Below are 72,089 nucleotides of genomic sequence, written 5' to 3' on the forward strand. Positions count from 1 at the left end.
TGGTCTAGGACATTATATTTTGATAAGACAACACTGTTAGGTTGCTTGATTATTTTTTTTTTTGAATGAACAATTTGACTCGAGTCTTATGTTTCTCTTCTAGAACGCCCTGCAACAGGAAACAGTTCCCTGACTATGAGTTTGACTTTGTGATGTACTAATGCTTTTTCCCTTGTTAGCAAAATGAGAATGAATTATGTAAATAATTAATGTATCTATCAGTTGCAACTGTAATAAGAAAATATATATAAATCTGATTCTGATTACTTGTGCCTCTCTTTGATTTCATTTGTTTCCTCAACTTACTATTTTAAGCATTATTAAAATAGCGTATTTTTGAAGTTCACATGTTGATTTTATGTATTTCTATAAGCTAAGTCCATAGTTTATATATATGTTTTTGCATGTGTATATTATTTCCAGAATTTTTATATTCGATGTTAATGATTACATTTAGAAAGTAACACATTTGGCTCCGTGGCATCATCTTAACCTACAAAAGTGCCAAACTTGAAACATTTATGAATTCTGTAAAGATGCTTAATAAAACGGGTTATAAGTTACGCACTTTTAATATAATTTTATACAGGGTTTGTCAAAAAAAACATAAACCATTTTTTTTTTTGATAATGGAGTTAATTTATTTCTAAAACATTTTGGACTTTGACTGATTTGGACACTTTGGACTTTAATTTAAATATCTTGAGTGCAACTGTTTTGTGCACATTAGATCAACAAAATATATTTTTAAATACATTTTTGGGCACACAAATATTCCTTGTGTTATTTTGTGTATTCACACCTGTCTTGTTTGGTTCGATTGAATCGAACTCAAGTTCGTTTCCCCCCTTGGTGCGGATCTTTTTGGCAGGTGTGAACACAGCAATCGCACTCGGGTGCAGACCAAACAACCGTACCGAGACCCAGCTGAAGAGGTGGTCTCGGTCCGCTTCCAAACGAACTCTGGTACGGTTGAATGGATGAACCAATGAATGGATGACCCTTAAGCACAAGTGTGGTTTTGTTTACAGTTTCTGGTTCACTTCCAAAACGGGCAGTGTGAAAGCGAACCGCACCAAACAAACAAAAATAAACATTGTATTTGGTCCGGACCAAAGCAAGTGAGCTAGCGGGCTTTCCTGGTGTGAATACACTCTGATCTGACACAATTGAACCATCTGAAATGAGCTCTTTTAATAATGGAATACAATCCCTGTGTGTATAATGCTTGTTGTAGGGACACTGCTAACACATTGTGGAGCTGTCATTAGAGGGCGGTAGTGTGTAGCGTTTGTCACCACAGACCTTGAGCCAACTGTATTATAATAAAGAAAACTGTTAATCAGTGTGAAAGACTGGAATTGCCAATGTTCTGAACTGTTGATGATTTTTTAATTGTTAGATGTGCTTATAGAGGCCGTTTCTCTGTGTAAACCTTATAGAATAGGTATGTAAATACCATACCATTACAAAAATAAGTACAATGTGCCTAGTGTACACTTTAGGTACTAATATGTACTTTAAAAGTACTCATATGTATCTTAAGGGGTAAATAAGGTACAAAGATGTACTTTTTAGCTTTTGTACAGTCACAGCTTTGTAACTTTTTTTTCTGAGAGTGTAAGATCATTGACAATCTATTTGATTAAAATGGTCTTGGTGGAAATGTTCAGCTAAAACTATAGCTAAAACATCTTAATGTAACATCCCCTAACTAAACACTTTACTCTTAAAAACAACAGTGACCACAAAATTACTAACAAACATTGATAAGCACCACAGAAAAGGGTATGCCATTTATGTCACAGAGATTACACCTTTAACATACTTTTTGTTTTTCTTTTTTTTTCTGTGCCCTCCTGGGTCAACCCTGTTCTGGTATGTGAAACAAATAGTTGTAGTTGAAGCAAATTGATCTCAAACATGAATCTTGAAAGTGCACATAACTGAACACAGGGAGAGATTTGTAGTAAACTGTGATAGCCTATAGCAAATCCGTGAAGAAATGTAGCTCTTCTTCGAAGGAACAGCCATAAATGTACTTTATTTAGCCTATTTATTATAGGCTAGGGATCACCTGGTAAATGTTAAAAGATTATTAGTTCTAAAACTATCTTTGAAAATAGAAACTCGTTTTATTTACAAGTTTCGCTTATCAGAAAACATGGACCCTTTATCCTTTCGAGTATTCATTAGAATTGGCGTTATAAATTCGTTTCTCTTCATATCCACATATCACTACATTTATTCTGAATGATATTTTTTGCCTACATACACCATAAATGTAGTGGAGCGTCTTTGTCTTTGGTTTTGTCACATTATGAATAGTGACTCGCTTGTGCAGGGTTTCTTTCACGACAATAGCACAACATTTGAATTTCAGGAGAGGGCCGGTGAAAGTTCATCAGAAGAAAAAACTAACCAAAGTAACCAACTACAGCAGCGAGACCATGCAGAGTAACACAAAAGTTGAACATGACAACAAAAGTCAGCGCAATGGGAAAGAAACCGAGGAAACCGCGAATTTAAGTTTTCTTTCACGACAATAGCACAACATTTGAATTTCAGGAGAGGGCCGGTGAAAGTTCATCAGAAGAAAAAACTAACCAAAGTAACCAACTACAGCAGCGAGACCATGCAGAGTAACACAAAAGTTGAACATGACAACAAAAGTCAGCGCAATGGGAAAGAAACCGAGGAAACCGCGAATTTAAGCAACAGCCTAAGTTCTGTTTAAAAGGAAGTTATTCAGAGGAAGTCATGAGGGGTAGATGTTGAACAGATGAAAGCTGCTTCTTATTGGTCTTTATGCTTTCGTAGCCTACTTTAAAGAATTAGGCATGCCATTTATTGTGCGATATGATGGCGTTATCTAAACCACTAACTTGTTATTAGGCTAGCTACTGAAAACGGCCCCATTATGAACAATCTGAGTTCCACTGCATTCATTCATTCATCAAAACGATTTGTTTTCTAAGATACCCTATTGACTTTAGATTGACTCAGATTCGATTTGACTTTGGTCTTTCGTTATAGCAAACGGTTTATTTAATTCAGACAATTATTACAACGAGCTAAACATCTTGGTTGCTGTAACAGATTGACTTTGCACCTTTAAAACATTTTAATAACTCGTTAAATACGCAGAGCACAATTAAATAATTTAATTGGTCTTGTTTACGGTCTAGGTTGGTATATGTAACTTTTATAGAACTTGCAATGCATAACATTTAGTGTGCCATTTTAAGCGTTTTTAGTCTGTTTTTTGTTTTCTTTACACGTGCTGGAAGTAAATAACAATCTTAGCCATTGGTAAAAGATCCACAATCTAATGTGTAGCTAGGCTACTGGAAAATTATAGGATACGAATTAAGCACACAACGTTAACACAATATTTCGTTTTATTTTGTCGAGTTGTTTTCCAGTTTTGTCGCGTTGAAAATCTCTATAAATGTAGGCTATAGAAAATCTTTAAAGCTATGTCACTGCCAGTTAGCACTGGTGCACTTGAGCAAGTAAATAAAATCAATGCAGCCTACACGAACTTTGAGAATCAATCATGTGTAACTCTGTAGCAACATATCTGTCACATCCAAGAGACATATTACGAATGAAACGTCTGGTAAACAACACAGTTTTATATCCCACGTGACATCGATCTGGCAGAAGCTTCAAGTAAACGAAATCCATTATGGTTTGTAACCGAGGACCTATACGATCTTTATGGAATTTGTTCCCACAATATAATGAAAATGTCACTATGTTCGCTTGAAATCTGATATTCGAGCTTATTTGTCTCATAAATTAATTCAGTTAATGGCGCTTCATATGGTACACGTAATCATCTGCCAGAAATAAATGGGAATATGCACTTAAAATGAACTAACAATTCTCTGTGCGTCTCAGTTCCTCGGAACATGCATTATCTCAAAATGCCCGCTTGGTGGAAGCAGTCACGTGCAAGTCATTGCCCTAGTGGGCATCATAAACTTAAAACACCAACATCTTATAGCTGGCGGTCTCTTGATCTCGTTTTGAGAGCTAAATATAGTTTGTCATAAATGTAGGGGAGCGTCTTTGTCTTTCGGTTTGTCACATTATGAATAGTGACTCGCTTGTGCAGGGGTTCTTTCACGACAATAGCACAACATTTGAATTTCAGGAGAGGGCCGGTGAAAGTTCATCAGAAGAAAAAACTAACCAAAGTAACCAACTACAGCAGCGAGACCATGCAGAGTAACACAAAAGTTGAACATGACAACAAAAGTCAGCGCAATGGGAAAGAAACCGAGGAAACCGCGAATTTAAGTCATCAACAGCCTAAGTTCTGTTTAAAAGGAAGTTATTCAGAGGAAGTCATGAGGGGTAGATGTTGAACAGATGAAAGCTGCTTCTTATTGGTCTTTATGCTTTCGTAGCCTACTTTAAAGAATTAGGCATGCCATTTATTGTGCGATATGATGGCGTTATCTAAACCACTAACTTGTTATTAGGCTAGCTACTGAAAACGGCCCCATTATGAACAATCTGAGTTCCACTGCATTCATTCATTCATCAAAACGATTTGTTTTCTAAGATACCCTATTGACTTTAGATTGACTCAGATTCGATTTGACTTTGGTCTTTCGTTATAGCAAACGGTTTATTTAATTCAGACAATTATTACAACGAGCTAAACATCTTGGTTGCTGTAACAGATTGACTTTGCACCTTTAAAACATTTTAATAACTCGTTAAATACGCAGAGCACAATTAAATAATTTAATTGGTCTTGTTTACGGTCTAGGTTGGTATATGTAACTTTTATAGAACTTGCAATGCATAACATTTAGTGTGCCATTTTAAGCGTTTTTAGTCTGTTTTTTGTTTTCTTTACACGTGCTGGAAGTAAATAACAATCTTAGCCATTGGTAAAAGATCCACAATCTAATGTGTAGCTAGGCTACTGGAAAATTATAGGATACGAATTAAGCACACAACGTTAACACAATATTTCGTTTTATTTTGTCGAGTTGTTTTCCAGTTTTGTCGCGTTGAAAATCTCTATAAATGTAGGCTATAGAAAATCTTTAAAGCTATGTCACTGCCAGTTAGCACTGGTGCACTTGAGCAAGTAAATAAAATCAATGCAGCCTACACGAACTTTGAGAATCAATCATGTGTAACTCTGTAGCAACATATCTGTCACATCCAAGAGACATATTACGAATGAAACGTCTGGTAAACAACACAGTTTTATATCCCACGTGACATCGATCTGGCAGAAGCTTCAAGTAAACGAAATCCATTATGGTTTGTAACCGAGGACCTATACGATCTTTATGGAATTTGTTCCCACAATATAATGAAAATGTCACTATGTTCGCTTGAAATCTGATATTCGAGCTTATTTGTCTCATAAATTAATTCAGTTAATGGCGCTTCATATGGTACACGTAATCATCTGCCAGAAATAAATGGGAATATGCACTTAAAATGAACTAACAATTCTCTGTGCGTCTCAGTTCCTCGGAACATGCATTATCTCAAAATGCCCGCTTGGTGGAAGCAGTCACGTGCAAGTCATTGCCCTAGTGGGCATCATAAACTTAAAACACCAACATCTTATAGCTGGCGGTCTCTTGATCTCGTTTTGAGAGCTAAATATAGTTTGTAGTTTGCAGAATTGATACGGAGAGCTGTCGATACAACTGTCGATAAGTTAGCTCTCTGATATGAGAGTCAACCACAGCTTGTTTCCCAAAGCTCTCTCTCTCTCTCTCTCTCTCTTATGGAGGACGAGAAATGACTTAAGTATGAATAAATACATAAATGCAGAATTAAATAAATAAATGTAGAAATACATAAATGAATAAATAAATATACTCTCTCTCTCTCTACGAGTAAATCAAGCGCATTTGACACACTTAAATGAATAAAAAGTGCTTATTGTGTTCAGTCGCTCAGTAGGGTAATATTACTTAAGACTGGTGCAGAAAAACAGGTACTTCGACATACGTGAACTGAAGCGCAAGTCGTATGTAGCTATGTATGGACGAGGGAAATAGGCTACAATAACTGCTGAGTATAATTGCTCAGATTGTGCGTGCGGGGGTGTGTTGTGGACGTCACCAGTTTAGAGGCGAAACCCTTCTCTGATTGGACACACCCTCTCCCTCTCCATTTTGTGAAAACCCGCATATTAGCTTCAAGTTGCTGGTCATAAAATCTGTTTCTTTGTCGTTCGAAAACCGGATATCGAATATTCAATGTATTTATCATCGAGAAGTTTAATAAAGTAGAGGAAGTAATGATAAGAATCAGTCAGGTAGTCCAACAACAGCGTGTGCATTGAATGATGATCATTCTTTTCTTTCTTGTTAGTTTATCTCGTCTTGTTTTGTCTTCTTGTATGATTGTACGTCAAACATTCTTTTTAATCCAAGTCACTATTCTTTCATTTCTTAACAAAACTTTATTTTTCAAAAAGGCTTGCGTTATTAATGTTGCAGTGGTATTTTAATTTAGCTGATTCTTTATTTTATACGTGCTTGTATTATGCGTTTAAATTGCGTACTTAAAATAATTACATTTGCTTGTGTGTTGTGCTCTTAACTATTTTGTTTTTGTTGGAAATGACTGTCTTCCTAAAAGCTTCAAATATGTTGTACACTTAACTTGTAACGTTACACTATGCATTTATAAGAGAAAGAAACATTTACTCAAACTTTAGTGGCTTGTTTTATTAGGGGATTAGATCATTTTTCAACTTGTATTAGATTTGAGAAACTTTATTGGGAAACAAACCTGAGAAACTTATTTTATTGGGAGGGACTGGATTATAGGATACAAATCATTTATCAATTGTATGTAAAATGAAACACTGCTTGTAATATAATTTATTTGCACACAGCATTTAGATCAAACTGTTTTAGAAACCCACGTTTTTTTTGTTTTTTTTTGTGGGTTGCATCAACAGGTTTTTAAAGAGACATCTATTTTAAAAAAGACATCTAGTTTAGATGTTTTTACAAACTGGAAATATTTTTCGATATGTGTTTATACATGTTATAGAAATAAAAGAGAAGACAGTTTGTTCAAAAATTGCGCAACATAACTGTTTCAGGAGTTGGAAACACACTAAACATACTGCTGGGTCTTCATTGTGGCTTACTGATTAGATTAATAAAGCTGGATTTACAGGATTTTACAAACAGATTATATTGTGTTATTGCTAAGACAGCAGAGATGGTCTCACATCATTTGAGTGGCATCATGGGAAATGACAGGGAACTGCCAATCATTCTCAACTTCCTCCAAGAGAGCAGAAATAACATCACTCTTTGCCAGTATTTAAATAGTCCAAACATGCTTTTGAACAGATGCTGTATGAGACAAATGTAACAGGTTGTCAAATAAATTTAAAATAAAATGTTGCATAAAACTATTTGCATGGTTGCATGGGTTTATGTTGGAATTGTAATGTTCCTTATTCCAAGGTGTTTAAAGAAAAAATTCTATCTTTGAAAACTTTAAATCAGATTTGGTTCTGCTGTTATTTTTGTTCTTGCAAACGTATGCACTCGTATGCTCAAACTAAGACTGAAATCAATGTGTTTGGATTACTTTTTGTAACATTTGTGTTCTTGTATTTGTACATGCATGAAAATAACCAAAATTACTCATATTTAAAAGGGATTAAATTCTCTGTTAAATGTTTAATTTAAAGAAGTTAAGTGCTACTTAAATATCCAATATCCAAAAAGGATCAGACACTTGTGGTATTTTTAGTTCTAAGTTTATTTCATTGAATTGTTCTTAGATTTAATTAATGATTAATTAACAAAATGATTTGTTTTCAGATTCAGTCAATTTATTACATTTAATTTACAATTGATTAAAAAAAATGAAAAGTTAAAGATTGTAAAGATCTATCAGTTCCTTCCATGATGAGAATTGCCTATAGATGCATGAAGATACAAGAGAAGCAAGAAAACAAATATGGAAGCATTCAAGGAAAACATAAGTAATGAAGTCTTTACCACTTGCACTCTTAGACCTTCTTCTGAAAAAGCCTTTAGGTGATCATGTGGGTTGCACAAATATGCATACTAATCTGCCTTTCTTGTGATGGAAAAAAAAATAAAAAATGAAAATCTATTTTGGGTTATATAAAAAAACTTTAGGTCTAATTTTGTGTTATAATAATCATACAATATTAAGTAATTTACACGCAATAATGTTGTATTCCTGTCCCTAGACTGCATTTCCACAATGAAAGAGTCTTGTTGTGGCTATAGGTTTTTCGTAGTTATGAAACATTTCTCACTTTTTTTGTATGTAAAGAGGCTGATTAAAAATGCATATCCACCGATAACATAAAAAATGTTTAACTGTCTATGTTTTCTTTCAGCTTCAATCTTCCATTTCTATGTTTAAGACTGATCTTGCCTCTGGTCTCCAATATGCAAATGTTGCTTTCCAAATATTAACTGTTTGAAAAGAAATACAGCAGAAACTTGCCTTACAATTACATATGTAGGCAGGTAAGCCAATCAGATAACCCTGAACTATATGGGGCCAGACCAAAAATAACTTCAGCTTTGTTTGTCAGGTTTGATTTTGTTACTTTGTGTCTTTCTGATTTTTTTGTTACACCATTCATTATTTTCTCCAAAAAGTAACCTTAAGTTACTGGAATCAACAGAATAGCATGTAAACTGTAAAGAAACATTTTGTCACTATTCTTAGTCATTCTTGCTTCTTTTCAGAACTTCCTTCCTACCACGCTTTGTTCCTCTGAGTAAGATCCAGAGCCTTATTGCTAAATGCAACATGACGCAAAAGAAAACAAAGCACTTGTTTATATTCTATAGTATCTAAATCTACTGTTATCAATAAAATATTTTTTTTGTATTATAAGCATAACACTTTGTAAGGAATAGCAAGAAACAGTTTTCACTGATTCACCATCAAACTCCTAAATTCCTTGTTGTCCTGGATGAGCTCCATGCCTGTGGTCCCCCTCACCCAGAAAATAGATACCCTACCCCCAACACCAGCTATTCCTCATCCCCCTCACAGTGTGTGGTCAGGTCACAATCTCAAATCTCAGAGTCGCTCTTAAACTCACAGGGGGTTGTATTGACATGCCAATTCCTTCACAGGACCACAAAGTGCACCCCCTTGCAACAGTTACTGAGTATAACAGGACTATGAAAAGAAATTCATATCTCATGCAACACAAGAGATGATAGCTTGCACGTTTTGCACGTTTATGGTTGCTTTTAATAGAATATAGGCATTTGACCTTGTAACTTTAAAGCTAACTCTGTACAACCACTCACACAAAAAAAACGTGTTTAGACAGAGGCCATAAGATCAGTGACCCCTTTAGTTCTTAGTACATCTATACGCTGCATGTCAGCTGGTGTTGCACCAGAGATATGCAACTGAATCTGTTAAAATGCATATACACCTAACAGAGTGAATTACCTAGGAATGGCCTTGAGGCACTACAAAGAGCATAGGCTTATGCATTGTGGTGAATGAACATAAAAATAAGGAGTATAATCCTCAAAGCAGCCTTTATTTACATTGTAGTAAACCATGGCCAGAGACCCTCCATATTGCATCAGGGGATACTTTGTATTTATCCAGACATTAAAAAGACAAGGTGATTAATCACTACAGACGTGTTACACAATTCGGATATGCACACAACTATGCCTCTTTAGTCAACTCATCGTAATCATTCTTGAATGAAGACATGCTTGCGAAGTTGTGCGTCATTTAAAGTGTGTGATTTAAACATGAGGGGAAGCTTAAGGAATCAATGAAACGGGATCTGCGCTTGTTTTATTAAGCACGTTGGTCGAAATACACTTAATTACGCATCATTGCGGACCCTCGTTATGGCGTTCTTGCGAGATGTGAATCACTTCTCACTCTTGCTGTAATGGACGGGAAGCCATTTTCTCACAGAGAGCCGGTGTTCTGCCGCCACGTGTACAATTTGAGAGCCACGTAACAAAAGTAACCGCTTGAAATTCACATCTGATTTGCGTTTAACTCATTTGAATAGGGAGTTGAGGTCGAATTTTTCAGACCTGAGTATACCGCTGAAAAAATCCTCGCAATGAAACATATCATACACAGCGTGCACACACAATAGGCAATGCAACAGTTGCTCACTTCCTGTTGGTAGGCGGTATCCCCGACGCTAGCTAGGCCCTGCTTTCTCAACAGCAGTTGTTGGACCTTCTCGTGCCTCGGTTTGGCGTGACATGGAGGTGAGCACGAGAACTTTGGAGATCTGTGGAAATCTGTCTCGCTGCTGGAGCTGACCTGTTAAAGTCAAACTGGATTCTGCGTTCCCCGCGCAGCCAAGTTCCCAAGAGCCGAATTAAAAAGGATACAGTGTTTCAATAAAACCATGCATTGAATATGTGTGTCACTGCTTAGTATTTACTCCACCTCAAAAATGTTTGCCATAAACTTTGGTTGTAAAACTACTCTAATTAAATGTTTTACTTCACCGCCCTGCTAGTGACCCACAGCTAACAATGTCATGAGGATATTGGTTCGAAATAAGTGTTTCGTGATCAACTTTAGCCACTCGCGTAAGGCGAGCGAGTACGAAAAGGGCAACATCACAGAGGGATTGCATTTACACGTAGAACCTCTTAAAACCGAAAATGATAACAAATGGCCTTTTGTCCTGCAAATTGTGTCTCGTTGGAATCCGAGACATTCTTGCAAATGCAGAAACACAAGGTTAACAGGAAACGTGACGTTGAGCGCAATAAGTAACACTGGAGCAAGTGTGGGCTAGTATGACTCTGTATGTCTGTGTGCATGGCAGAATATATACGGTGCAATGTACAGAAATTTTTCCTGTCTTTCCAAGCAAGCACAGCTTGAGAGAGAGAGAGAGAGAGTGCACGAGAGAGAGCGGAGGACCGGCCCCTTCTCTAGCTACTCTGAGACCACGTGGTTTCTTCTTTGCAAACAAAAAAATTAGTAAATTCGACTCGGTTTTAGAGGCGGTGCCATCGCCAAGCGGTAGGATCTGTGAGACAGTGCAGGGTACAGCTTTAGGTTGAGGGGCAGCGATCCGGCTATATGCTCGCCGCTATTCCATCGTAACAAACATCAGCTTAATTCAAACTGATATCATTTCTACACCGTGCTGGGAATTCGCGAAGGTTGCTACAGTGAAGAATATTTACCACTCGCCCGCAGGACTTAATCAGACTACAACGTTACTGTTAGTCGAACTTTCCCCTTTTTATTTTGGATTGTCTTGCAGTTTGATTATTTCCCCCCCACCGTTTTTAATTCCAACCGGCTGACATCTACATGATTTTGTAATCTGCGGGGTGTCTTAGTCCTTTTCTCCTAAATTAAGAGCGTTTTGCCGAAAAGTTTTATTTTCATTTCTGTTTTTTGGGGGGGGAGCGTTAGAGTTTTTCACGATGAACAAGCTATATATTGGAAATCTCAATGAAAACGTGACCGCAGAGGACTTGGTTAAAACCTTTGAAGATAACAAGATCCCATACTCTGGACAGTTTCTCATGAAAACTGGCTATGCGTTTGTTGATTGCCCAGACGACCAATGGGCAATGAAAGCGATTGAAACATTTTCTGGTGAGTAAATTGATTTTAATGGGCCTTTCGTTACCGGTTTGCTTCTTCGCCGGTTTTCTTTCGTAACTTACCCTGGTTAACCTCCCATGAGTGTTTTGCTTGTTTATAATTCAAAATCTATTGTTTTGCTGGGGATCTCTGGTTTATTGTGAAAATGAATCAATGTTTCTACTTTTTGCCATTGAAGTCAGGGCAATGTAAGGCTCTATAGTGCAAAGGTGCCTGAGACAGTCAACTTTTAAGAGGAGAGGGTTTGCATACACTAAAAGCATTCATGCACACATCTGCCACGACTTTACTTTCTTTGCTCTGACAGGTTTAAAACGTGCAGTGTGCTCTACTTTAGCAAATAACTATGCATTTAGCGTCGTTCTGATTGTAAACTGTAGGACGTGGTTCTCCTAAGCTCAGTCTTTAGGTTTAGTCCAACCTACCCCGGCACAGCTATAGAATCAGGTCTCACCCCTCCCCCTTTTGGCTAATAGGCAAGTGGAGCTAAAATGAAACATGTTTCGTGAAGCCCCTATTGAGTTAACATTCACAATGCTGAGGGATACCTTCTTGTCTTTAACGTATCCGACCATGTAGCATTCTCATATGCTGACTTTAACCATGCAGTTTCATTGCATCTGTCCCACTGGCCACAAAATATGTCTCTCCTCGGTTCTCCATATATGTAGCATGTGATGTGTGCTCTATATAGCACGAAGGTCGCCATGCCGATAAGGATCCAGTTAAAACTATCCACCACATGAAGTCACGGTCAAGATTAATTCATCTTCAGCTGTTCTTTTGATCGCTATATGCCTCTTAGGTCTCAACTAGACACGAACAACAAATAATAGCCTACACATATGGAATCTGTCATACAGTTGACGCAAATAGCTAGTGTAGCCCTGAGCAGTGAACCTAGAAAGCGTCCTAAGAATTTTGTCATTTATTTTTTATTTATTCATTTTTTTAAGTTCAATTACTACACCCACCCTTGCGAATCCAACACCTCAAAAGCTCGTTTAGGCCTTTCGCAACGCAAGTTATAGGCTACAGTAAAAATGCAATTTCTCTTCACACAGGGAAATACATAGGCCTTTAAAAATATTTGAGGCACACATTTATTATGTTTTAGTTTTAAAGTTGGCTTGGATTATGAGGGCCATTTAAGTAAGCTGTGGTCATTTTGTGAGTGGGGTAAAAAAATAGAAAACAAATAATTTATTTCCTTTTTCCAGGTAAAGTGGAACTTCACGGCAAACGAATTGAGGTCGAACATTCTGTCCCTAAGAAGCAGAGGTATTTGCTTTCTCTTGAATAGTTCGACAATTGTTTGCTTACTGTACTATATAAAAGCTGAATGTGTATATATATATGTCGTGGCGGTGATACAACTATGTGTACTGTGTTAGCAGGATCTCGCGGTGTGATTAAATTGCTGATCTGTTTGGTTGTAACAGTTAAGTAGTTGTTACTTTTTAAGAGTCTAGCTCTCTGTATACGCATATACTTTGTTTCTCTTCACGTGACGGATGTTATAGTGCTTTGGATGTTAAAAGTGGCATATGCTCGTAGCATTACACCACGTGCCGTTACATTCATAGTTACTACAGCGCTATATGGGAGTCGTCTCCACGTTAGGCATATATGTGCATATTTGTCAAACATGTAACAATGCTGGTCTCCGTGTCATTTCAGTCACTTGTTCCCTGTTGATTAGGCCTCGGCCTACTGTAAGGCCTAGGCCTCGGTGCTTGATTCGTTTAAACAATTCATGCAACACAGATTTAGTTTTCTAGCCCGCTGTGGTTTTAAAAGCTGCTATTACTTTGGAACACCATCGTTGTTCGTACTTTTGTGCGGATATTTAAATGATAGACTTTGTAGGGAACGCCGCTTCAGGTCAGCGCTGGAGAAACAAAGCGTAGTCTATATACATGGCTATGTTCCATAAACTACAGTTCGAAGGATGTGTTGTCTAAAATATCATTTATCCGTATTTCTGCCGGTAGTTATAAGTAAATGTGGATATGAGAGTGTAAGTTTGCTGCTTAAAATTAAAATTATCCTCAGAAATGTATTTATTTGTGTTCTGGGGAGTTTGCATGGCGCGCAGAAGACTGGTTATGTGGAACAAAAAGGTCTCCCCCTTCGTCCCCACCCAGCTCAACTCTCCTTCTTACCTCTTTACACCCTAAACGCATTTTTTTCACATCCATCCGAGCTACACTTGTTAAGCTTGCGTATAACTCGATGGTAAATAGTTTTAAAACGTTGCATCCTGTGGAGAATCTATATAGTAAAACGATAATGTGTGCTAAATAATACAAATAAATAATTTGCAGTGAATATTTTAAATACTGCTGCTCATATACGTTTCAATAATTCAGTGGTAGGTACAGCTGATACATTTACGTTGTTTTGATGGCCGCTTTCTTACCAGTTGAACCAGCGCTTTGTGTGTTCGCCTGGTTTACGCGCTTTAGCCATAAATCTGTTTACTGCTGACAGACCTGTTGTGTGAACGTATGCTTTGCATATTTAATATTACACTATACGTATGATATAGCTGTTTTTGAATTTGTTTTGCATATTTGTGATGCAGAGGCTTAACGTCTCCAGATGTGTAGGCCTACTGATAAAGCGGCCTTTTTTTTATCATGAATGAATTTGTAACAGATATACGTTTTTAATAGACCTTAATGGCATACGTTGTGATTAGTGTTGGGAGGCCAACTGTACACTGATAGTAGGCTATGACACGTGGTCGCCATCAGTGTGAAGAGTAACCAACGTCAGCAGTTGAGAAAATGGCGTACAACGTAGCTCTCTGTCGAAGGCTCCATTTGAAAGCACTGGGGCATTAACACGAATGGGTGCAAATGCATATTTACAAATGCATTTGATAGCGCCATGTAAACAGTTTACTAATCCGTGAACTAATCCTTAATATAATTGCTCGGTGAGATATTTTAGCTAAAAATGCGTTTTGCTCTTAAACTCACATATTTTGCTATTTATGTTTATAGGCTACTTAAGGGACTTTTTTTCTCCCTGTGTGCGTATGATAATTTTAGAATTCGTATAGTCTGTTCTGGTGAGACGTTGTGTGGTTCTTTTGAGTTGAACATTCCAAGTAACCAGAACGCACGCGCATACACAAAACACAAGAGTTGTGGAAAATGCATTAGAAATGTTGATTAGGGTGGAACTGTTACTCGTCGCCATTTTGATAAACGTCTTTGTGGGGCTGGCCTCTGAGGTGAGGGACTTTAAAAAGCAGCGTTCACCCCCAGGTCAGCATATATGTTGATCTGACCCTTTTTTGTGTTGCATGTGCTGGTGGAATTGTGACTCTGTCCAATTCAAATAGATATATTTTTGCTTAATTTGTGCATGAACACATTTCAGTTGCTTCAGGTTTCATGTGTTGCTTTGGAGAAGTGTGAATGCAGGACGAGTAACAAGATTTGGGGTGGGGTGGAGGGTCAGAGCAGCTTCTTTGCTATTGTGCACACCCCTTATGTTTGGTAACAACGGGTCTGTCTTATGTAATGCTCATAAGGAAAATTAGAAATGTGTTTTGTTGAAGACGTCTTATTGTTGAAAATAAACAAATAATTAAAACTTGTCAAAACATCAAGACCACCAAAAGCTGATATCAAGAGCTTTTTTGTATTCAGTTGTTTAAAGTAATATGCTTGTAATAAAGTAGTTGTTGGTGAAACTGATGTTAAATGTGTGCAAATAATACAGTGAAGACCATAGAGGGTGTAGTGAGTAAGCCATAATGTTTTGTGCATAGAGCTGTGTGGGCGGCTCCATGTCTCACGCCTTGAGTTTCTCCCTGCTTTATGTAATGTTGCATTGGTGTGACGGGGCCATTTGCAATGGCTTGATGGGCCACTTTTGAAGTCCTTCGGCAGGAGAGATTTAGAGACAAGGGGAAGAGACACACCTTTATGACAATACCGGGTGTTAAAAGTGTAACAATGGCCCTTCCCCCTTCTTCCAGATGCTACTCTGCGTGCTCCCTTCCCTTTGTAAGCACCTATCAAGGTCCAGAAAGCAACATGGTTTTGCTGCAACATTTTATTGCTCTCTCTCTCTCTCTCTCTCTCTCTCGCTCTCATTCTCTCTCTCTCAAAAAAAAGGAATTTTAACAGTAGGGATGAATATTGACAAATTGTGGCAGAGGGTAATTCTTTGTGAACTGAATAATACAGTAGAGAAATAGTGCAAGTCATGGGTATAGAATTGCAATAGAAGTATTTATTGTAAATATACTAATACAAATTACAATAAGGATGTACTTTGGGAAACGTGAACTGGAATGTGAAAAGAGTGAATTGTTATTTCCAAAATGGCAGTGTAAAGTAATGTAGCCGCTCATCTGACTGCATGTGTGTATTTGTGAGTAGTAGGGAAAAATTGTGTTGAAGTGAAGTGAAAACTGATTTCAGGTTTATTGATAAATAGTGAAGGGGAAGACCTGTTGAGGTGTGTGTGTGTGTGTGTGTAGTGTTAGTTTCTCCCTGTTGAGCTGTTTTTGTCTCATGATATTCTTTATTGTGACTGTACACTGTTGATTTTTCTTTCAAGTGCTCAATTTTGTTAAAAGCTAGAGTTTGTCACTTACCATGGCCCGTGTCTGCTGTCAGATCCATAGTGGTTAAAATAATAAATAAAACATATATTTTTAAAGAACAACAAAAAGTGAATTGTCTGCTGTCTTGCAATTAGAGAGTGCTGTAAATACCCTGGTTTTTTTTGTAAATACTAAATAATACATCCAATATCTAACAAATGCGTTGGTTGCTTTGACAGAAGGAAAAACCTGCAGGGCTGAAATAACAGCAGTTTTGTATGAGTAACTCCTAAGTAAAGATTTGTGAATTTAAAGTAGCTACGTCTCGCCAGACCTTTGCAAAGTGGATTCAGAGAGAAAAGGGAGGGAAAAAAAGAAAGCTTCAGCTTTGAATCGAATCGTGGCGTTTCGCAGGGTAAATAAACGAGCGTGTTGCGATTGCATGCTCAGGCAGTCTGAAGCCACACTTGCCTGCTCTGCCCTCTCTCTCTCTCTTGCTCCCTCCCTCCTTTTCTCTCTGTCCTTTTCTCTCCATCTCCACTTGTGATTGTAGTACTACAGAAGGCAGGGGGAGGGGTTTTTACGAAGAAGGAGGTGCGACCAATCGGGGGGCAGGAACACCTGTGTGCAGTTTCTCAGAAGCCGTTGACGGTGCTACACGCGAGGCAACCTCATTCTCATCTCTCTCTCTCTCTCTCTCCCAGCAGCATGCTTGCTTGAGTGCAGTTTTTTCCCTTTTCTTTTCCTGGCTTGCACTTTTGCTCTGTCTGTCTCTTTCTTTTGCTCTTTTCCTCTCTTTGTCCCTCTGTATTGCATAGGCTGTCTTCCTTCTGCCACGAGACATGCATTTTTGATTGATTCCCACATTTGGTGGAGGCAGGCAGTCTTGTTAGTTCGGTCATATGACGTGCTACTCGCAGGGCTTGCCTGAGCAGGAAGAGGGAGGAGAGGAGGAGAGAAGAGGAGAGGAGGGGCTGGGGATTGAGGAGGGAATGCATGGCAGCACTTCCTTGTGGGCTTCCCTTTTTCTGCTGTTACGGAGTGCGATTCTCTCAAAACGACCGTTGTTTTGAACCGGGTAAATAGGAGGACGAGAGACAAAGGGAAAAATGCCCATAGCACGTAGACATGCTGAAAATGTGAACGTTAAGTGTGCGTTGTGCCTTTAAGAGCACCCCTCCCATTTTAACCCCTTACCAATGTGTCCTCTTCTCTCCCCCTTTCCCTATTTTGAACCATCTGTGCTGTTTTTTGAAAAGGATCGAAGTCCCTTTACTTCAGCTTTGGACAAGCATTCAGAACCACAAGCACGTTCACACCCCCGAGGGCTTTTACACAAAAAAATTAGCTGATTTTAGAAAGCAACATGGTTTTGCTGCAACATTTTATTGCTCTCTCTCTCTCTCTCTCTCTCTCGCTCTCATTCTCTCTCTCTCAAAAAAAAGGAATTTTAACAGTAGGGATGAATATTGACAAATTGTGGCAGAGGGTAATTCTTTGTGAACTGAATAATACAGTAGAGAAATAGTGCAAGTCATGGGTATAGAATTGCAATAGAAGTATTTATTGTAAATATACTAATACAAATTACAATAAGGATGTACTTTGGGAAACGTGAACTGGAATGTGAAAAGAGTGAATTGTTATTTCCAAAATGGCAGTGTAAAGTAATGTAGCCGCTCATCTGACTGCATGTGTGTATTTGTGAGTAGTAGGGAAAAATTGTGTTGAAGTGAAAACTGATTTCAGGTTTATTGATAAATAGTGAAGGGGAAGACCTGTTGAGGTGTGTGTGTGTAGTGTTAGTTTCTCCCTGTTGAGCTGTTTTTGTCTCATGATATTCTTTATTGTGACTGTACACTGTTGATTTTTCTTTCAAGTGCTCAATTTTGTTAAAAGCTAGAGTTTGTCATTTACCATGGCCCGTGTCTGCTGTCAGATCCATAGTGGTTAAAATAAAAAATATATTTTTAAAAAACAACAAAAAGTGAATTGTCTGCTGTCTTGCAATTAGAGAGTGCTGTAAATACCCAGTTTTTTTTTTGTAAATACTAAATAATACATCCAATATCTAACAAATGCGTTGGTTGCTTTGACAGAAGGAAAAACCTGCAGGGCTGAAATAACAGCAGTTTTGTATGAGTAACTCCTAAGTAAAGATTTGTGAATTTAAAGTAGCTACGTCTCGCCAGACCTTTGCAAAGTGGATTCAGAGAGAAAAGGGAGGGAAAAAAAAGAAAGCTTCAGCTTTGAATCGAATCGTGGCGTTTCGCAGGGTAAATAAACGAGCGTGTTGCGATTGCATGCTCAGGCAGTCTGAAGCCACACTTGCCTGCTCTGCCCTCTCTCTCTCTCTTGCTCCCTCCCTCCTTTTCTCTCTGTCCTTTTCTCTCCATCTCCACTTGTGATTGTAGTACTACAGAAGGCAGGGGGAGGGGTTTTTACGAAGAAGGAGGTGCGACCAATCGGGGGGCAGGAACACCTGTGTGCAGTTTCTCAGAAGCCGTTGACGGTGCTACACGCGAGGCAACCTCATTCTCATCTCTCTCTCTCTCTCTCTCCCAGCAGCATGCTTGCTTGAGTGCAGTTTTTTCCCTTTTCTTTTCCTGGCTTGCACTTTTGCTCTGTCTGTCTCTTTCTTTTGCTCTTTTCCTCTCTTTGTCCCTCTGTATTGCATAGGCTGTCTTCCTTCTGCCACGAGACATGCATTTTTGATTGATTCCCACATTTGGTGGAGGCAGGCAGTCTTGTTAGTTCGGTCATATGACGTGCTACTCGCAGGGCTTGCCTGAGCAGGAAGAGGGAGGAGAGGAGGAGAGAAGAGGAGAGGAGGGGCTGGGGATTGAGGAGGGAATGCATGGCAGCACTTCCTTGTGGGCTTCCCTTTTTCTGCTGTTACGGAGTGCGATTCTCTCAAAACGACCGTTGTTTTGAACCGGGTAAATAGGAGGACGAGAGACAAAGGGAAAAATGCTCATAGCACGTAGACATGCTGAAAATGTGAACGTTAAGTGTGCGTTGTGCCTTTAAGAGCACCCCTCCCATTTTAACCCCTTACCAATGTGTCCTCTTCTCTCCCCCTTTCCCTATTTTGAACCATCTGTGCTGTTTTTTTGAAAAGGATCGAAGTCCCTTTACTTCAGCTTTGGACAAGCATTCAGAACCACAAGCACGTTCACACCCCCGAGGGCTTTTACACAAAAAAATTAGCTGATTTTGTGTAAATGGGCTACAATAGATGATAAAAGTAGTGAGTGTTTGTATGTTTATTAGACATATGTCTGCTAATAAACATTTTTGATGTTCGTTAAGAGTTGGATCAATAGTGTTGGTAAGTAAGATCTAATTCTTGTTCACGCTGTGGTCAAGGAAATAGTAATAGAGAATAAGAACATTGTCTTTCTCTCCTTGTCCATTGATAACATTTGTGACATGAGGCATCAGAAACCTCTCTCAAAGATGAATATATTAACCGCGGAGGCTTGCTTGTTTTGAACCGGGTAAATAGGAGGACGAGAGACAAAGGGAAAAATGCCCATAGCACGTAGACATGCTGAAAATGTGAACGTTAAGTGTGCGTTGTGCCTTTAAGAGCACCCCTCCCATTTTAACCCCTTACCAATGTGTCCTCTTCTCTCCCCCTTTCCCTATTTTGAACCATCTGTGCTGTTTTTTGAAAAGGATCGAAGTCCCTTTACTTCAGCTTTGGACAAGCATTCAGAACCACAAGCACGTTCACACCCCCGAGGGCTTTTACACAAAAAAATTAGCTGATTTTGTGTAAATGGGCTACAATAGATGATAAAAGTAGTGAGTGTTTGTATGTTTATTAGACATATGTCTGCTAATAAACATTTTTGATGTTCGTTAAGAGTTGGATCAATAGTGTTGGTAAGTAAGATCTAATTCTTGTTCACGCTGTGGTCAAGGAAATAGTAATAGAGAATAAGAACATTGTCTTTCTCTCCTTGTCCATTGATAACATTTGTGACATGAGGCATCAGAAACCTCTCTCAAAGATGAATATATTAACCGCGGAGGCTTGCTGTCACAAGGCAGCGTGAACAGGTGGAAGGGACTTGGCTTGAAGTTCAAATCATTGGTTGGCGCCATTTTGCAGCATGGCTGCCCAAGTTGCTGTGGGACGGGTTTCAGGGTCTCGCCAGATTCAGATTTCTTCATTTTTTGCAGCATATCTAAAATGTAAAATTATTCAATTTTGGCACTGATTTAGAAAATTTACATGTTTATTTAAATTGTAAGCATTGAATAAATTTGACTTCTGTCATAGCAAATAAAATAAGTTCAAGTTGTGTTCAAACTGTTGACTTTTCTCCAAAAAATGGTACTGTTTGTGCTGCTTTGACATACTTGATGTCCAGGACGAAAATTACTTGTGAATTCTCAAGCGTACATTTTTAACCTAACCTTGTTGTTTTCTTTTGAATGTTCAGATAGCATTGTGGGTATTTCTACAGAATGCAGTGCAGTGTGATAGGCTAGATATGCGTGCAGGTTTTTGTTTTTTAGTGTCTGTGTGTGGGAGGGATGTGAGACTAGGGTTGTTTCCCAAGGGGAAAAAAAGTTCATGGTGGTTTACCCCTCTGAAGTTATGGGCCCCCTGTTTGCCCCATCCCCCCCAATGACTCTTTATTTCTCTGGTGAACAGGCCGTTCTGAAGGCCTCGCCATCATAAACACTGGTGAACGGGGGGTGCCACTTGAACCGAAAATTCTTTACATTTTTTCTTTCTCTTTTTTTCACCCAAATGGACCAATGAACATGTATTGAGTGCCTGGGTCATAGTATATATGATGTTGACACAAGTGACTTGAACTGATTAATAGTCATTCAAGTTCTCATTGCATATTTAAATGAATGCTCTGCTTGTTTAGGATTGAAATAAATGAGTGTGTTCCAAATTGGTTTTGTTGCACTGTAAATAATGAAGCTATTTTGCACATTGTTCTTCCGCAGGATGTGTGTGTTAAAATGCTGCTGGCTTAAATTCCTGCGCTATTTGTGCTCCTGATCCTGCTTGGGCAAATCAAGCTCATGCACAACAAGCACAGCAATTAAAATGTTTATTATTCTACACATTGACATTATTTTATATTTACCCTGTTATATATTTGAATGAATATTGCTAAAACTTAAATTAAGTTGCTAAAAGATAACTGGGGGGTGCCACTTGAACCGAAAATTCTTTAAATTTTTTCTTTCTCTTTTTTTCACCCAAATGGACCAATGAACATGTATTGAGTGCCTGGGTCATAGTATATATGATGTTGACACAAGTGACTTGAACTGATTAATAGTCATTCAAGTTCTCATTGCGTATTTAAATGAATGCTCTGCTTGTTTAGGATTGAAATAAATGAGTGTGTTCCAAATTGGTTTTGTTGCACTGTAAATAATGAAGCTATTTTGCACATTGTTCTTCCGCAGGATGTGTGTGTTAAAATGCTGCTGGCTTAAATTCCTGCGCTATTTGTGCTCCTGATCCTGCTTGGGCAAATCAAGCTCATGCACAACAAGCACAGCAATTAAAATGTTTATTATTCTACACATTGACATTATTTTATATTTACCCTGTTATATATTTGAATGAATATTGCTAAAACTTAAATTAAGTTGCTAAAAGATAACGGCTAGCTAGATGCTGGTTTCCCCTTTGTTTGCTTTTTTTGTATTAGTGTTAGTTGAACAGCATGCTCAAGGCATGTCTTTCAAATCACATGCTTTTTGATTGCCATCTCTCTTTAGTTACTCGTTCATGCCTACTTTGCTTTTGCAATTATATTAAGGCATACAGGTCACTCAAAGCAATCCTGTTTTCCTGACTCACACATTTACTGTAGCATTTCTGTGGAAAGAAAACTGGCCACTATCATAAGATGGTGAAAATTAGGCTTCTGACATTTTTATGTAGCTCATAATGATTTCTTGTGATGTCTGCATGGTGTCATCTTCCAGCACCAAAAAAAAAAAAAAAACCTTTTCTACCATACAAGCTCCTATTAATAGCTGTACTCTTTTAGGGAATTGATCGAGCATATAATTGTTCCTTGCACCTACAGATAATTAGAAACCAAATTAATATCCAATTAGGTTCCATTTGTTTTCGTACATTGCAACGTAACAGAAACGGAGAATTCTTTGAAAGCTCTTTCTCTCTCTTTTACATTAATAATTCAAAAGGCGAAAAATTTTCCAGGAAAATTTAAAAATGAAAAATATGACTCAAGTCCTACAGAATCACATTACTGCTGTATTAATCATCACAAGAATGTTACACCACGTATTAGAACAGGGAAGATGTAGCTTATTTTCTCTTTAGTGACCGTCTCCCCTCTCTCTTTGTATGTAGAAATAATGTATGCATTTTTATAATGTATGCATATATGTAATTTCTGTTTTAGAGAGCTGTGTGTGCCTGCCAGCAAATTATTAATTGGATGCTGACCCGCCATTGCTAGTGTTCACACCGAATAAACAGAACATTTTTGTAAGTTTAAAACTCTACACTTGAAGTCAGAATTAAATGCAAATTCACTATCTATTTTGTAAATGCATGTTATTAATCTCATGATTCATCCATGCATATGTTTCATTTAAAAACATTTTTTAAAATAAATGATCATAACTGGGTTTTCCAGTGAAACATCATGCTTGCTTCTCTGGTGATGTTTCCAGACACTTACACCCTGCAGATGTGTTCAGCGCTCGCATTTCAAAATCTAGTCAACAGCCGATGGACAGAATTATTATATATTTTTTTACTTTCTGATAAATCACACTTGAATAGGGAAGAAAAGATTTATCAATACTTTAGTTACATCTCAACTTTAATGTTTGTTTGCATTATGATAGAATTAGTTTAGTTTTAGTGAGGTCACATATATTTTTTAAGTTCTTTTAGCAGTATTACAGCTAGCGTTCAGTTGTCAATATAAATGAGCAAAACCAGAAGTTTGCAGTTGTTTAATTTTGCTGAAAATTTGCCTAAGTTTATGGAAGCATGAAAGTGACAGAACGTACATGGCATGTTCACGTCTTTACCCCTTTCTCCTTCGTGAGGCCATCGAGATCAGTCAACACTGTTCTTCTCTTTTTATGCTATTTTCTCTCTGTATCCCTCTTCCTCCCCCTCCCTCTCTTCCTCCACATTGCAATTCCCTCCTTACCGAGTCCAAATCACTTAAAATGGAGCCTCTAGATCACATGACCTCGTAACAGGCATGTGCTGGTATGGTCATGCTATCCCCCTTTATACACACACACACACACACACACACACACGCATTTTAAAAGCATAGAAAGGGGGGAGGGGCTGGCAACCCCCCTCAGACATACATGGAGTCATACCTTCCTCTTGCAGTGTTGAGCGAAGGCCTTCTCAGGCGGAGGAGAACCGCCATGAGTGTATACGTTACATACACACACACATACTTATATATATATATATATATAAATAAATAAATATCACCATCCATGATGTTTTCAGATTGCATGCAATCTGAAAGATTTCAGTGGACTTTATGCTCCTGCTCATTTCTGTGCAATCAAACAGTGCATTCAAATATTGATATAACATAGTACAAAGGGTGTTGTGAAATAGAGCTGACCAGGAGAATTTATTTAAATAAAAATGTTAAAAAAGTCTCCTGCTAAAAATGGTGTTCACTTTCTTGTTTGTTTGATGGTATGCTATGCTATTTCTATACAGCCAGGAGAGAGTTGTTTTTAAAAAATTGCTGTTCAAGTTTCTAGATTTTATTTTTTATTATCTAATATTTTTAATTCAGTAGTATTAAGTATTTATTCACGTTTTGAATTTGTTACTTTGTTTAGCTTTACATATGAGGCTGTTCTGTGGACTACTGAGCATTTTGAACTTAATTGTTAACCCTTTTGAATAGACTTAAGACTATTTTCCCTCCAAAGAAACCACAGTCTAAGACAAACTGCAATTTCTAATCGTCATTATTTTTAAGTACATGATGGAAGAGAGGAGAGAGAAAAGAGATAGTGAAGACAGGTAAGAGGATAGTGCTGTCTACTTTCAGAGTTAAAAGATTAAAAGAATAACATCAGGGGTTGACTTCACACTTTGCAAGGAAGAAGGTCCTTCATTTGTAACAAAAGAAGACTGGCTTTGAAAGAAAGGTTTTATTGGTTCAAGACACATTTGCTAGATTTACTTAAATTTCTGATGGATGACAAACTGTTTGGAAAAATATGGAACCAATTAATTAGATATTCACAAAGTAATTTAATGAGAAAATTTTACTTTTTTTAGTGGTAGAATGTTTTCAAACCTTATTTTTCCATTTAAAATGGTAGTATTTGTTTTCAAACTTTGTTTGAAACATGTAGAACTACTAAGTAAAAATACTGAGAAGTGAAGTATTCAGAGAGAATTTTGAATTTTTAACTTTTAGATATTTATTTAAACTGCATTAAAAAGAACTGTACAACAACATTTCAGAGTCCTTCATTTTTTTGACTGAAACACATTTGTTTTAATAAATGTTATTTTGCTTACATTTAATGTTTACTTACTTGTTTGTTTTAATTAAAAAAAATTGAAATGTGCTTAAAAGAAAAGCAAAACTTGTGAAGTCTTACGTATACTTTCATTTAAAGTTTTGTTTCTAACAATGCAATTAAATATGAGCAATAAATATTTTGTGTGAATGAAAATATTTAGTTAGTTGGACTGTGTAATATGTTTTGGAAAAAAAAAACTCATGGAAAGCTAAAAAAAAATTAATAATTTGAATTTAATAATCAAATAACTGCTTTAAAAGAAACACCCTGTTGGTCTTAATGTGAGTATTTTGTTTCTTTTAGCTCAAATTGTAAAAAAAAGAAAAGAAAAAAGCCTGAGACTTTGAATCAAGTTAGACTACTTTAAATTTGACAAAAAAGAATTAGTTATTTGTTTCTTCAGTTTTGTTAAGATGGAAAGTGGGAAATGTTATATATATATATATATATATATATATATATATATATATATATATATATATATACCCCCCCCCTTTTTTTTCATAGGCTATATAGAACTAACGCAATTTTCACACGCACGTTCTCTGTTTTACGCATTTAGCAATAGCAACCTTACAACACTCCACATTTCGCTCTGTGCTGACATGGAAGCGTATTCTGCTCCTGTATGTTACCTATAGTTTTCTAGCACATTCTGCGCCTGCTCATGTGATTGAGATTCATTGTGATCATTGGGCGTTGTCGGTGGAAGATGGCTGAGTCAAATGGCCAAGGGAGAGAGAGAGAGAAAGAGAAGATGACGGATGAGAGGGAGGGGTGTTTCACATGATAATGTGCAGGAAAGGACCTCAGGTTCTCTTCGCTTCACCCCCACCGGCTGCCGTTTCGGAGGCCGTTTGCATTCCTCAGCTGAGCATGTCGCTCCCTGCACACTTTGACATGCTTAAAAATTTGCAGTCAAAGGCAGAGTGGTTTCCCTGTGCTGTTGGGCCCATGCAAGTGAAAAAAGAAGTTTAGTTCTAAAGTTTAAAAACATTTTCAGATAGCTTGGAATTTACTTTCAGTGGTTTACTTGCCTAATGATTCTTAACTTGGATTGTATAGATTTAAAATCATTGCTAAACAGTTTGGTATATCAAGATCACTGATAGAAAGAGAATGCGAAGATTAGTTGTTGGTCTTGTAATTCATGTATTTTTAGCATTTTAATTGTAACTAGCATTCATATGCTTTTTTGCTTTTTGACAGTGAGGGAATACTTTTCTTAATTAAACAATTTTTTATTGCAGTTTTCTGCTTCTCTGTGAGAGAACAGAATTTAGGCAAAAATAATAAAAACGCTCCTTATAGGCACTAGGCAAAAAAAAAAAATTATGCATGAACTTTGTAAAACATGCCCCATAAACTGTGAATCTTCTGTTTGAATTCATTAGAGAAGCCTAAGCTTCAGACTAAATGTTACAAAAGTAAAATACCGTTTATCTGCAATCACAAAACGTTTTTTTCTCTTTCTCTTTCTCTCTCTTTTCTTTTTTTAAATCTGTGTGTGATGTTACTTTATGTGGAGAATGACATAATCTTGTGGTGTAGCTTGTAATAAAAAGAGCATATTTTTTGTTGTCTTTCTCACTTTATACATCTTTTGGAGTTCATTGGTTTAATAATATTCGTATAATTTTGATTTATTTGAGTATATCTAATGATAAAAAAAACAACATCTGGCTTCCATCCTTGCAACTGTTTAGATCTGTTTCTGTGAAGGTTTGACCTTGCTCCTCAAATCTTTGTGTTTGTCAAATCCATTTTAGAGAGACACTTTCAGTCACTGGTCACTTTTGCATGGATTATGAAATATTTACTCTGATTTTCTGCTTGCCAGTAGCATACATTTTTTTTACTGTCACTGCTCTATAGCAGCCTATGAGAAGCTACAATTTGTCTCAGATCAGTGTAGCACGATGCAACTTCCTCTTCTCTTCTGTTACATTTGAATGCTTGAATGGCAACAGATACATTTCTTGAATGGCAGTGTAATCATATATATATATATGTATGTATGTGTGTGTGTGTGTGTGTGTGTGTGACCCTGGACCACAAAACCAGTCATAAGTAGCACTGGCATATTTGTAGCAATAGCTTTCAGATGATGTATAAATCTCAATTTAAAAAAATTGTTCTTTATGACTGGTTTTGTGGTCCAGGGTCACGTGTGTGTGTGTATGCCTAATTGTAAATAATATTTATGAATTTATCTGTTTATAATGATGCATTTGTTGAATGCATCATTACACTTTTTCCTGCAGTTGCTCATTGATGTTCCTGCATTTAAAGGATTCATATTCTGATAATTTCATAATTTTAAAGACAAAAAAAGTTTTAGAGGACACTTTTATTCTTTAAAAGCCGTTAATTAATTCAGGACTTGAAAAATTCAAATGAAAATACAAAAATGAACCGTAACTTAACGCTAAGCGCCCAAGTCCCAGTTTTGACGGTTTAATATATAGAGTCCGCTACTGCCATGCTATTGGCCAACACCAGTGTTCAATGGCAAGAGGCACCTTTTAGAGGCGGGAGATTTATTTTTATTGGTTTCATTGTTACACGACTGTTTTGCTGGGGCCGACAATAAGCAGTATATTGCCCCTCACTCTCTTCTTCTGGTATGTTACGGGTTGCATCAGCATGTGTTGATTGCTAAGCTTGGGGAGTGACCTTTCACCTCTCAGAGGAATAGGGCAAGGGGAAGAAAGCGAAGCAGCGAGGGGGAGGGAAGGCCTATCAGGTAATGCAGAGCAGAAAGCTCCACGGGGAGGAGTGTAGAAAGAGGGAACGAGAAACAGTGAGAAGAAAGCAGGAAAAAGGGGGGATGGGATGTCTGTTATTTCTAGTGAAGTTGTCTCACCATCGCTGCTACTCTACACCACTTTGATTTATGGCTTAACCCTTGCTGTTCCACTCAGTGCCTGGAACCACCGCGTCTGGTCCCCCCCGGCCGAGAGGGTATCTCCGACGGTACCCATAGCTTTCTACACGGCCACCAAGCTGAGCTCCTTAACTTCATTGCTAGGATGTTTTCATTGACTTGAGGAACCTCCACGTCCATCTAGACCTTAAGCAGCTCACTACGTCCCTCCGTGGACACGCTGTTACGCAAAGAGCGGGAAAGGGAGGTGTGTGGAAGTTAGGATCCGCCCCTTCCCCTCCCACACTTACCCGCCATTTTCAGTGTTGGCTGCAGAGGCCTTGCTGTATACGAAGCTCCTCTAGCAGTTTACTGACTGAAGTTCTGTTTCATGTCATTCCTCTGCCTACCACTGTCACAGTGTGTCATGGTAAAAAGGTGGTTTAGCTTTGGATCATTTCGGTTTGGGCTGTGTATACATTTATGCATGCAGTTTTGTGATCGACTTCAGTGGTATGGAATATTATTTCTGGAGACTGATTAGATTTGGATTTTTAGATGTGAGTTAATACAATAATTATATAGTGTAAAATGATTTGCTTATGAATGGCTTTTCAGAAAAGTAGATGAAAAGGATTATTTATTTATCTCAGTTTGTTTAGGATTATTTTACTTTGCCGTGCTGAGTAATCCCTTTTTTTTATTAAAGAAATACTATGTTTTTGTATATATTATCTAAGAATTTATTTATCTTGCATTTGTATTTGAATATAAAAAGAGTTTAAATTTTTTTTGAAAGTGCTTAAGACATTTGATTAAAAAATGTGGTTTAGCCTGTTTATTCGTTTTCTTTCAGGAATGTTTAACTTGTTTACCTAACACAAAACGTAGCTAGGAATATATAGAATTCAGTGCAGTGTGATTATGTGAACCAACCTGTCTGTTTAGTAAATCATAGCTTTTTGTTTTATTTTTATTCGAACCAACAGTCTTTTTAGCCCAAATTAGATTTTTGCTTTTATATTTAATACAATTCTTTTTTGGAGAAATAGAAAATAAATTCTCCAAATTGCAGAACTGCTTGAACTGACTCCATTATCTGCATGAGCAAATGCATGATAAGTTACGCATGGTTCATTTGGTGAATTTGTAGCCTCTCCTAAATGTTTTAGAAAGTATCTGGGATGCAATTTAATTTCAGATCCCTCTAATGCCCAAATGCAATTGGATTACTGTGCAAGTACAAGCTGATATTTTGCTACTTGTATATGTGGATAAGTTATGAGGAAAGTTAGGTTAACTTATTGGTCAACAATGTACATTATGTGTATCTTATCCTACACTCATTTTGTAGCTCCAAAAATGTTGGTGCAAAAACATTTATATTTTGTAGTCTTGCAATTCAGGTATCCATAATCAGCTGCTTTGCAAAGAGATACGCTCCAGCCCATTTTATATATATATATATATATATATATATATATAAGTAAGTATGTGTGTGAGGTGAATGAATGTATAAGTCATGGAGGAGGGGTTAAAGATGCAAGCGAATGCTCTTTTCTTGCTGGCATATTGTTTCTCTTCTTCCCCTCTCTCTCTCTCTCTCTCTCTCTCTCTCTCTCTCTCTCTGCTTATCTGCCCTTCCCCCGTTTTTAAATCAACTTCACCTCTGATTGGCTGAGATGGCAATGGCTCAAAGCAAGACAGGAAGTGGCTCGATGAGGTTTGTGACTTCTAAGGGGTGATTTTTTTGACTTCCTCTGTACTGGGTTTCCTGTTGGACCTCTCGCACGGTGGGCCTTGAATGGTTAATTAGTGTTAGGTCACTACATTTTGTAGTTTTAAGTCCCATAATTAAATGCCACTTAGGACTTCGTTCTTGCCCTTTGACATTGACATATATGTACGCTAATGTAAACTACAAATCACATTAACCTTTTGATTTTATCTCCACTATTGTTCGTCAAACTCTCGTAGCTCTCTCTATTTACTTCAAACCGTCTTCAATGATTTCTTAATTTCTCCCAGCTGCTGTCTCCAACAAGTGAAAAAAAAAAAACCCACATATAGAATTCCCAGTGTCTAAAGCTTTTAAGATGAAGGCATGGTAAAGCTTGTAGAACAGACACAGTTCACTTTTTTTAATACAGTGTATCCATTGAGACTAAATGGAGAGCGATGTTTTAGGAAGCACGTTTATTATCCTCGAGTCGACAACACGCATTTGTCTTCCAGATTTGTGTCTTTTCTTCTATCTTGACAGGCCGGCGCTCATCAGAAGTGGTTTGGTGGATTTTAGCTTGTTTCATACAGACTTACGTTGACATGCACCTGTGTAGTGCTGACGGTGTAGGAGTCTGCCTGTGTTTAATGTCAGTGTGACACATTTGTTCCCTGCACTGTGAGGTTGTTTGTTTGAATGCTTGGATTGTGAGTGTGTGTTGTGTATGAGCACAATAAATTGTATAATAAAATTATTGTATAATAAAAATTAATTTGCCAAGTCTGACACCTCATATAAAACCATATAATACTTTAGAAAAAAAACAGCACAAATAAATTACTGTTCACCTTTTATTTGTGTTTAGCCTTCATACAAACAAGAAATGTGAAATCACTATCAAATAAACATCTCGGACTCACCTTATTAATTATTAATATCTTCTAACATACCAGTCAAAAGTTTTTGAACAGTAAGACTGATTGTCTGCCAGCAGGAGGCGCTGTGAGAGCGGTAGAACTTGCGAATTCTCCGGTAACGGCTATAATCAAAGCAGCTCCGCTCATGAACACTACTTTATCAGATAAAATGAAAATGCCATTTAAACTATTCTGAAGACAGTCGGTTCCCTTCAGAGATACATTCATCTAAAACACCCGCGCCACGTTTTGATTTTGAAACGTGCAGTGCTCATGTTTATTCAACGAAGTCAAACGCCACAAATAAATCAATGCATGGGAAACACTGGTAATGTATATCGAAATATCGGAAATGTGTTTAAAAATCATAACACCGTTATTGAAAATATTATATCGCGATACATATTGATATTGAATTATTGTCCAGCCCTACTTCATAATGAATAATTTTCTTGTTTTATCGCAAACTAGCATGTAAGATAGTCAGTAGGTAACATCCTTGAGTTTAGTGTGTAAGAGTTTGTGCTTTTTGATATGCCAGTGTTTATGCCAGAGTGTGTTTGTGAATATAAGATATGAAATATGTCTATATCTGATTAAGAGAGCCTTGCTGATTCCTCCAAGCCAGCTGAGACTGGCCCATCATGCATCTGGATAAGCTTGCTAATGTTTAGCAAAGGGAGTGGTGGTGCACCTGCTTTATATATATGTGTGTGTGTGTGTGTGTGTGTGTGTGTGATATAAAAAGGAAATATTAGTAATTTTAATTGATTAGTAGTTATCAAATCAAATGTATTAAATTGAAATTATTTAATTGTGTGTATATAAAATAAAAATTATGTATAGCAAAAATATTTAGTAAAAAAGTATAAAATACATTAAAATGTAATGCCATATTAAAATGAATTCTGATACACATACATTCACTGCTGTTTAAAAGTGTGTATGTTTTTGGGGAAAAGTCTCTTATGTTTACCAAGGCTGCCTTTATTTTCTAAAATACAGTAAAATTGTGAAATATTATTTCAATTTAAAATAAAAAATAAATTTAATATCTGTTTAATGATATTTTAAAATGTTATTCCTTTGATAGCAGAGCTGAATTTTCAGAAGTTGCTCCAGTCTTCGGTGTCACACACTGTTAAAACTAAACATCCTTACAGCTGTGGTTGCCAGAATAATTCAGTAAAAAATACAATTAAAAATGTTAACATATTTACAGAACAAGCAGTAAATTTTACATTAGGTCTATAAAAAAAATTTGATTTACAAACAAGAAAACTGCTATTTAAACCAGTAAATCCAATAAGGCTCACTGCTATTAAAATCTGTTTTGTAACTTTAACATACACTGACAATTATCATAATGATACAGGTGGTAAAAGAGGAAGCTACATGACGAATCATGAAAAAGTTCATAACAATTAGATTTTTCCACAATCTGAATTATCCAGAAGCTGCAGTCATTCACACAATCACAAAACACCATTATGGTAAAACACATGACACTAAAATAATGCAATAAACAGCAGATGATGTAACATAAAACCAAAATGTACAGAACTGATTATAAAGCTATTAAGAAACCGGATTATTTAAACAAAATGCTTTCAAATGTAAAGTGTCACACAGGGAATTCTAGGACTATCAGCTTACAGTTTTTCACTCTAAATTATAATTTGAATGGCTTTTTTTATTTATAATAACCGTACAATTAACAGTATTTTACTGTAAAAAACATGAAATGTCCAGTTACTAGATGTTTTACAGATTTCCCCTGTATGTAGCATGTAGCATAACCAATTACAATTTTTCTCCCATAGTGTTTTTACAGTATTTTACATAAAATTACACTTTTTTTTTTTTACAGTGCATGCTCCTTCAGAAAATCATTCTAATATGATTTGCAGATTTGCTGCTCAAGCAACATTTCTTACTATTATCAATGTTGATAACATTTATGCACTTTTGTGGAAATGCATCCTTACTAAATAAAAGTACTAATTTCTTTAAAAATTTGATTGGTTGGTAGTTTGATATATGCCCTCATTAAGATAGCAAAGTAAATGTGTTTGTGTTTAAGCATGTCTGTGTGGTGTGTGAAGGAACTGAATGTGCTTAACTGTGTCAAGACATGTAGCTCTTTCCCTTCAAGGTTTTTTTTTTTCTTCTTCTTTTGGCTCATGTGATGCTGTGTGTGCAGAGCAGGGTTTTGCCAGCTAGACGCTCAAGCTAGTATGATTCTCTTTACTAAAAGAGTAAGCTTTATGGATTATTTTATGATGATTATTATTATTATTATTATGATTATTAAAAGCACATTGCAAACTCCTGCTATGGCCTCTGATCAATCTGATCTCAGGCCATATAGTGCTCTTTCCCTTCAAGGTTTTTTTTTTCTTCTTCTTTTGGCTCATGTGATGCTGTGTGTGCAGAGCAGGGTTTTGCCAGCTAGACGCTCAAGCTAGTATGATTCTCTTTACTAAAAGAGTAAGCTTTATGGATTATTTTATGATGATTATTATTATTATTATTATGATTATTAAAAGCACATTGCAAACTCCTGCTATGGCCTCTGATCAATCTGATCTCAGGCCATATAGTCATATCTCAACTGTTTTTTTTTCACGTTCACATTAAGTTCAAGATAGGAGTAAACTTCAATAATGCGCCGCTGTCCCACACCGCTCCTGTAGGACAATACCACATACCAACCCTCACTCTAACATACACACACCCTCCCCCTAATGCTATTCGCTGGCCTATAGAGTCCTCACCTTTGACCCTTATTGGGGTGAATCTCTCTCTTCTTTTTTTCTTTCACTCTTTTCTGTTCTTGTTATTTGGTCTTTTTATTCGCATTTGTATTGTCTTTTTAGTGCTGTGGGATTGAGCTTTCTATGTTTCAGTGTGTCTTGAGATTCCCGTTTTTACTAAAGCCAAATCTAAACATAGATTTTATTTGCCACACCATAAAATACAGAGAAATCCCATGCAACTCTTTCTGGGGAATGTGAGCATGTTAACAGATTTGGTTCTGTGGTTGGTGTCCCATCATCCACTGCTCCACGGCTGGATGTAAGTCATGCTGCACAACAGGTAAATTGAGTAAGACATACATCAGTGTCTAGATTCAATATACCCATTCAGTCTCTTCTCTCTCTCTCTCTCTCGCTCTCTCTCTCTCTCTCTCTCTCTCTTTCTGTCTTTCTCCTCTGCCCATTCCGCCTCGCTTCCACGAGCGACGAACTGGACGGTTGCGCCCAAGCATCTTCACCATGTTTAATCTGCCTATAAATAATACCTCCTTCCAGATCATTTAGAGAGATTTTCTCGAACCTCACAGGTCCTGTCCTCGATTTTGAAATAAAATTTATGAACATAAATCATGTCATAATAGAATTATCTGAAGGATTCTACAGTCAACACATTCTTGTTAAGGTTTACTTATAGCTTGTCAAAGTTCTGGACTGATCCACATCTAATGTTCGTTTACATTTATATTTATTTACATTTATACTTTTATCCAGAGTTCAAGGTACATATACTGTATTTTATCAGTCTTTTTTTTTTGAGTGTCATTAAATGTAGATCAAGAATGTTAAATGCAATGACTTGAATACCACTCTTTTTACACACCTTTTTAATTCCTCAATTAATTTAAATTTATTAAATAAACTTTAGAATAGTATAACACTTTAGTGTTGGGACCAATTCTCGCTAACTAGTTGCTTATTAGCATGCATATTTTTAGCATATTGGCTGTTTATTAATACTTAAGACCATATTCTACATCCCTAATTCAATACCTAAACTTAACTTTACTAAGCAGTAATTAGTTTATTGAGACAAAAGTCATAGTTAATAGATAATTAATGAGAATTGGACCTTAAAATAAAGTGACCAATTTTATTTTATTTTTTTTAACAAGGTATATAGTGCAACTCTCAAAAACATTTGTTTAAAAGATAAGGAAATTTACCTTGGGAAAAAAAATATTTACAAACCATTTTGGAAATGATGATGATGTTTCAGTGTAAATTTATATGAAACCAAGACGAATGCAAAGATTACATTAATAAAGACTTGACATGTTTAAAACATATTTTTGCATTTCCTTAATATGGACGCTGTCCATAGGCTGTTGATCAATACACAAAAGTAGTTGTTTTAACTGTTGTTAAACAGTTAGTTGTAGTTGTTTTTTTCAGCACAAAATTGTAATGTAAAAATGTTCCTCAAGAACTTGTTGTATATCTGTTCACTCTTATGGCATGTGAAAGGATGAAAGTTTTAATATCAGAACTAAAGTATTAAGTACCTGGACATTACCGTTCTGGTGGATTTATCCCTGTTCTGACTTTGACTTTCACCTTTCCATGCATCTCTTTCCACATCATTTAGATATAGACAAGACCAGGACCTTTCTGAACACTAGCTGTCAGTGTAAATCAGCATTTGGATGATGTTGGATGTCATTAGAGTAATTAGTTTTTATGTGATTGTGGGTGTAAACGTGAGAGCAGTTTTTCTTGAAGATGTCTGCGGCTGTAATCGCTACTCTCATTAGTTTTGTATCTTATTAGCTCTTGTTTCATGAAGCAAAGCTGGTGAGGGATCCTTCTATAAACCTCATTTCTCTCTCTCTTTTTTTTCTCTCCCTCTACAGGACCAGAAAACTCCAGATCAGAAACATTCCACCACACCTACAGTGGGAGGTGAGTCTGGGTGTGTCCATGTCTGTTCTGACAGTAAGACTTCTTCAGTTATTCTCAATCAACACAATGATGCTCTTCACCCAAGTATGGGTGGCTCTTAAGGGTGTTTTTTTTAGACAGATTAAAGCATAATCCTAGAATAAATGATTGTGTACTTGATGATTCTTCTCCATTCATAGATTCAGACGTTATTTTAAGTTTGACGTAAAAAACATCCCGGATATTAATGTTTATGCATCACCAAAGAGAAATTGCAATAATTTTGCATTGTTCGGACAAACCGATAATCCCAATGAAAAACAAAAATACGTGCCATTGTTTTAATAATGCCACTGAGGCACTAATTTTCAGAATCAGAATCAGAAAGAGCTTTATTGCCAAGTATGTTTGCACATACAAGGAATTTGTTATAGTGTCACAAGCTTCCAGTACATGGAGACAACAACAACACACAGATAATAAAAATAAGATGTGAATAAAATACACATGCATAAATATAAACCACAAAAAAAGAATAAATTGTATGTACAGGTGTGCTATAGATAGAATAGGAATAGACATTTTGCTCTTCTTTTGGAAATTGAAGCTACATGTAAGATCTCCAAGATCTCTTTGCATATTTGGTTGGAAGATGAGAATTGTAACATCAACAAAAATGTTTGAAAATCAGTATTAATTACAAATTAATTATTAAGTATTAAAGTAAAAATGTAAAATATTTTTCAACCTCTTGCGAAAAGAAACCTAAAAAAATTACAATATTTTTTACATTTATATTTTAAATTTTTTTTTAATGTAAATTTTCAAATATTTATGTGGACAAAAAACTGCAGTGTAATAACTGTATAATTAGTTCTATCAGTTTAGTGCAAATTTCTGCAATGCGTCTGCATTTCATCTGCCTCTGAGTAGCAAAGACTGAACTTTCCCTACATTTTCTGGCAAGGGAAGTATCTTAAATTTTACTTAGAAACAGCCTGAATGTATGGTTTTAGCAACACCAAAACAGAAATTGCAATATTTTATTTTACATTGGTTAGACAAACAGATTATCCCGCTGCAAATCAATGCTGCTGTTTTGTTTTAGTTGGGATGCTCAAACAGATTTGTTGTAATAATTTGCCTCAAAGTTGCTGGAAAGTTTACATTTTGGGGGGAAATTAAGCTACAAGTGGCTCACTCACAGCTGTCTCTGCATCTTCCATTGAAAAAAGTGAAGGTATTTTAACATCATCAATACTATTTTACTTAAAAAATAAATAAATAAAAATGTTCTGCCTCGTCTAAAAAGAAACGTGACCTAAAAGGAAATAATTAAAAGGCCATTTTAAAACACAAATCAATACTTTCTGAAAAGCATTTTCCAAAAAGAAACCTGACAAAAAATGCAAAAATATATTAAAGGGATAATTCACCCAAAAATGAAAATTCTGTCATTAATTACTCACCCTCATGTCGTTCTAAACCCGTAAGGTTTTTTTTTCTTTTTCTTTTGCGCATAAAAAGTATTCTCTTAGCTTCATATAATTACGGTTGAACCCCTGATGTCACATGGATTATTTTACCGATCTCCTTGCTACGTTTCTGGACCTTGATCGTGTAAGGACCCTTGCTGTCTATGGGAGGGTCAGAGTCAGACAGCTCTCAGAATTCATCAAAAATATCTTAATTTGTGTTCTGAAGATGAACAATCTCTTACAGGTTTAGAACAACATGAGGGCGAGTAATTAATGACAGAATTTTCATTTTTGGGTGAACTAACCCTTTGAAAGGCCATTTAAAAAATGTAAAGCAATACTTTTTTTTCCACCCTCTTCCAAAAGGAAACCTGACCAAAAAAAATAAACAATTTAAATTCTTTTTAACGTGTACATTTTCTAATATTTACATGGACCGAAAAACTGCAGCAAAATAATGATATAATCAGTTCTGTGCAGTTCTGTCAGTTTGGTGCAAAATTCTGCAACGTGCGTGTTTAATGTGACTCTGACTAGCAAAGTTTGAACTCTCCCTACATGTTCTGGCAAGGGCAGTGCCCTGTGTTGGTTTAAACTCCAAGTTTTATCCATGTCATTCAGGTTAGGTGATCTGTGTGTGATTATGAGATTACACCATCAACATACAGCGTCTGGGTATGTGTGTGTGCGCGCGGGCGTGGCACAGTGTGTGTTTTCTCCAATGGTTGTTGTACTGGCTGACAGTTGTTCTTGCGGGCGGGGTCTCTCTTGGCACCTCTCCAGCAGGCCTCACTTCTGCCAACCACAAGCGCCAACATCAACCACTAGGAGGCGACACCTTGGTGGCGAAACCAATCAGATGCCAACCAGGTTTTAATGGGTGAAATGACAGATGTAAAGTTTTGTATGGAGAAATTAAGCCTACTATCATACACAAAATACACACCTGGTTTGGGACAAGTTTGAATGAGTTTTTTTTTTACATTGCAGAAAAATCCTATAGTTAATTCTTGACATCAGATTTGAAAGTTCTAAGTTCCTAAGTGAAATTAGCTTGGTTACTAAACGGATAGGATGTTTCTGTAATACAGAATAAAATGAATAAAAAGAAATCGATTGAAACTTTTTTTTGAAGAGAGCATCCTGGGTAACTACATTAAATGAAGTATACACTCATGAACCTTAATTTTATGAGTCTTCTGTGAAACTGGTTCAGTCAGCTGCTGCATTTGTTCTTGCTACAATTTGAAGTAAATTCACAATCAGGATATCCCCCCCCCCCCCCCCCCCCCCCCCCCCCCTCTTTGCCCTGAAACCTTAATTTTGAAGCTGAAGTGTGCGTCATTTTTTTTTCACAAGTGTCACCAAATGTATTTGCAAAAATACTGACTTTTGTCAGATAGGTTTCCATCGTTTGGACAAACTGATTCTCACCTCAAACTCGCATCACGTCGCTGTGCTGGGTTGGTCTGGATTCTCAATGTTTTGAAAATGCTATGTTATCAAAAAATAAATCTACACATGACTGTATGTGCATATTTTCCTGTAATAAAGCAAAGTATTAAAAAAATTAAAAGGTTCACATTTCAGCTTTAAAATCCCTTGTCTTTTTGCAATATCACCACAAAGCATGCATCCTCTCATTACGGTTTTTCCTTGTTTGCGGCTGACACCTACTGGTGATTCAGCGGCTTTGCAAGCGTTTATTCAGGTTAGCTAACTATGAGATCTGTCAGCCTGGATTCTTCATCAGGTTAATTCATAATGTTGATTAATAACCATTTAGGCAAATCTCTTCTGTTGAACTGTGAAGTTATTCGTATGATTTCATCTTCGTACATTTAATCAGTCAGCATTCATTCACACTGCAGTGACATTTTCTTCCCCAAGATACTGTCAGTTACTATAAACCCTCTGTCATTCACACATACCATTCATGCTTCTCGTCTCAAAGAGCAATCCAGAAGCTCAACGGTTACCAGTTTGAGAACAACGCCCTGCGTGTGTCATACATCCCTGATGAAAACTCTGATGCCGACTCTCAACGAGGCCCAGACAATGGCCGACGTCCCGGATACGGTCCACGAGGAAACTCCCGCCAGATGTCGCCTGGCTCTGGAATCCCTGCCAAACATCAGCACGCTGACATCCCTCTCAGGCTGCTGGTCCCCACACAATATGTGGGTGCCATTATCGGCAAGGAGGGCGCGACCATCCGTAACATCACCAAACAAACTCAGAGCAAGTGAGTTATTGACTCTTTAAGTGTGATTTCATGGAAAAAGTGGAGGAATGGAACAGAAACTAATTTAATTTAAAAGAGTAGTTCACACTCAGTCACTTCAAACCTATATGATTTTTTTTGACTGATTGTTTGAATTTTCCTTGTGCCTTTGTGTATTTGATACACTGTTCATTGCATAACCTTTACGATGCCGCCCTCTTCTCCTCTCATCTCTCAGGATTGATGTGCATCGTAAAGAGAACGCAGGTGCTGCTGAAAAGCCCATAAGTATCCATTCTACCCCAGAGGGCTGTTCAGCTGCCTGCCGTATGATCCTGGAAATCATGAACCAGGAGGCCAAGGACACCAAAACGTGAGTGTCAACGACAATCACAACCAGAATAGTCACCCCTTTACATTTATTACTATTTGATTTTTCTTCAAAATATATAAGTAATAAAGTAATAATGTCCTCTGTATATGTTCAAAAGTTTGGGGTCAGCAAGTTATTTATTTTTGTATTTATTTTTTTAAATAAATGAGTACTTTATTCATTAATAATCAAAATTGACCAGTGTTGGGAAGGTTACTTTGGAAATGTAATAGGTTACAGATTACATTTAAAATGTAATAAGTAGTTTAACTATTTCAATTACTTTATTAAAGTAATCTAACTGATTACATTTGATTACCTTTTGATTACTTTTCTAAATTTCTGATGAGTGTTTTAAACAATTAATCATTTTGGAACATTTAAAGCAGGCAGGGTTAACCTTAGAGGTAGTGCTCAACACTGATTACTGTCAGACTTTCAAAATCCTTCATCACTTAAATTAAGATTGTAAAGATTTCGTTTTAAAGCACAGCCACCACAAAATCAGACTCCAGCACCTCTTTTTATTTTGAGCTTGTTCTGAGGTTAAAGATATTGCAATCTGGGAAAGAAATCAGTTTAATCTGTGTGTGTGAAAATATTCCGATGTTAACCCCCTTTGTAATCGTTAACATTTTCATAAGTAACTAATTTATTTACACTTTTTTTCGCAGTAACTGTAACGGACAATTACATTTATTGTTGTAATTACATTTAATTTCTTGGGTCATGTCTGTTCTCAGATCAGTATTAACAAATACTGTTCATTTCTGGTAGTGCTGATGAGGTGCCTCTGAAGGTTCTTGCTCACAACAACTTTGTTGGCCGTTTGATCGGCAAAGAGGGACGCAACCTGAAGAAAGTGGAACAAGACACTGATACCAAGATCACAATTTCACCGTAAGCATTGAAAGGACAAAACCAGTGGCCTAATTCTCTACGGAGTGTTCTTAACATGATTTTCTTCTTAATGCAGACTGCAGGATCTGACTCTTTATAACCCAGAGAGGACGATTACAGTGAAGGGCTCGATCGAAGCGTGTTGCCTGGCAGAACAGGAAATCATGAAGAAAGTGCGGGAGGCATATGACAATGACATCGCTGCCATGAATGTGAGTTTGTGTGTGAGAGAAAAATGTGTAGGGACACAAAAAGAGAGACGTGTAACTTATTTGGCCGATAAGCATGAATTTGAATCCTAATCTGAAAATCTATTCTGCTTTCATCCAGCAACAGACTCACCTGATCCCTGGACTAAACCTGGGAGCAATCGGCCTCTTCCCACCATCCTCTGCTATGCCTCCTCCTGCCCTTGGAAACTCCATGCCTGGACCCCCCTATGGCCCTATTGGTGTATGACCAATTTTGTCACTATTCATTATTTTAAAAAATCATAGATACTGGTGTCACATAAACTAGGCCTCTGTGGCATCTTTAGCCTATTATGGTCGGTTAACGCAATTCTCTTTTGTGGCGTTCATTCACCATATGTTGTGGTGTGGCGGTCTAAGAGGTTTTTAATTTTTTTGTGTCTCCCCACAGGCCTCTGAACAGGAGACCGTCCACGTGTACATCCCAGCCCAAGCCGTAGGAGCCCTTATTGGCAAGAAAGGACAGCATATCAAGCAGCTAAGCCGTTTTGCTGGAGCTTCTATTAAGGTAGCCTTTGTGAAAATGCATTGTGGGTAATCTCTTTGGTTTCCAATACTTTTAAAAAAATAGCATTTACTTTTAAAAGGGATAGTTCACCCAAAAATGTTAATTCTTTTACTTACTCATCCTCATTTTTTCCCAAACCTGTTGCAGTGTTTTCAATTTACAGATTAAAAATCTGAATTTTCAGCATAATTTCTCCACTCTCCAGTGTCACATGTTCCTTCAGAAATCATTGAATTCTAATTTGGTGCTCAAACCATATATATATATATATGTGTGTGTGTGTATATATATATATTTATATTAGGGCTGGGCAATTTAACGCGTTAACGCATTAATTGATTAACGTCGATAATAATTTTTTCGCTCATTAACGCAGTTTTTTTTATTATTATGAAATTCCGTTGCTCACTGGCTCTTCCGATAGCACATGAAGACAGCAGAGAAGCGCTCTCGCCCAGCACAGTGGAGTGCATCGTTTTGTTAACTTTGTGGTTTATTATTTTGAGTCGTTTGGGACTCAGTAACACACGGCCCTTTTCACAATATATTGCTTTACAGATCTATCACTCTTGCCACTCAGAAATGTTCATGCAATCATGCTGCACGTATCAGAAGTTCCACGCTCCGGCGCAGTTAGGCCCACCTCTTCCAACCGAGCGCAGCACGGAGCAATCACACTAGTGAAACGAACCGGGCTTTGGGGGTCAAATGCGCTCAGGCACGGTTAAGATTGCCTAGTGTGAGTACACCTCCGCATCCCGCACACACGAGTCTCCCGCCCACACCCGCACTCGCCCATCAAGTGTTGTCCCGTGCCCACTCTGCTGCGTTAGATCCCGCAATCTGCCTGTTATAATGTTATGATCAAGGCTCTGTACTCGGAGTATAACTGCTACTATGTAAAAGGAATACTGCTCCGCACTCGCCCATCAAGTGTTGTCCCGTGCCCACTCTGCTGCGTTAGATCCCGCAATCTGCCTGTTATAATGTTGCCTGTTATAATGTTATGATCAAGGCTCTGTACTCGGAGTATAACTGCTACTATGTAAAAGGAATACTGCTGTAAAAAAAGCACCTTATTTGTTTAAAGTGTTTGCAAACCAAATGTTATTGCACTCTTGTTCATATAGCAGTACTTTTAATTGAAAAAAGTGCACAATACACTACTTTTGAATGCATTATTGAATTTTGTGCATAACAATGCGATTAATCGCAGACAATCATGCGATTAATCGTGATTATTTAAATAAAAAAAAGATTGTTGCCCAGCACTAATATATATATATATATATATAATATATGTTCCACGGATGAAAGTAAGTCTTACAGGTTTAGAACAACACGTAGGTGAGTAAATGATAGAACATTTTTATATTTTGGGTGACATTATTGTTAAAATGATCACACGGGTCATCTCAGATCAAATATTGTGTTCATATATCATTTAAAATATTCCGATTGAGGTTCATGTTCTCTTTTTTTGAAGTACATAGCTATGTCAAGATGACTTCAGCTCTCAAATGCATTTTTCCTCAGATTGCACCAGCAGAGGCTCCAGATTCCAAAATGCGAATGGTCATTATTACAGGACCACCTGAGGCCCAGTTCAAGGTTTGCATGTTTTGCAAACTAATTTCAGAAAATATTTGAGTGGAGTTTGCTGTCAGGAAGACCCAAGTCACTTAAGAAGCGCTGTGTGTTTTAGGCTCAAGGCAGAATATACGGTAAGCTGAAGGAGGAGAACTTCTTTGGCCCCAAAGAGGAAGTGAAGTTGGAGACACACATCAAAGTAGCAGCTGCAGCAGCAGGAAGGGTCATCGGAAAGGGCGGGAAAACTGTAAGACGTACATCATTAACGTATGGCTGAAAAATGATAGATGACAACAAAGAGTTTCTTTGAAGTTACCTCATGAAATTAAACGTTGAAGAGATGATCACAGAGAAAGGTTTTTATGGCTTTAAAATATTTTATTTTTTATTACAGTGTCAATCCAATTTATATAATAATACACATTTTATTATATTATTTCTTTCCCTAATATTGAAAGCTGCAAATGGTACATTTTATTTATTTTAGTATGGAATAATTTAAGTTATTATTTCTAGTCATCTATGTTGAAATGTTAATATGGGCGATTATTAAAAAAATGATACTTGAGGTAAAATAACCTTTATCTGAAATAAAAGAAAATCTTTAAAGATTTATTTTATTTGAGCTAGTTGTAAAGTCAACATTTCTCATTTTCGTTTAATTTAACTTGAAGTACTAAAATAACTCAAGCTAAAACTAATAAATAAAAATTAAGAGAAATGTAAAAAATAAAACTTTGAATTGCAAACACACAACAGAATTATTAAAACATTAACTAAGATCGAATTGAAAACAGAGAATATAAAAAACTGAAACTATAATAGTGTATCAATGATACTACTGTTAATGTATACTACTAATATTGCTAAAAAGTTTGGAATCGGTAAAATTTGTGAAACTAAAGAGTCCTATGGATTTGATAAAGGATCCTTACAAAAGAATAGAATGGAAAAGTTCCTTGAAACAAAAAAATCTCTTGTAACATTATAAATGTCTTCACTGACACTTTTAATTGATTGAAATGTATCTTTGCCGAATCAGAATTTTATTTTTTTTTTAAAAGAACTCTTAATACGTTGTGGTCAAACTCCCCATAAAATCAAGCAAAAATGTACATATGATAACTTGATTAATAAAACAAATTGATGGAATGTGCTGATCAAGACACTGCTGCTGATTTAATTGATCCTCTGCGCTTAAATGACCCATCATAGGTGAATGAACTGCAGAACCTCACCGCTGCTGAAGTAGTGGTTCCCCGTGAGCAGACCCCTGATGAACACGACCAGGTCATCGTCAAAATCATCGGCCACTTCTACGCAAGTCAGGTCAGTTGCTTATCTTTCTGCATTCCCTGCACAAATGTGACCCTGGACCACAAAATCAGTCATAAGGGTAAATTTTTGGAAATGGAGATTTATACATCACCTGAAAGCTGAATAAATAAGTTGAATAAACAGCTATTTGAAAATAGCTTAATACCCTAATGATTTTTAGAAAAAAGAAAATCTGTAATTTTGACCCATACAATGTATTTTTGGCTATTGCTACTTATGACTGGTTTTGTGGTCCAGGGTCACAAAAATACCTTGCTTAGTTAAGAGTGAACACCCAAAGAGTTTGGTTAAGCAGTCTTGGCCTAATGAACCTCACCTTTGGGGCAGTCGTGGCCTAATGGATTGGGAGTCGGACTTGTAACCGAAGGTCGTGGGTTCGAGTCTCAGGTCCGACAAAGGTGGGGGGGAGTGAATAACCAGCGCTCTCTTCACCTTCAAAAACACAACTGAGGTGAGACCCTTGAGCAAGGCACCCAACCCCCCACTGCTCCCTGGGTGTGTGTTCACTACTGTGTGTGTGTGTGTGCGCGCACTTGGATTGGTTAAATGCAGAGTACCCTAATGATTTTTAGAAAAAAGACCCATTTTAAAAAAGAAATTTTGACCCATACAATGTATTTTTGGCTATTGCTACTTATGACTGGTTTTGTGGTCCAGGGTCACAAAGATACCTTGCTTAGTTAAGAGTGAACACCCAAAGAGTTTGGTTAAGCAGTCTTGGCCTAATGAACCTCACCTTTGGGGCAGTCGTGGCCTAATGGATTGGGAGTCGGACTTGTAACCGAAGGTCGTGGGTTCGAGTCTCAGGTCCGACAAAGGTGGGGGGGAGTGAATAACCAGCGCTCTCTTCACCTTCAAAAACACAACTGAGGTGAGACCCTTGAGCAAGGCACCCAACCCCCCACTGCTCCCTGGGTGTGTGTTCACTACTGTGTGTGTGTGTGTGTGCGCGCACTTGGATTGGTTAAATGCAGAGCACAAATTCCAAGTATGGATCACCACACTTCACTTAAAATGCTGTTTGTTTTCTTCTCTCTAGTTGGCACAGAGGAAGATCAGGGACATTTTGACACAAGTCAAGCAGCAGCAGAAAGGAGGTACAGGAGGTCCGCAGGGGCCCCATCCGCAGGGCATGTCTGAGCTGGATAGCCCTCAGGGACTGGCAGAAGAACCCAGGAGGAAGTGAGAGGCCGGGGCCGCTGCCCAGTCAGACGGACAGACAAATGGGAGAACAAACGAGCGGACTGACTGAGAGAGAGAGTGACATACAGACCCAGCGGTAGACCGGGAGAAATGAGCAGCAAATTGAGAGGGAATTAAAAAGACAAAAAAAAACATGCCTGAGAGAGGGTGAGGAAGAACGTTTAGTGAAAATGAACAAGAAAAAAAAAGTGAGAATTTTTTTTTTTTTTTTAAAGAGAGATAGCTAGAAAACAGAGACCAGATGCCAGGCCAGGTGGAGTGACTGAGGATGGCGAGGAGGTCCGTCAAAGCGTAGCGCCCTCTGGTGAGAGCTTTTTATATAGCTGCTTATTTAGGAATAGGACGTAATGAAGGTCCCTCAAAAGTGTGTTCGAGCTACTCGGAACCCTCAGCCATCAGCAGTCACTTCAAAATTTTAACTGTTTTTTTTAAAGATAGAGATATATGTATAGAAATGTTTATTCAGAGGTATTATTAATGAAATGCAGTGAGGTAGAGATGGGAAAGAGAGAGCAGAGGATCCGTCCCAATTTTTGGAGGGCGGGGTCACCAATCAGGTGACTTCTCCCTGCCTATCAGAGATGAGGGGAGGGGCCAAAGTTGTTAACACTGCTCTTGAAGTCCCTCACGCTAAACTGTGGGGGTGACGAGATGAAAAATAGATGAAAAAAAAATGAGGTTGTAAATATAATCTTCATGACTTTGTGTTGAGATGCTGCACGTTTAACCGATGCCAATCGCGTACCTGGCACAAGAGGGTCAGAGGGTGTGCCGTTTGGCCGGCAGGACGTGTGGCAAGAGTTCAGTAAGCGTGTGGGCTAAAGGTGACCTCTGCAGTTGTATTGCAGTGGCTCAGCTTTGATGCGCGGAAACCCATCCGTTCCGCCCTAAACCACGCCGGCGATGATCGCTGCAGCGCCGCTCACACCCAAACGCCATATTTTATATATATTATATATATATGATATGTGAGTTAACCTGGCCCCTCATTGCATTGGAGCAGGCAGACGATGAAAACGAGCGTACCGCAATTTCAGAAAACCTTTTCTCTTTGAGGAGTGTGTGATCTACATATTCACGTTTTTTTAAAAAGCAATCTTTAAAACCTGGCCTTCAGACGCATTGTTCTGTTTTTCCTGAGAGTAAATATGCTGTAAAATATGCAGAGACAGAATCAAGTGAGGACAGTCGACTGGAATGCCAGGTTTGAAATGACAGGGTACAAGTCTGCCTTTAGGTCAAAGGTCAAGAACAGGTGACCGCAAAATGGTTTCTGTGCTCTCTCTCGCCCACTTTGTTCGACATTTGCCGATGAGGTTGCCAGAGTCCTGGCCTTTCTCACTGAACCTAGAACAGATTAGATAAAATGAAATTAAGAAAAAAAACAAAAAACCTACCTCAGGGTATTGTTACCTCAATATTCCTAATTTCTTGTTTCTTTTCTTTATTTTTTTCCTTTTTTTTGCTTGCTTGCTGGTGTTTTTATATAAGAGCTAATAGTCTTGAATATTTTATTTTTTTAAGGAAGAAATATTTTACTTTTTTTTTTTTTTTTTTTTTTTTTTTTTTTGGTCCTTTTTCTTTTTTGGTATGACTGTATGCGTGAGTGTAATTGAGGTTTTTTCCTCACCTGAGCTCAGAAGGACTCCCAGGAAAAATTCAGAATTGTTTAGGTGGTCTCTCTCGCAGCCTTTAGGCCAGCCTGGGGGTCCTTGGAGAGTCACACTTGAAATCACTGTTCAATGGGACGTAGGACGGATCATTCCATCTTTTACTGGTGCATAATGACCGTTGCTAGACCACAGGAATTTAAGTTTGGCGCATATGCGTGTGTTTGTCATACAAGCTGAAAGTAGAATCTAAAAATGACTTCTTTTTCTAACTTGTGCCATTGTTTTTGCACCTGTGGTGTGATCTTGATCATTCTGCACTGATGGATCATTGGATGACTTACTTGAAAGGGCTTGACTTAACTTGCCATGCTTGAAAAACATGCTCTTCGGCCCCAAGGCACTGAATGTGAACCATTCAACATCTCTCTCCATTTTTTTGGATCGAGTCTCGTCCTTCCCCATTGTCCTTGTGCAAGTGTGCGCGAGTGTGTTTTCTAATTGAGTTGAAGTGTTCAATGTTTTTGTTGGGGAAGTGGTTTGGGTGTTTTAGAAAGGCAGGAACATAGAAAAACACTCTATGGCCTCGGTCATACTCATTTTTTAAAACTGACTGAGACTGTAAAAGGTACCTTCGAAAAGCAGAAGCCGGGAAAAAAAATAACGTAAAAGAATAAAATAAAAACATTCACATCTCTCCAATTGAAACCTGTAAATAAATAATGTTCACCGGAACAATTGGATACATTTTTTTTTTTTTTTTTTTAAATAAAATACTAATTGGATAAAGGATGGAAAGACTTTTAACCGTTAAAGATGGATGGACACTGCCAGACCACATCCTTTTCAGGTTCCATTTAGACGAAGGGTTTGCTAGCATATTGATGTGCTTTAACCGGTCAAGGTCTTTTATTTTGTTTTAGTGTTTTTTTTTTTTTTTAAGCTTCCCTTTTTTCACAATAGTTGGCAGTCTTCTGCTTTCTGCTTGAGGGTTGAACTTGTCAATGACCCATCTCCATGGCGACACAATACTGTTCCAGCCCATAGATTTCTGTCAAGACACACTCACACACTTCTGCTCTGTTCAGACTGCAGCAGCCTTTTAGTTTTTACGTTGTTTTTTTTGTTTTTTGTTTTTTTTTGACAGCAAGCATTATTTGGACATGACATCTGGTTGCGAACTGTTTCATCAATAAAAGACAAAAAAATTTGTGAGCAAGAAATATTAACATAACAGCAGATCTCCAAGAACTAACATAGTTGTGACAAAAAAAAAACAATACAAAAAAACTGAAATAGTAGATATATTATTGTAATTGCATTTTTTGTTATTTTGTCTCTTTTATTATTATTATTCTTTGGGTGAAAGGTATAAGCGATGAGAGGGTGATGCCCTGGACAGTTTCAATGGACAGGTGGACATTTTGTAAAGATTTCAAAAGCCACATTTGTCCCCTTCCTCTTTTCCCCCACGTGTTCTCACCTTTCATCCCCTTCCACCACTCGCTACCTTCATCCGCTCATTTTAGTTTTGCGTTATGATCCGATTCAAAAGAGATTTGGCGAGCGACGTGTGGTTTCATTTCTGGAGTTGAGCGCCCTCTCTCACGCTGGCCTCGTTTGTGACCGTTTTCTCTGTTCAGTTCAGTCGTTTGATGTTGAATTTCTTTGCAATTTTATTTTTCCTCATTCGTCTTCTTTTTGTTGATTTTTCTCAAATTGTCTCCATTTAGTTTGGATTCTAGCTAGGTTTCTCCTCGATCAGAGTTCTTTATGCACAGACACCTCTTACACTTTGAAATACTAACAAATGATTCATTCTTCTGTGCCAAACTGGGGTTTGCTTTGTGTTTTGTCGTTGTACTCCAGGAAAAAGGAACTAATTAAGACTGTTCGCAGTCAGGAACGGATGCAGTGCTCGTATAGTTACACGGTTCCCTGAGTACTGCGAGTCGGCCTCCTGTTTGGCACTTGGAAGTGTTTTCTTCTCTCCTTTTTATTTCAGAGTCCTCCACACGTTGTCGGTGGCGAGGGCTTGAACAAACCGTAGAACCGTTTAGCATACTAGAGCTTCGAAAAGAGATAGTATGTTGTTTACTTATGCAATTCTGTGACGAGTCAAACGAATGGCTTAACGGACTGTTAAGCGTCCACTGGGAAAAGTTGCATTGCAGTGCATAGATTTACATGTAGACCACAGGCTGAAGCGCAGCTTTTAGTTGGGTGTGATCATCATATCGACGTTGCATGCCACTGTTGTATCTCACCTAGTTTCTGGCCTCTCCTTAAGGAAAACATTTGGGTGCTACAAATGACGACTCAAACCTCACATAACTAGGAACGCTACCTCAAGACTTAGCCATAAGATTGTTTTTATCAAGCAGATGAGAGCGAAAGTGCATGTTACAGTTAACTTTTGAGTTTTAATTTATTTTTAGCTTTTCATTTCTGTAGACGTTTGGATAGAATTCTACTCCAGCTTAGAGCTGGGACTCTTTCGGGGCGAGGTGGCAGGACCGGAAACGGATGTGTGGTGTGACGGTTTGCGCGGGACGAGGAACGTTGAAAAACCTGTGAAATTCTGTTTGTGCACAGTTAAGCTAAAATTCTCGTTGTGACTTATGGTGCATTCAAGTCATGTCGGAAAGGTCGTATTTATGAGTTGAACGCACATTAACATGCCATCACAAAGTCGTTAATACAAGGGGAAATTGAAATATCCAAAAATGAAAGTTTACTCACCCTCAGGCCATCCAAGATGTAGGGGAGTTTTTCTTCATCTGAACAGATTTGGAGACATTTAGCATCACTTGCTCACCAGTGGACCCTCTGCAGTGAATGGGTGCCGTCAGAATGAGAGTCCAAACAGCTGATAAAAACATCACAGTAATCCACACAACTTCAGTCCATCAGTTAACAGCACGTGATGTGAAATGCTGTGTGTTTGTAAGAATCCATCATTAAGATGTTTATAACAAATACGGGTCCTCTATCTACAGTGTTGCTTTACTTTGTGGACTACTTGTTATTGTGATCTTTTTAACTCTCATTCTGACGGCACCCATTCACTGCAGAGGATCCATTGGTGAGCAAGTGATGCTAAATTTCTCCAGATCTGTTCAGATAAAGAAACAAACTATATCTTGGATGGCCTGAGGGTGAATACATTTTAAGCAAATTTTCATGCAAGTCCTTCATTTTCAAGTTGGGGGCGTGTCGGTAAGAAAATATAGCAGTACATGTACAAAATAAAGTAGTATTGTACAATTACGATTACAGCACCTTTATGAATTGGATAAAAACATAAAGAAAACACATCTGATGTGCATTCTTTATTCATCATATATAGAAGCTAAAACAAATCTCTGTTTTTCATAGAAAAGCTACATCGCCATCTTGCACCCACCAAAGTGACTTCAACGCGCCTGACGTTGTAATTACGGTGTCCCACACTCTTAATAAAATAAAGGTTCTTCAAGCAATGCCATAGAAGAACCATTTTTGGTTTCACAAAGTACCATTCAGTTAAAGGTTCTTTAAAGAACCATCTCTTTCTCACCTTTTTATAATCTGAAGAACCTTCTTTCGCCACAAAGAACCTTTTGTGAAACAGAAAGGTTCTTCAGATGTTAAAGGCTCTTTATGGAACCATTTAGACAAAAAGGTTCTTGTATGTCATCGTGAAGCACCTTCATTTTTAAGCGTGCAACTCATAAATACAGACTTCCCGGAGGACTTGAACGCACCATAAACCCTGACTATTATGAAACCAATGGCACAAACGTAACTAGGCCAGCATTCGTAGAGTGACTAACGATACCTCTGTAGACGAAACACACAACTGTGCCTGTTGCGCTATTTCCTCTGTGTCCTTTCCCACTTCGATGGCACCACACTACTTCCACGCCATGCAGCCTTGACCCTAAGTACAACCCTCCCCGTTTAGAAGCCCTTTTCTCGCCGATCTTGAAAATGGTTTCACCGTCTCTCTTTTTTGGTGAAACTAGATTTAAATCGGCAATAAAATGGTATAACCTGCCCGGAGCTTCTACTAACATTCTGTCCTCCACCTTTAGTCCCATTTTATGACTTCACGGCCTGAATCGAAAGGCACGACTCCTTTTTTCGTTTTTCTTTTTCTTTTTTTGTTGATCTACCTCTTAGAATAAAGACAAACCGATAGAACCGATCATAAAACTAAAAAAGGACACAAAAAGTAAATTTTTTAAATGTTAAGCTTAATGAATCAATAATAATAATAATAAATGACTTAAGCAACTGGGTAGCAGCATCTCCATACACTGTAGTGCATAGGAGTCTTTTACTTCCAAAGATGATTTTTCTTCAATTGTTTTTGAAATTGTTTAGGATGAATTTGGAAATGGAAACGAGGGAGGGGAAATAAACATGTCAGTTTCACTATCCAATCTCTATTTTTTTTGTTCATTATTATTAAACTGACTTTATTTTTAACTTACAAATTCTTCATCTTTCTATTTGATTTATATTTCTGATGGCTTTTTAAAAATGACATAGGATTGTATCTCTTATGTTTGCAATAGAATCCGCTCTCTTTCTCTGTGAACCGCTACATAATAGTATCTTTTCAGGCCACACAGAGCAGCATGATGTTGAAATTGTTTTCATTTTTATTGTTTCATTTCACCTGTAATGATGCAACAGGCGAGTGAAGGTCTGTTGAATTAAATGGGGCACATTTTAGGAGGATGAGAGAGAGGAAGGAGACTACCTTTACCTGACTACCTTTATCCCTTCACCCTTCTTACAGCAGGTGCCACAGACATTATCAGTACTTTCAGCCTCTGCCTGCCTGATTTTCTTTGATTCTCATCCACAATTGTTTTGAACTCCTTGTAAAGAATACAGAGCATAGATATGAATGTGAGAATAAAAGATGAGTAAACCGGTGTCGTCTTGTGTCTGGACTGGATTTGTGTGTTTTTGTCTCTGCTTAGGCACATCTAGTTTAGATTTTCTTCCCAATTTAAAAGGCTTCATGTTACAGTGTGCCATATGTTATCTTGACTGATATTTAATCACTAGATACTCGATATCATTTTAATGCCGATATTGGCATTATTGACATAAATACAGAAAATTGAAATAAATGCAGTATATTTTTTCTTGTGATTACAAAATCAATGTAAACTAATTTGACTAGGATTTGTTATCACTAATTTGTATACAAGGCTTTGAGTCAAAAGTCCAGTTATACAAATATGTTTTATAAAAATAGTTTAGTATTTTGGTTTCAAACACCTCTTAAAGATTTTAACACAATGGAACTACAGTGAAGGCGATATTTAAAAAGAAAAGGTAGGCCAATGTTCTCAAGATAATGATATTTCTCATAAATACAGGCCAGAGAAAGTTGTGCCTTTTATTGTATAATTTTAAATGACCTTATAAATTAATACAGTAATGTATTTAAATGTTAATTAATTAATAATACATTTTGATTGCATTTTAATATCTAAGAAGAAGTATTGTTTTGTGTGTCATATTGTTAAAGTTGTGCCTTTTATTGTATAATTTTAAATGACCTTATAAATTAATACAGTAATGTATTTAAATGTTAATTAATAATACATTTTGATTGCATTTTAATATCTAAGAAGAAGTATTGTTTTGTGTGTCATATTGTTGCTGTATAATTTGAGCTGAAAAGCCTATAGCTGTCGACGGTTCCTATGATCAGTCTGACAGCTAGGCCTGGTCTCCCCTATAATCTGAAAAATGAGAAAGCGTTGACGTTAGAAAACTAATAAAAAAAATTCCAGGGGGGAAAAAAAGCTTTCAAAAGTCTTTTTCAGGAAGCAACGAAATTTTGCTTCTTCTCGGTTTAATCGTGGAAGAGGATTAATTAAAAATAGCTATTGAAAGTCATTACATCACCAGGAATGGTAAATAAGTAGACTATTATTATTATTTGTATTATATTTATGTTTTGTTTTTATTTGTTTGGTTTGCAAACTAGCTTATTTTGACTGTTGCTTCGTCTTTTTTTTATTTGTGCACGGCATGTGCATCTTTATTAATTAAGTGCATTCTGTTAATCGTAGGCTATTAAACGACTGACAACTGCTGAACTTTATTCTTAAAACTAAATGAGAACGCTTTTGAAGTATGCATACAAATTGTATTTCCTGTAAAAGTCTACAATAAAATAACTCCCAACCTAGAAACTATAAAACGATAATTGAAAATGTGAATTTGGTTAAGTACTATGTATTAGTAATTTACAAATAAAAAGTACAATGTAATTATACTTAATACATTTGATATACATATATATTTTATATATATCATTTATATTATTATTATATCCTCCTGAGACCCAGCTATGGAGTTTTTGCCTCTGTAGTGGACATTATATTTGAGTGTATTTCTCTGAGACCTCACATGTCACAGTTTTAAGTCTGGATGTCCTGTACAGAGCGCATGCAGGGCTTTCCAGAGATACCAAATGATTGGATGTTTCACCGTGACCACTCCCTCTCCTTGGTTTTTAAAAAACACTAATTTAGTGATAAAATTGTACATCCTTATGGAAATATGATAACATTTTGGAATTATAATTGAAATCTGATTCATTTTCAAATTGTTTGTCATAAATCAACATCTCAGGAAAATGTTATGGGGTTTCAAATCAAAATATGACTTCCTGTTATGAAACAGGACATAATTTCATACATGTCCACTGTAGAGGACACCAGGACTAAAAGCATGTTTATTACACATTTTGGGAGACAAAAGAATTGAATAGGAAAACAAATTATATATCAATATTCTTATGAAATATTAGATATTATGAAAATCTGGCCAATTACTACTCCCATTATTACACTTCTTTTTTCAACATGCTTTCCCAACAGCACTTTAATATGCAAATTAGATGCAGTGTATAGATAACATTGTGCTTAATGGGAAAACCAGTTTATGGAATTTTTACACACGTATTGCATAAAGCAAAATGTTATATCAAATCATTTTGTTATGTAGTTTATAACATAGCTGAGAACCATCCTTAAAGTTAGGTATAAAAAAATCCTCAAACCTAGAAGTTGATTGGTGATTTTTTTTTTTTTTTAAATCCCATTGTTTTTGCCTTTTCATGTCTACTCTTGTCATTTTATTTTTAGAAAAACTAAAGTTCTGGCGTCCTCTACAGAGAACATAGCATAACTTATGAATAAAATATAATTTTTCAAAAATGTTATTTTACCATTTTTTTTCTTATGCTCTAAACAATGTAATGACATGAAAAAATACTAAATTCACAAAGCTTTTTATTTCTGGTTCTCGGGAGGATATACATATTATACATTAATATGTAATGTATATTTTAAATACACTAATGTGTTGTTATTTAGCTGTAAATTCAAGTCATATATTCAAGTGCATCCAAAGGTTTCATTCATAGATAAATGATTGGTGGATATCTGTGACGTAGGCGTCAGAGTTCTGACCAATCAGCGTTAGGCGGTAAGTTTCAAAACACAAATGGCGACGGAGAGAACTGAAGCGTGAGTAGTGTCTATCAAATTATAAAGGCATATGCGGGATTATTAAAGTATTTGAATTATTTTTATAGTGATTTATACGTTTAAAAATGCTCTGTCACTATAAGAATCAAGCTGGTTCGCTGGTGCGTCATTGTTTGGATGGTGATAACGTTAGCTGAACTACCCCGAGTTACCGTTGGAACGGTAGTTTTCGCTAAAATACCATCAATACAGTTATTGTTATTACAATAAAAAGGGGTCCACTCAGTGTTCAGTCACCACCGTCATTACATTAACCCTCTGATGCATCTTTAAATCATTAGGGTTTGGTGTTACACCCAAAACACCCGTTCTCATAACTGTATGACTGTCATCTTTATATTTGTGGCAGCGTAACGTTACATTCAACATGCTACGACACTATTTGAAATACTCCACCGATGAACTTTCACAAGGACATTTAATGAAGTAATTAAAGACATTTATTTTGAATTCTTACATTGTGTAGATTTTAATACAAATACTGACGTGCAGGTGAGTGTGACAACCCCAAAGAAACTGCAGCTAGATATTATGTAAACAGGCACGGTTTTCCTCTTGTTTTTAAGTTTTTTTTTTAAGAATATATTTTTCATTTGTGATCAACTAATTGATTTACATCAAAGGATTAAACAAAATGACCCAAGATACTGAAGGCCTCAAATATTCTCAGACTGACGGTTGTTTTACTATGGTCCTTGTTTTTAAGGACGTGAAATATGGACCAATAAGATTGAATAAATAAACACTAAAACAATATTCTCTGATTTCAGGCTTCTGGAAAGGACTGACCCTTCCTTTCTGAAATCATGCAACACCACCGAGCTGCAGGAAACAGGAGAGGGAGAAACTATGGCTCCTTATCTGATGGTAAGTTTGTGTTTTATTATGTGTAACTGCAGTTTATGCCAATAACTAACATTATTAACAATAAATTGGGATTTCCCTCAAATGATGTAAGAACCATTTAGAATCTTTCTGATCTTGTTTTTCATTTATTTTTAAAGTAGTATTCCTTTTGATGAGACTGGTGGCTAATACCCAATTGCCATGGTTTAACTGTAGTACTACGGTATAAAGTGGTTTACATTAAACGGATATACACGTTAAAGAAATATTGATGCCCGTGTTTGTTTGTGTAGGACTGCAGGCGAAAACAGAAGCATATATTCAGGCAGCTGTGTGTGGTGGTTGACATGATCCAGCTGCTGGCAGGTCTAGAGTCAGTGGATCAGCTGCTGAATAAGCCATGTCCCCAAAACCCAGGTAACACACCCGCCATGGATTATTCTATATATATGACTGTTCATTGCTACATTTGCTAAACAGTGAAATGATGCCTTGTTTCTTGTGTGTTGGCACACAGGTAATAAAGCTCGTTCTGCATGGAAGGCTTTAAAAGCCGAATATCTGGAGAGAGTTCAGGAGGTGGAGGGGATGATCAGCACTCTCCGGGATCGCATGGAGGAGCTTCAGGGGAAACGGAAGACACTGGAGACTCTACTGTCTGCTCTGCAGATAAAGGTAATATCAGACTTTCCTTTTTTTGCCTTTCTTCTATCAATAAATTCAGAAAAAATGGCTTTTTATCTGATTTAGCAAAACGAGTCATCTGATAAAAGGCTATTGTTTCAGGTTATTGTATGGCCTTATACTCATGAATTCAAACAATGGCTACTTTTATGATGCAGTTTTATACAACTAAACATGGAGCTTCACACTTGCATATTCTTACTGTTGTATTGTACATGAAATCTCATTCTTGTTCAGAAAGAGGAGTGCAAAGAGAAGGAGAGAATCACAGCTAAACGAAATCAGAGAGCTGAGGTAAGACATCCGCTCACTTTAGACTTCCTGGTCTGGCTAGTTAGCTCCAATAATTTCCACTTTTCTTCACCAAAAACAGCTGTGGGACAAACGGGTTGAATCAAATTGGTTGAATTCTTGCTCCTTTCTCTCACACACAGAAACAAATCAGCTTTCAGTTGGAAGATTCCATCCAGGCAGTTTTTTTTTTTTTTTAAATCCCATTGTTTTTGCCTTTTCATGTCTACTCTTGTCATTTTATTTTTAGAAAAACTAAAGTTCTGGCGTCCTCTACAGAGGACATAGCATAACTTATGAATAAAATATAATTTTTCAAAAATGTTATTTTACCATTTTTTTTCTTATGCTCTAAACAATGTAATGACATGAAAAAATACTAAATTCACAAAGCTTTTTATTTCTGGTTCTCGGGAGGATATACATATTATACATTAATATGTAATGTATATTTTAAATACACTAATGTGTTGTTATTTAGCTGTAAATTCAAGTCATATATTCAAGTGCATCCAAAGGTTTCATTCATAGATAAATGATTGGTGGATATCTGTGACGTAGGCGTCAGAGTTCTGACCAATCAGCGTTAGGCGGTAAGTTTCAAAACACAAATGGCGACGGAGAGAACTGAAGCGTGAGTAGTGTCTATCAAATTATAAAGGCATATGCGGGATTATTAAAGTATTTGAATTATTTTTATAGTGATTTATACGTTTAAAAATGCTCTGTCACTATAAGAATCAAGCTGGTTCGCTGGTGCGTCATTGTTTGGATGGTGATAACGTTAGCTGAACTACCCCGAGTTACCGTTGGAACGGTAGTTTTCGCTAAAATACCATCAATACAGTTATTGTTATTACAATAAAAAGGGGTCCACTCAGTGTTCAGTCACCACCGTCATTACATTAACCCTCTGATGCATCTTTAAATCATTAGGGTTTGGTGTTACACCCAAAACACCCGTTCTCATAACTGTATGACTGTCATCTTTATATTTGTGGCAGCGTAACGTTACATTCAACATGCTACGACACTATTTGAAATACTCCACCGATGAACTTTCACAAGGACATTTAATGAAGTAATTAAAGACATTTATTTTGAATTCTTACATTGTGTAGATTTTAATACAAATACTGACGTGCAGGTGAGTGTGACAACCCCAAAGAAACTGCAGCTAGATATTATGTAAACAGGCACGGTTTTCCTCTTGTTTTTAAGTTTTTTTTTTAAGAATATATTTTTCCTTTGTGATCAACTAATTGATTTACATCAAAGGATTAAACAAAATGACCCAAGATACTGAAGGCCTCAAATATTCTCAGACTGACGGTTGTTTTACTATGGTCCTTGTTTTTAAGGACGTGAAATATGGACCAATAAGATTGAATGAATAAACACTAAAACAATATTCTCTGATTTCAGGCTTCTGGAAAGGACTGACCCTTCCTTTCTGAAATCATGCAACACCACCGAGCTGCAGGAAACAGGAGAGGGAGAAACTATGGCTCCTTATCTGATGGTAAGTTTGTGTTTTATTATGTGTAACTGCAGTTTATGCCAATAACTAACATTATTAACAATAAATTGGGATTTCCCTCAAATGACGTAAGAACCATTTAGAATCTTTCTGATCTTGTTTTTCATTTATTTTTAAAGTAGTATTCCTTTTGATGAGACTGGTGGCTAATACCCAATTGCCATGGTTTAACTGTAGTACTACGGTATAAAGTGGTTTACATTAAACGGATATACACGTTAAAGAAATATTGATGCCCGTGTTTGTTTGTGTAGGACTGCAGGCGAAAACAGAAGCATATATTCAGGCAGCTGTGTGTGGTGGTTGACATGATCCAGCTGCTGGCAGGTCTAGAGTCAGTGGATCAGCTGCTGAATAAGCCATGTCCCCAAAACCCAGGTAACACACCCGCCATGGATTATTCTATATATATGACTGTTCATTGCTACATTTGCTAAACAGTGAAATGATGCCTTGTTTCTTGTGTGTTGGCACACAGGTAATAAAGCTCGTTCTGCATGGAAGGCTTTAAAAGCCGAATATCTGGAGAGAGTTCAGGAGGTGGAGGGGATGATCAGCACTCTCCGGGATCGCATGGAGGAGCTTCAGGGGAAACGGAAGACACTGGAGACTCTACTGTCTGCTCTGCAGATAAAGGTAATATCAGACTTTCCTTTTTTTGCCTTTCTTCTATCAATAAATTCAGAAAAAATGGCTTTTTATCTGATTTAGCAAAACGAGTCATCTGATAAAAGGCTATTGTTTCAGGTTATTGTATGGCCTTATACTCATGAATTCAAACAATGGCTACTTTTATGATGCAGTTTTATACAACTAAACATGGAGCTTCACACTTGCATATTCTTACTGTTGTATTGTACATGAAATCTCATTATTGTTCAGAAAGAGGAGTGCAAAGAGAAGGAGAGAATCACAGCTAAACGAAATCAGAGAGCTGAGGTAAGACATCCGCTCACTTTAGACTTCCTGGTCTGGCTAGTTAGCTCCAATAATTTCCACTTTTCTTCACCAAAAACAGCTGTGGGACAAACGGGTTGAATCAAATTGGTTGAATTCTTGCTCCTTTCTCTCACACACAGAAACAAATCAGCTTTCAGTTGGAAGATTCCATCCAGGCAGCCCAAAACTCGATGAATGCATGTGATTTGCAGTTTTCTAAGCTCAAGGATGAGGTTGAAAAGCAGCAGGCTCGAATTAGTGACTGGACAATATTAAGAGATGGGTGAGTTTGTGCATACATGACTTATATATCAAATAATTAAGAAAAAAATGTATCACAATTTCCGCCAAAATATGAAGCAGCACAACTTTTGAACATTGATGATAAGAATAATAGTACATTTTCCTTGAATAGCTAATCAACATTTTTGAATGATTTCTGAAGGATCATGTCACACTAAAGCCTGAAGAAATAGATTTTAGTCAGTTTAGAAGCCATATTGACTATAACGTGGCTTAATACGAGGCTGTGAGGAACAGGCTACATTGGTTTTTACATTGGCTTGCACTTTTTAAATAATTCACATAATTTTGACGTTTTACAGAGTTCTTGTGTAAAACACACTGTGCTGTTGCTGTGACTGATTACACTGAAGATTTCTTTTTAATATTCAGAACGTTTTTGCTGCAAAAATATTTAAACAAACTCCCCTTTTTTTTTTCTCTTATTTTCTTTGTCTCTCAGACTGCAGATCTTGGTCAACGTGACTCACAGAAACATGGCGTACAGGCTGCTGTCAGTCAGTTCCTCTGAGCTGTGCCTTGAGCTCTTGCCTCGTGCTGCCGAAATATCACTTGAACCCCTGCGTGTCTCCATCACCATGACAACCAGCGATGAATTTCATCTTCAGGTACTGTGTATTCAGCATATATTTCCCTATAGAGATGCTGAGAGCTGTGTTTTATGAAGTGAAGGATGAATTGCCAAAGAAGGAACATGCTTGTAAATTATAAAATTATATTTTGTACACGTACACACACCCTCATTATGATGAGACTATAATTCGTAATGCTGTGTTAAATAGGACGAGAATTCAGATAAACATTATCTAAAGCACTATTCCTACTACATAACTTCAAACATGTTTAGCCACTAAAAGTATTTTATTATTTAAAAAAAAAAATTTGTGTTTAATTATTTAAAAAAAAAAATCAACAATCAAGAAAGACGTTATTATTTTGAACTATTATTACTATCTGATATTTTTAAAACTTTTGAATGGTAGTGTACATATAATAATACATCTAAATAGTCTTGTTTCTGTGAGTGGTAATATTCCTCTAGAACAGGGGTGCCCAAACTCAGTCCTGGAGGGCCGGTGTCCTGCAGAGTTTAGCTCCAACCCCAATTAAACACACCTGAACCAGCTAATCAAGCTCTTATAGGCATACTAGAAACTTACCAACTGGTGTGCTGAGGCAAGTTGGAGCTAAACTCTGCAGGACAGCGGCCCTCCAGGACCGAGTTTGGGCACCACTGCTCTAGAAGTATATTTCTTTTTAGCCTTATCTGGTTCTCATTTTCTTTTACTACATTATTGTAATTGTATCTCTTTTTCCTGTGTTTCAGGTGTTTCAGAGAACTGCTGGCCTTGTCGAGGAGGCAGTGAATGGGCGTCTTAGGCAAGTGAGCGCCGCCCTTGTGGAGGTGCTGGAGCGTTACATAAGTCAAGGAGAGATGCTGTCTGAGATTCAGGCTTTGCACTCCAGGTACATTTTCTTAAAGTATATACATAAATTTTTCATAAATCTCATTATCATTTCTACCTTTTATGACTGTAAAGGTCAGATTCATCACAAGTCGCTGATAAAGAAAAAGGTTCATTAGGTTCATCAACCCAAAGACACCATACAATTCAGGTCTTCAAATTGAAAATCTGTTTTTTCTTTAACCTGTGAAATGTTGCGTTAGCCACGTAGTCATAAAAACGTTCATCTTATATAAAAGGATTAGTTCACTTCCAGAATAAACATTTCCTAATAATTTACTCACCCCCATGTCATCCAAGATATACATTTTCTTTCTTTCTTCAGTCGAAAAGGCAACATTCCAGGATTTTTCTTCATATAGTGGACTTCAATGGGACCCAACAGGTTGAAGGTCCAAATTGCAGTTTCAGTGCAGCTTGAAAGGGCTCTCTACATCTCAGCCGAGGAATAAGGGTCTTAACTAGTGAAACGTTCTGTCATTTAAAAAAAAAACACAAAAATGTATACACTTTTTTTTTTAACCACAAATGCTCATCTTGCACTAGCTCGACAACGTGCATTACGTAATCACACACGTGTGACGTCGGCGGAAGTACCGACCCAGTGTTTATAATGCAAACATGCAAAGAAAGTTAAATGCTCTTTACAAAAAAGGTAAAAACGATGTCAGACGATTTTGAAGTTGGTGAAGAAAATGAGATTGAAAAAATGAGCCCGACCCTACCTTTTTGAACCGAAAAACACAGGCAAATAACTAACCACGCATGACCTTTCCAACGTGATTACGTAAAGCGTGAAGTCACAGGCTTGGCACTGGATATGAACTAATTTAATTCTTTTTATTACTACACCATGCAAGCTTGCAATAATATATATCATTAAAGTGACCCGTTCACCACCGTCTTTTATTGGATCTCAGATGCTGAAAAATGTTCTTATTTAGAAATAGAATAGAAATTAAAATTTAAGTTAACAGCACTGGATCTCAACATTATGTTCTTTACAGCAAAAATGGGAAACTTGTTTTACACTATGAAGAAATGTACTCCCTGTATCTCATATACAATTTTTGGTTTGTTTCGACAGGTTTGCGATTGATTGGTGTCCTGCTGAAAAGCTTCTGATCTTTCTCAAGACTGCGACCGCCGTATGTCACCTGAGGGTTGAGGAGGGATACCCATCACACGGCCGAGCTACTCTCCTGTCTGTGAGGAAAGACGGCAATCTGCTTGATATCACCGATCTACAGGTGAGGAAGAGTGAAAAGATTTCATTTCTATTCACTCATTTCTATTACTTCTTTACTAACCATGACACAAAGGATCAAAATATGCAAATATCCATGTTGTTGCTGATTTTTTTCACCAAATTTGTGCCATAGTCAAACTTCATAAATATTATTACAAATTCTTATAAATTGTAGTTTGTTTTCATGTTGGCTTGATATGTTTTTGAAAAGTTCTAAATAGTTTTAAGAAAGGTTTTAATTGAATCACCACGTTTAAATATTTTCCTTACGTGTTTAATTTCAAATCATTTGTGTGTTTTTTTTTTCAAGGTAAATTTTTTTGATTAAATATCAGGAATTATAAATTCATAGTTATCAATATACTTTTGGGGAGCTGCCCCTCATAACATTTTACATTCTGAATTAACCTCGCCTTGTTATAAGTTTTTCCTCTCCCCCTAAATTGAGTATTTTAGTAAATTTTGTAATTTTGTTAATTTGTGCCAAACTATTTAATAATGTTTTCTTTTTATGAATTTCAGTCATTATTTTTATTGCTTTATGATATCAGAACAACTGTATCATTTTTGTAATTAATTCTCCCCCAAAAATATCAAAATAAATATTAATCCATCATTTGCTCCTCATAGAGGAGCTGCATTGAATTCATTGAATGTATAAATTGCATTTTAATGCATGTTTATTAGATTGGGTCTTTTTGTATGTGAAGTAAGTGTAGCCGAGAGACTGCTATGCTGCATTGAGACTACATTGAGCATTTTCTGAAAATGTTCCCCAAGCCAAGTAATTGGTATAATGTTTCCAAGCCAAGTAACTGGAATATCCCAATCTCTTATTGGAGGTCAAGATGTTACCAGCTCAGATCCTTGCAACATTATTTTCTGTCTTTTCTGAATTTGGTTTGTTCATTTATAAATCACTGTTTTCAGCCCCCAGTGCAACATCCTGTTCTGACAGAGTGGCTTGAGTTTCTCTCCTCCAATCCGAACATCTGACATCACGAAATTTACCCCAGGCCAGATCCTCCGGTTAGACTACATCATGTATGTCACTTCTATTATATGACACACAATCCATTTGCATTGTACCGTTCTAGTTGTATTGTTGATACATAAAAATGAATGTTTGTGTTGTGTCTGCGTTGTGAGTCAAAAAGTACTTTCAGACTTTATCTAACCAACCCAGACAGTCATTATTATTTGCATAAAATTGCTCTTCACTCATGTCAACAGATTGGGAGAGCCAGCAGTTCAGTTTGAGACTCGTATGTTTTCAAGTAGCAAAGAGCTCTGCATTGTTCACTTAGTAAATGCAGGTCACATGACATCTTTTAGCAGTATAGTTTAAATGTACTGTTTGTGTCTATTATATAACAAAAAGGTAAATAAAATTAATCTAAAATGTATAAAATGGCATGCTGTTTTCACTTCCCTCTTTTACGTTTACAGTCAGCTCTGGTTTTTCCACACTAGAGGGCAGCACTTCCTTTGAAGAGCACCACATGCATATTGTTCCATCCACTATGGTCTGACATAACAGGTTAGGTAACGAATTAGAGTGTATCTGGAGACTCAAGCTTGTTCTTCTGCTGCCTGTATATTTAATACCCCTTTTTTACTACACAACAGTTGTGTAGAATCATTTTTCATTTTTGAAGTGTCGTATATTTCCATCATGTCAGACACGAAAAGCTCCTATCACGTTGGCTTCTGGCCACCCCCAAGCTTATTATGAAACCAGAGATCAAATTCACAGAATTTTTTTTTTCTTCCCATGGTTGTTCTGACATTCTCCACTTGGCACTTAGAGCATGACTCCACTTTCTGCACCAGTTATCCGCCCTCAGGCGCTGCACAACAGGAGCTGCTCTCATTGGCCAAGTAAGATGTGAGGTTTGCTCTGGATTTGGCCAATAGCGAGCTGTGAAAGTGATTATGAGGGCACAATGACCCAGTTTTTGGTCCATGTGTGTGGAGAACACTCCACATATTCTCTGCTTATTTTGGTGTCTGTAATGAGAAAGAGCCTGGACTACATGATGTGCTTTCACAACAGTTTTTATAGATCAGATTCCACGTCCGGTGGGGAAAATTAAGACAGAGCTTGGCATATAATGACTTGACCTTTTGAGTCCTTCGTAATCACCTCAGTAAACTATTGCTTCTGTCCCTCTTAAAATCTGTTTTTTTTTTAAATATAATAATTGCCTTAAAGCTCTTTTACAGAATTTGTAGTATCTTGTAATCAGTATTTGCTTGCATTGCTAATTAAGCATACCTTGTTCTTTCCACATTGCTTTGTCATTAAAAAAAAAAAAAGTGCCAGATTTATTTATTGGTAGTATTTACTCAAGTCAGTGTAATGAGGTGATTTATAATGAATGAGGTAGATATTGTGCGTATATTTTTTCCCACTTGCTCATTTTCTGATTACTCGTTTACTTTTTGCAATAACTTTTAATGTTTCCTGTGTTAGGTATATTGATTCTATTGTTTGTTAGGAATTCAGTATTATTGAATGTCACATGTACATTTCCAGTATTTAATATTTTCAATATTCTTCCATTTTTTCCTTCATTTATATGTATAACCGTTGGTAATTTATAAAATGAAATTTATATTTGAATAAATATATTTAAATGCAATATTCCAGTGATGGCAAAGTTGATTTTTGAGCAGCATTACTGCAGTCTTTAGTCGCATGATCCTTCAGAAATCATTCTAATTTGATGATTTGCTCCTCAAGAAACATTTCTTATTATCAATGTTGAAAACGGTTGTGCTGCTTCATATTTTTGTTGAAACCAGGACATTTGTTTCAGGCTTTTAAGAATGGATCATTCCAAAGAACAGCATTTATTTAAAATATAAATATTTTAATTATTGTGTTTGTCACATTTGATCACTTAAATATCTTTTTGCTGAATAGAAGTATTACTATTATTAAATTGTACTAAATCCCAAACTTTTAAACATGCATAATGTACTAGTTTACGTCCCAGTCCTGTTCAGTGTCAGAGCTTATGGAAAAGAATTGGCATCATTTCCTGTCTTCCATATTTGGTACACAGGTCAGCTGCCACTAGAGGACACCGCCTTAACTTTACAATCCAGGACAGCAATGATACATTTTCCCTGGTGCTCTCTTTTTGGTATACCTAGTATATTATACATAGTACATTTTATGTAGTTTTTTTTTTTAAATCATTCAGTTAGTATTTTATACATTTTTACTTTCTTTAAATGTAAACATGTTTAGTACACAGATAAACCAACATTTGTTCAAGATGCAAAAGTTAAAAACATTACATAGAGATAAAAAATAAAACCCGACACGCTACACTCTGTTTCATAAAATGTCTTTATGAAGAAGACAACTGAAATACATGTCTTAATGTCTACAATATGCATACACTCTACTTATATGTCTGTGCTTGAGTAGATTTATCATTTGTGTTGAGCATGTGAACTCTACAAAAAAATATATATTATACATTTTAAAACATTTAAAGTATGTATATCATATTTACACATTTTACAAAGTCACAGGGATGTGATTATGTGTGAAGGTTCATACCATGTATAGCTTGTCATTTGCGTTATAGTTAAAATGATCATAACTTTCTCTGAGTGTGGGTATAGCAGCAACCCAGGCCGGACTGGGCACTAGGAGACGCTTGACGTTTTTCTGCCATCGTCCCCTGTTTGGAAGTGGCCTGGAGATCCTTCTGGCTTGGCTGTGACTCCTTACAAGAGGCATTTTGCACTTGTTCCCCATGTGGATGCAGTCCAAATGTGAGTGTTTTTTGTCTGCTTTATTATTAGCTTAATCTTGCCACCCATTTCAGGTAAGTACTGAAAGTGGCTCAAGGAACCTTTATGGTTATCAAGCCATAAAGGCTACTGACCGACCATTAGACACCAAAGCGTCTCTTTAAATGTGTCATCAAGTGCTTTTAAGCGCCAAAGCCACGAGTTTGCTTTCTGGTGGGTTCTCTTGGATAGAGTTCTAATGTTTGTACCCATTCTGTCTTTCAGTCAACCAGCGGTGACCCACTTTCATCAGCTTCTTGCAACCTCAGGCATCAATGCGGAAAGAGAGCAGCTTCTCTGAGTGCATGTTATTCAGCGTGCGCAGGTCAGGAAGTTTGAGCAGCAGCTTGGTGAATCGGGAGGCGTCATTAGGGGCGTTCTTGCTGACGAGGGATCGGAGAGCCCGGATTAAACTTTCCTGAAGCATCTCCACTGAATTCACGTTTTCAATGCCAGAACGGTCTGTACAACAGAAACAAACAATGAGAGACCCAATTAATTAGTGGATCAAATGAAGGTACTTTCGTGCTGCACAGAAGAAAGACAGTCTTGAAGGTTTGGAATGACATGATTTGATTTACCAACCCTCATGTTGCTTCAAACCCATAAAGCTTTGGTTGATCTTTTCAAATTAAGATACTTTTTATGAAACCTGAGAGGTTTCTGTCCTTCCATTGAAGTTCCAGGTAAGTCCAAAAAGGTCATAAATCATCATATAGAGCGATCGTATCTCTTTTGGATCTTCTAAGTTTTGGTTACATAGGCTTTCAATGGAGGAACCGAAACCTCTCAGGTTTCATTAAAAATATCTGAATTTGTGTTTAAAGATCAACCAAAGTCTTAAGGGTTTGGAACAATATGAGGGTGAGTAGATGACAGTTTTCATTTTTGAGTGAACTTTCTCTTTAACACTAATATGCAACTGACCTGCAGACACCAGCACGACTGCAGTGAAGAGTCCTAGTTCTTCTGCTGAGAGCTCTAGTGCGTTGAGTTTTTCACTGAAGTCGAACATGATTCCCAGCAGATCGCCCATGCCCATGCTTTTCAGGGCCTCCAGGCTGTAGGTGGTGCCCGAGATGAACGTTACGGTCCTCTCTTTTACGTTAAACAGAGAGGAGAAGCGCACCATGAGGACCTGCAGGAGATATTCAAAAATAAATACACACTTCGTAAAACCATCAAGGTGTAATTGGCACTGTGGCCTTGATGCAAGTCAGTTGTTTTAAATAAAACGCCAATAACTTACCTCAAACGTTCCGGCCTTCAGCAAAGTGACCTGGTCGTTCTGGGATAGCGTGCTAAACCCTGGGATGTGTTTGGCGAACTCCACCACCTCTCTGACCGCTGGGGTGAAGCAAAGAGAGAAGTCTTCCCAGATTTCCTGTGGTGTTTTGTTGGGGTCTGAGTAAGGATGCATGTTCATTGGACAAGCCTGGAAATATAGGAATCATCATCACTTCCAAGTCCTCTTTACTTGGTAATCACCTATAGAGTAGTTTAAATACCAAAGATCTTACCAGCAGAATCTCCTTGCGTTTTTTCCACGGACAGTTCTGCCCCTGGGAGCTGCTGTTCATCTCCTGACTGTGGTGGGGAACGCCAAAGAGGTTACTGTTCGGAGGTCGCTGACCATTGTTATTGTGCTGGTGATGTTGTCCAGAGGCTTGAAAATGGAGGCCATTTTCTGGTGGCACCTCGAAGTTGTTACAATGATGAGTGACATTATTATCATGGTGGTAGATGGTGTTGGGGCCGTTGAGGTGGTATCCAGCCATGCAGCGGTTGCTGCTTTGGTTGTCCAGCTCGCCGTTGTGAGGCATAAGTGCTGGACCCAACTTATCATGGGCGTAGATGAAGGTCTCACGGTGTGCTCTGGTTATGGCGGCGATGGTTTTATCTACACCTGGACTGGAGCACGGTGGTGGAGAAGTCGTCTGAGCCGGCTGCACCGATGGAAAGGTTGGGGTCGGAGGGGAAGGGGACGGTGCTATGGCCACTGCGGGGGGCTGGGGTTGCGGTCCCACTGTAAGCCCCGGGCACGGAGATGAGGATGGGGATGATGAGGAAGAGCAGGGGGTGTTGGATGTGATTCTCGCCAGCTGGAATTCATTCTGAAGCTGGTTGTTCACCATGTTGTTCATGGCGTTCTGCATCTCGGCCAGCATACGCTGTTTCTCACGTTTCGGGATCCGGCCGAAACGAACAGCTAGGGGTTAAAGGAAGAATAGAAAATGTCAAATTCATCATTTATGCTGCATGTCAATGTTCTGTTTATAAACGTTTCATGGGATGTAAGATATAATTGTACCATATCAGATATCGGGTGATATTTTAGTTTAGTTTTTTTTATCTGTTTCAGCTGATACTGGATAGGTAGTCCCCCATTTTTACATTACTTTAGCCATAATCTTTTGCCTCAAAGTTAATTTTATAAACACTAATAATTTTATAACATATTTAACTTTTAATATTAACATTAAGTCTTAAAGTTAATATTAATATTTATACTGTTTTCACTTGTATTCATTTTAATACTGGTGTTTATTATTTATTAATTTTTTTTTAAAAATATCGGTATATAAGCATCATTCAGAATTTTTATATCAGTGCATCCCCAAACTTTTCTGTAACTGTTTCTCTATGTTTGGTTGTATAGATATTTACCGTCCCGGGACATTCCCACAGACAGACACTTTTTGAAACGGCACTGCTGGCACCGGTTCCGGTTGATCCTCATAATGGTGCAGGTTTCGTTCTTAAGGCACTTTTTGTACTGGATGTTCTGCTGGATGCTGCGTCGAAAGAAACCCTGCAGACAAAGCAGATAACGTAAATGTGAATTTTTTAAATGCAATATTTACAATTATTAAAATGTAAAAAAAAAATTTTTTAAATGCAATCAACAATATTTTAATGGTGCATGAGCATGTAAATCAATGCTATTGTCTTACCTTGCAGCCCTCACAGGCATGGACACCATAGTGAAATCCAGAAGCCACGTCGCCACACACTTTGCACAGCAACACCATTCCATTCAGCTCTGAATGGAAAGTCAGATGTTAAAATTAATGCAATATTTACAATTATTAAAATGTAAAAAAAAAATTTTTTAAATGCAATCAACAATATTTTAATGGTGCATGAGCATGTAAATCAATGCTATTGTCTTACCTTGCAGCCCTCACAGGCATGGACACCATAGTGAAATCCAGAAGCCACGTCACCACACACTTTGCACAGCAACACCATTCCATTCAGCTCTGAATGGAAAGTCAGATGTTAAAATCCTTCTCCTGGATACCATACTATACGTTCATCAGGTAAAATATGGTTCTTATTGCTTACTAGTAAGGGTGGCAACTGATTTGTTGGGTGAATTGCGTGCACTTCCACCATCATCGCGGCCTCTTGGGGATCCACCAGAGCATGATGAGTTTCCGTCCTCTCCTGATCCTGAACTCGAGCTGCTGCTGCTACTGCTGGTGTACATACGTGAAGAATCATTGGATCCATTGGGGGAAGGTGGGAATGAAGAGCCAAAGCAGGGTTGTGTCTGGCTACTGTTGGAATTCTCACTGTACATGGACACGGGGCTGGTGCGGTTGGGAGAGCCTCCACACGATCCGATGTATGATATTACCCCACCTAGCGATAGAAAAGAAAGCCACATTTACTAAATAGTCCTTTTTACTCCACTGTGGGAACACAAAAAGTGAAAGAGGCCCACTGAAAGGGGGCTGAAAATGTTCTCAGGTATTTGTTCTCCTCCCTAAAATGGTCCATCCTCGTTAAAATGTTCCCATAAATACTTCTCTACTACACAAGCAGTTGAAACAGATCGCGCTATGGAAACAAGGAAGCCGAGGGAGCAAGAGAATCTGTTTTTGTGGAAAATAGGGATACTTTCTAGGAACTGTTGTTGTAAACTGCATGGGTACATAAAAAAAATAAAAATACAGCGACCACTCCTTTCTTCCTGAGTTTGTGCCTCAGAGGGCTTGTGGTTTATAGTTTCACTGGCACCAGTATGCCATGTGAGCAAGCCACATTTGTCTAATGTTATTTCAGATTATAAAATGCACAACTTTGCATGATGTGTCAGTAGCACAGGCCTAACCGTGTGCATTTATATGACATTTACAACTCCGTTTTGTTTGAGTTACATCCTGCTCATTAACGTCCATCAGCTCAAATCAGATTAGACTAGTGAACTTTGCTCTTGAGAAACAGCACAGTGTGCTAGAGACCTTGGCATTGACTCTAGCATGTAAACTATTCCTTAGTGTCTGATACTTCCTCCTGCCTTTCCTAACCCTTGGTCCCCTGAGGTTAAACACTGTATCCTTCATTCTCGTTTTACAGTTTCCTCCTGCACACTGCATCAACGCACTTGATGGAAACCTTGAAACCATGTTTTGGGGAGATTTGTATTTAACAGATTTTTGCATTTTAAGAATTATTCTGCAAAGTGTTTGCGAGTATAATCTTTACAGCACTTGCTAATGTTCTCCTCAAATAAATGATGCACCCATAGACAGATATTACAAAAAATTGCTTTTTGCATTTTAAGAATTATTCTGCAAAGTGTTTGCGAGTATAATCTTTACAGCACTTTAAATGTCAAAGGTGAACTGGTTTAGATGTTACGTAACTGTACACTAGCACAAAAGGTCAAAAAGTCACTGTGTCAGGTGGAGCCACGACTGGGAAACATGCTGTAGCTTTGACTCCCCTGTGGTTTGCCTCAAAAGCTCCTGAAAAACAATTGTCCCGCATTAGATTTATCAATGCATGTCCACTAGCCTGCAGTGAGTTCACTGTGGATGTTTCTGGTATAGGTACATGGCAACAGCGGTTTGAGATTTCTCCCTGCTTATGCTCAAAAGCGTGCTCTCTCCAGCTCCTCTTTTTTAAATTTTTTAATCCAAACACTTGGATTTTCCTAAACATTCTGTCAAAGGAAATACTTGTGTAAGCACAACACGGGCGCGTGTCATTGGGGAAGCACGCCTCCCCTCCACGTGCGCACAAAAAGGACAGCCTTTCAACGAGACTCACTTCATTAGCCACGCCTCTCGAAACACACCAGCTTTTTTTAAAACTTGCTCCATTCATTTACGCCTGCACGCAATGAGTGAGCCATTTACACTCTACATTAATAAATGCTGTCAGTGTTTACGTTGGGTTCATTATATGCGTCTCTTAAGCCACTCGACAAGTGTGTTCTACACGACGCGAAACGGAAAACTCTTCGTTCGTGATTTAAAAAATTCTAACTAAAAGGTAAAATGGTACATGTGGCTCAATAATAATTTTAAACATTCTACATTTTAACATTTCCCCGCTACGTTAGCTATATAATTTGGGTTGACTGTATAAAGGTAACGGGTACCAAGCAACACAGCGTTGAATATAAACATGTATTTTTACTTGTTTACCGGGGAGTGCAGGATATACAAAATATTTAAAATATTTGACTTCTGAATAAACGACTGACCATTCACAAGCAGCCGCGTAATAAGTAGATAAGTAGCCTATTCCGAATTTACAGACAGTCATAGATGTTTATCAGCACTTTATCAAACGGTTTCGAACGCGATTCATCCAATCAGAATTGAGTCGAAAACATTCGATATATCATTCTAATTAACCCATTCTACAAATATTTTCCTCTCTCTGAGTTGTATCATAAACTAAAGTTAGCCACCGTAATTCGCTCATTAGCCGTATGTTTGAACACTACACTAAGAACAAGAAATAATCTATCAAAGGCAGAGACGGGGATATTTTGTGACGCTGTATTCATGTCATTAGAGGAAAAAACTGTTACGTTAAACCGGATCAATTTCATGTCCCACTTTTGAAGCGAACACGGGTTAACGTGATGCCCAGCCCAGCCCAGCCCCGCGCCTCGGTCCAATCGCCGCGCGCACATGGCTCAGACTGCGAACGCGGCGCGAGGCGGAATTATGTAATGAGCTCCTGCGCTTACCAATGGCTGTAGGCGGAGAGCGGAGATTGAAAACAAAAAGCACATGGCTAGGCACGGCGGTCCATGTGAATCGAGCGAGGATCGTCGACGCTCGCCTGCATCACGGGGATGTGCGTACACCTGACTTTTCAGTTATGACCTAGTTCCCCGAAATTCACGAGAACACTGTGCCTTAACCCGTGATGTCCTTGTCCTCGTTGGGCATTTACATTCTATGTATCTACAGGGGGAGCCTGATTTCACCAAGAACAACATGTTCCTGGATCAACATCCTTGTTGATCCTGGAACAACATTCCTATCAACCAATCAGAATTGAGAGTTAACTTTTCAGGAAATGTCAGTTTTAGACTTACAGTCAGGATTAGGTGCTTCTACACTCTTAAAAATAAAGGTGCTTCACGATGCCATAGAAGAACCTTTTTGTCTAAATGGTTCCATAAAGCACCTTTAACATCTGAAGAACCTTTCTGCTTCACAAAAGGTTCTTTGTGGCGAAAGAAGGTTCTTCAGATTATAAAAAGGTAAGAAAGAGATGGTTCTTTAAAGAAACTTTGACTGAATGGTACTTTGTAGAACCAAAAATGGTTCTTCTATGGCAGGGGTGCCCAACCCTGCTCCTGGCGATCGACTGTCCTGCAAAGTTTAGCTCCAACTCTAATCAAAGACACCTGCCTTTAATTTTTAAGTGATCCTGAATACCCTAATTAGTTGCTTCAGGTGTGTTTGATTAGGGTTGGAGCTGAACTTTGCAGGAGAGTCGATCGCCAGGAGCAGGGTTGGGCACCCCTGTTCTATGGCATCGCTTGAAGAACCTTTTGAAGCACCTTTATTTTTAAGAGTGTACACGCTTGATAATCACCCATCATTTCCCTCTGATTTTAGGAATAAATTATGGGTAGGTTTAGGGGTAGGGATCGGGTTAAATCTGTATTTTTGGACAGTAATGTTGATCC

General features: G+C 37.4%; 3 protein-coding genes across 5 annotated transcripts in view; 2 read left to right on the forward strand and 1 right to left on the reverse strand.

The window, feature by feature from the left end:
- The first annotated feature begins 11,442 nt into the window (after window positions 1-11,442).
- Window positions 11,443-46,147, forward strand: LOC107585078 (insulin-like growth factor 2 mRNA-binding protein 1). The gene is made up of 13 exons (XM_016271934.1): window positions 11,443-11,631; window positions 12,861-12,921; window positions 34,939-35,007; window positions 38,399-38,689; window positions 38,907-39,041; window positions 39,819-39,941; window positions 40,018-40,153; window positions 40,272-40,394; window positions 40,584-40,700; window positions 42,237-42,311; window positions 42,406-42,537; window positions 43,506-43,619; window positions 44,668-46,147. The coding sequence occupies exons 1-13, from the start codon at window positions 11,457-11,459 to the stop codon at window positions 44,812-44,814; spliced, it is 1,698 nt and encodes a 565-aa protein (XP_016127420.1). The 5' UTR covers window positions 11,443-11,456; the 3' UTR covers window positions 44,815-46,147.
- A 10,248-nt stretch (window positions 46,148-56,395) lies between these two features.
- LOC107585046 (uncharacterized) lies at window positions 56,396-62,684 on the forward strand. The gene is made up of 10 exons (XM_016271882.1): window positions 56,396-56,464; window positions 57,256-57,352; window positions 57,625-57,748; window positions 57,849-58,006; window positions 58,253-58,309; window positions 58,450-58,592; window positions 59,055-59,220; window positions 59,940-60,079; window positions 61,166-61,328; window positions 62,258-62,684. The coding sequence occupies exons 1-10, from the start codon at window positions 56,442-56,444 to the stop codon at window positions 62,321-62,323; spliced, it is 1,137 nt and encodes a 378-aa protein (XP_016127368.1). The 5' UTR covers window positions 56,396-56,441; the 3' UTR covers window positions 62,324-62,684.
- Window positions 62,685-65,314: 2,630 nt separating this feature from the next.
- LOC107585045 (nuclear receptor subfamily 1 group D member 1-like) overlaps window positions 65,315-72,089 on the reverse strand; it is a 7,651-nt gene continuing 876 nt past the window's right edge. The window contains exons 1-8 of one of the 3 annotated variants that reach the window (XM_016271881.1): window positions 71,136-71,291; window positions 68,489-68,788; window positions 68,095-68,183; window positions 67,808-67,952; window positions 66,661-67,349; window positions 66,390-66,575; window positions 66,068-66,278; window positions 65,315-65,602 (exon numbers count right to left, since the gene is read on the reverse strand). In XM_016271881.1, coding sequence (XP_016127367.1) covers window positions 65,406-65,602; window positions 66,068-66,278; window positions 66,390-66,575; window positions 66,661-67,349; window positions 67,808-67,952; window positions 68,095-68,183; window positions 68,489-68,726 — 1,755 coding nt within the window. In that variant the 5' untranslated portion in view covers window positions 68,727-68,788; window positions 71,136-71,291 and the 3' untranslated portion in view covers window positions 65,315-65,405. Of the gene's footprint in view, window positions 65,603-66,067; window positions 66,279-66,389; window positions 66,576-66,660; window positions 67,350-67,807; window positions 67,953-68,094; window positions 68,184-68,314; window positions 68,404-68,488; window positions 68,789-71,135; window positions 71,292-72,089 lie in introns of those variants that run through there. The other 2 variants (XM_016271880.1, XM_016271879.1) reach the window with 2 other exon arrangements.

This window comes from Sinocyclocheilus grahami, unplaced genomic scaffold, assembly GCF_001515645.1.
Source record: "Sinocyclocheilus grahami isolate Dianchi unplaced genomic scaffold, SAMN03320097.WGS_v1.1 scaffold66.1, whole genome shotgun sequence".
In the NCBI taxonomy this organism is placed as follows: domain Eukaryota; kingdom Metazoa; phylum Chordata; class Actinopteri; order Cypriniformes; family Cyprinidae; genus Sinocyclocheilus; species Sinocyclocheilus grahami.

Coding starts and splice junctions, on each gene's coding strand:
- LOC107585046 (XM_016271882.1), top strand. CDS start 56,442: ATGGCGACGGAGAGAACTGAAGC. Junction 57,353..57,624: donor CTATGGCTCCTTATCTGATG/GTAAGTTTGTGT, acceptor TTGTTTGTGTAG/GACTGCAGGCGAAAACAGAA. Junction 60,080..61,165: donor ATTCAGGCTTTGCACTCCAG/GTACATTTTCTT, acceptor TTGTTTCGACAG/GTTTGCGATTGATTGGTGTC.
- LOC107585078 (XM_016271934.1), top strand. CDS start 11,457: ATGAACAAGCTATATATTGGAAATCTCAATGAAAACGTGACCGCAGAG. Junction 11,632..12,860: donor AGCGATTGAAACATTTTCTG/GTGAGTAAATTG, acceptor TCCTTTTTCCAG/GTAAAGTGGAACTTCACGGC. Junction 43,620..44,667: donor GCCACTTCTACGCAAGTCAG/GTCAGTTGCTTA, acceptor TCTTCTCTCTAG/TTGGCACAGAGGAAGATCAG.